The 72,089-nt window shown below is 32.9% G+C and overlaps 7 protein-coding genes across 13 annotated transcripts; 4 read left to right on the plus strand and 3 right to left on the minus strand.

The window, feature by feature from the left end:
- Positions 1-196: 196 nt before the first annotated feature.
- Positions 197-1,148, minus strand: LOC142529315 (uncharacterized). Its single transcript, XM_075634819.1, has one exon. It carries the CDS (start codon positions 1,099-1,101, stop codon positions 559-561), a length of 543 nt encoding a protein of 180 aa, XP_075490934.1. The 5' UTR covers positions 1,102-1,148; the 3' UTR covers positions 197-558.
- Positions 1,149-5,376: 4,228 nt separating this feature from the next.
- Positions 5,377-13,173, minus strand: LOC142528218 (uncharacterized). Of its 4 annotated transcripts, XR_012815671.1 has the most exons (22): positions 13,060-13,173; positions 12,857-12,948; positions 12,099-12,334; positions 11,926-11,986; positions 10,964-11,124; positions 10,764-10,834; positions 10,491-10,664; positions 10,245-10,316; positions 9,635-9,736; positions 9,451-9,540; positions 8,988-9,063; positions 8,762-8,855; positions 8,609-8,678; positions 8,338-8,517; positions 7,244-7,366; positions 7,051-7,134; positions 6,773-6,957; positions 6,551-6,689; positions 6,409-6,468; positions 5,847-5,951; positions 5,550-5,765; positions 5,377-5,503 (listed from the first exon to the last, which is right to left on the minus strand). XR_012815671.1 is itself a non-coding variant. In XM_075633250.1 (21 exons), exons 3-21 carry the CDS (start codon positions 12,319-12,321, stop codon positions 5,652-5,654), a joined length of 2,172 nt encoding a protein of 723 aa, XP_075489365.1. In that variant the 5' UTR covers positions 12,322-12,334; positions 12,857-12,948; positions 13,060-13,173; the 3' UTR covers positions 5,377-5,651. The 4 variants fall into 4 exon arrangements, 3 of the variants coding, with proteins under 3 accessions (XP_075489365.1, XP_075489364.1, XP_075489366.1); XM_075633250.1 differs by having other exon boundaries at positions 5,377-5,765; positions 10,964-11,112; XM_075633249.1 differs by having other exon boundaries at positions 5,377-5,765.
- A 457-nt stretch (positions 13,174-13,630) lies between these two features.
- LOC142528219 (uncharacterized) lies at positions 13,631-15,512 on the minus strand. The gene is made up of 6 exons (XM_075633252.1): positions 15,371-15,512; positions 15,048-15,222; positions 14,827-14,939; positions 14,545-14,661; positions 14,069-14,215; positions 13,631-13,773 (listed from the first exon to the last, which is right to left on the minus strand). The coding sequence occupies exons 1-6, from the start codon at positions 15,470-15,472 to the stop codon at positions 13,768-13,770; spliced, it is 660 nt and encodes a 219-aa protein (XP_075489367.1). The 5' UTR covers positions 15,473-15,512; the 3' UTR covers positions 13,631-13,767.
- Positions 15,513-32,621: 17,109 nt separating this feature from the next.
- LOC142528929 (TATA box-binding protein-associated factor RNA polymerase I subunit B) lies at positions 32,622-36,420 on the plus strand. The gene is made up of 5 exons (XM_075634220.1): positions 32,622-32,765; positions 33,084-33,641; positions 34,102-34,917; positions 35,033-35,166; positions 35,586-36,420. Exons 2-5 carry the CDS (start codon positions 33,089-33,091, stop codon positions 36,033-36,035), a joined length of 1,953 nt encoding a protein of 650 aa, XP_075490335.1. The 5' UTR covers positions 32,622-32,765; positions 33,084-33,088; the 3' UTR covers positions 36,036-36,420.
- Positions 36,421-37,007: 587 nt separating this feature from the next.
- On the plus strand, positions 37,008-43,615 carry LOC142528768 (conserved oligomeric Golgi complex subunit 2-like). Its single transcript, XM_075633926.1, is given in 14 exon segments — positions 37,008-37,468; positions 37,470-37,580; positions 38,066-38,272; positions 38,455-38,791; positions 39,159-39,280; positions 39,282-39,321; positions 39,413-39,512; positions 39,638-39,853; positions 39,953-40,061; positions 41,461-41,661; positions 41,856-41,960; positions 42,208-42,333; positions 42,894-43,028; positions 43,126-43,615. Coding segments are annotated over 14 exon segments (2,277 nt in total). The 5' UTR covers positions 37,008-37,114; the 3' UTR covers positions 43,240-43,615.
- A 7,380-nt stretch (positions 43,616-50,995) lies between these two features.
- LOC142529868 (adenylate kinase 4-like) lies at positions 50,996-55,876 on the plus strand. The gene is made up of 6 exons (XM_075635551.1): positions 50,996-51,222; positions 53,917-54,062; positions 54,145-54,265; positions 54,320-54,507; positions 54,661-54,750; positions 55,589-55,876. Exons 1-6 carry the CDS (start codon positions 51,123-51,125, stop codon positions 55,685-55,687), a joined length of 744 nt encoding a protein of 247 aa, XP_075491666.1. The 5' UTR covers positions 50,996-51,122; the 3' UTR covers positions 55,688-55,876.
- Positions 55,877-59,330: 3,454 nt separating this feature from the next.
- LOC142528871 (4-coumarate--CoA ligase-like 9) lies at positions 59,331-64,487 on the plus strand. Of its 4 annotated transcripts, none has more exons than XM_075634128.1 (7): positions 59,331-60,422; positions 61,812-62,001; positions 62,085-62,230; positions 62,316-62,383; positions 62,854-62,956; positions 63,131-63,271; positions 64,113-64,487. In XM_075634128.1, the coding sequence occupies exons 1-6, from the start codon at positions 59,367-59,369 to the stop codon at positions 63,254-63,256; spliced, it is 1,689 nt and encodes a 562-aa protein (XP_075490243.1). In that variant the 5' UTR covers positions 59,331-59,366; the 3' UTR covers positions 63,257-63,271; positions 64,113-64,487. The 4 variants fall into 4 exon arrangements, with proteins under 4 accessions (XP_075490243.1, XP_075490244.1, XP_075490242.1 ...); XM_075634129.1 differs by having other exon boundaries at positions 64,145-64,487; XM_075634127.1 differs by having other exon boundaries at positions 64,158-64,487.
- The last annotated feature ends 7,602 nt before the right edge of the window (positions 64,488-72,089 follow it).

The raw sequence follows: 72,089 nt of genomic DNA on the forward strand, positions 1-72,089 counted from the left end.
TATTTTGATATATTCAATAATCTTATTTTCTGAAATAAAATGCTTTACATGAGAATTGCAAATTATAATATCGCAATATACTTTCCCTCGCCTTATATTAACCAATGTCATAATTCATATATATATATATATATATATATATATATCAGTTTTGATATACTGCACACGTATCTATGAGACTCTAGCTGTTCGTAGTATTCAAACATGGTATACTGAAAATATGAGAAATCATAAGACGAGAAATGTAGATTTTCACTATGCATGTGAATATGTTGAGTGCTGCATTATTAGCTCTAAGAATTTTCATTCACGCTTGAATACTTCCAACATATTCTGATTACATCGAAAAAAACAACTCAGATTCTGTCGATAAAGGGAACTAAAAGATTCAAGAATTAAAATTAAAATACCTTAAAGTGATGCAATATTTTCTGCTACCCCAATCCTCCTTTTTTATTCATGATCAATTCATTTCTCTAATTAAGACTTGAATATTCTTGAATCCACACAAACTTCTGTTGCTAACCCTTTACTTCAAATGTTTTCCGTTTGAAGATTTCAAGGCCTAAACTTAATCCTACAAGATTGGCAGGTGATCTCCATACACGTCGAATCAATCTTTCGAGTAGCCCTATCCTTCATTTTCTCCACCCTTTCCACCTCCTCTCGAGTCCTCTCCCATATATTGCGTGCACGTGCGAATTCGGCCTGAGCTAGCTCCATCTCCCTCCTCGTAAGCTCCCGTAGACGTTCAGCGTACGATTTCTCCATCGACGCCAGCCGAATTTGCTCGGCAGCTTGCCATTTCAGAGCTTCAACGCAGCTAGAATCTATCTTCATATGATCATTGTAGCTTTCTCTAACTTTTGATCTTATTAGAACACCGTTATTGTCCGAGGGTGGCTTGAGTACCGGTGAGACACTTATTGATAGCTTGAGGTCTAGCGACGGAGGCTCGAAATGATCGATCAACGATCGGTATGAATCCGTCGGCCCCCAAGAGGGAGGAGGATATGATGAGGAGGCTGCTGCATGATGTGGAATGCTGGAGAATAGTTGCATTTCTTGATGGTCTTCTTCCATTGAAGAATAATGTGACATAATTAATATGTATGTATTGTATATATTTTAGAATTATTAATATTATGGGGTGTCCTAAGGGTTTTTGAAAGAGTTGGAAAGAAAATCGGGCACATTTATAAGCATTTCCCACAAAGGGTTACTTTAAAAAATGCCCCTATATTCGATCTCCATGCAAAAATAATAATAAATAGTGCACCGATTCACGCATTGCGTGCTTGTATAATATTTTTTATAACTTATTTGATTTATATTTAAATGAGGATCAAAATATAATTATAAGAAATAGTGAAGGACTACACTGTAATTTTGATATATAAATTAAAAAATTAATTGAAAAATAAAAGAATAAAAAAATGACTTCAGTGAAAATTGAACCTATAACCTAAACCCCAAGAACCAATGACTATATCCACTGAACTACATATAACTTGCATTTAAAATTTTAGCATTTTGTTAATATGTATAATTATTAAAACAGACCATGACACCAAAATTAGTTACTCTAAGTGTCTCAAACTTAATAAAATAGTATAGATAACTTAAGCAATGATCCTGTGTATCGATGGATCTTGGACTATATTTTGTGTGTTGACCTAGTTTTTCACTTCATATGCACCAAAATTATACACAAAAGAAACATCTCTCAATACTTTCATAATCTTTATTTTTAAATTTTAATTAAAAAAATTTAAGTCCAATGTTAATTGTTGATATAAAGCCCTAGTCCTAGATGAAGACCATGTTCTTTTAAGTCCTTTTTTTCTCTCCCAAAAGCGCCTAATTTTTTTAGTAAACTACTAATTGACTCGAAGATTTCTCCCTTATTTAATATTAATTGGACTTTATATTAAATTAAATAAAGAAATTTGGGAGGAAAGATTTGCTTATAGAAGCGATAATTACAAATCCACGTGCAATGGGTTTTTTTTTATTATTTATTTATGTTTTGTGGTATATAATTAGAGGGCCTTTTTTTAAGGGCACTTTGCTTTTCTTTGCATGGTAGGCCTAAGCTTGCCTGCCCTCTTGCCAATAGTGTAAAAAGTCATCTACTTTTTTTTCACTACATAAAGCCCACGCTCCCAAGCACGTGGGGTGGGTGGGAATGGTTTCGGAATTGATCCAGCTAGATTTGTGAGCCAATATATTATTTATATTTTTCTTAAAAAAAAATTTAATTTAGGTTTAACTTTTTTTAATAAAATTAGAATCTTGAAAATATTTAAAACATATGTCTAATCCCATCTCTTCCCTTGGTAGATTCCGAATAGAAGGGAGGGCTTTGGTGTGTGTCACGCCTCGAGACCGAGGCGTCGGTGATATCCGGTATTGTTAATCAAATAACAACAAACCTCGTAGCAAATAGCCAGCTATCAGTCTATTTCATAAAATTTCATTGTCTTTACATGAAATAAAAAATACTGAAGTTGCGGAAGCGAAAAGTACAAACATTTACGAAGAAAGACAAACGAACATTAATGGGCTTGAAGATCCAGAACTTGAATTCCTTCCTTCTAAATAAGCACCAATGTGACTTTAGGCCTTCCCCCTCCATACCAAAGATTGCATGGTTTATGGCATTAATCATCAATGTGACTTTTGGCCTTCTCCCTACATACCAAATGTTGCATGTAATTTATTCTCCTCTGTAACATAATTCATCTTCAATGCAATAACTAAAATCAACTTGATATTTTGTCTCTTTGTATCGTAAAATTTTGGGTCTTCACAGTGTGAGCATATGAAACTGATTTTTTTGGATTCACTTCTCATGTACTTAACGTATTATTTCGCTTTTATGTTATAATTTATGCATTTGATAAGAGAGAATGTGTTAAACATACAGAGATGTTAATACAAAACAGTAAACACCCGTACGAAGCCAAATGAATTCATGATTATGGGGGCTTTTGTGAAAGTGTTTACTGTTTAGATGAACTCATCTCATCATATGTATGGGATTCGAGATTTCTGTGCATTAACATGTGCCGCCAGTTTGGCTAACATTGAGGACTTTACCTTTTTAATTTCTTTTTGCAAAACAAATAAATAAAATATCGAGTTTAAGATGAATCACTAATATTAAATTAGACAGAAAAGATGAGGTTTAAATTTTATTTAAGCTTGGAATTCTTGATATATTTAGTATATATATGTTTGAAATTGGAAAATCATGTCATAAATTATTAGAAGAGTGTGTCCTCTTGTGAAACATTTTCAGGTCAACCCTACCGATATTCACAATAAAAAATAATACTCTTAGAATAAAAATAATATTTTTTCATGGATGACCAAAATAAAAGATCTGTCTCAGAAAATACGACCCGTAAAACCGTCTCACATGAGTTTTTGTCGTCTTATTAGAAAATAAAGTACTCTTTGAGAGAAGTGGGCTAGCAACCATTTTCCAAGTTGATTTGATATTGTCTTTATCTCATTATCGGCTCTTAAATATGTGTATTATTATTTTATTTTTTTGCCTTTTCCTTAAACCAAAAAAAAAAATTAGAAAAAGTGATAAATTTTAATTTGCGCATCACTTTGACAATGAAATGAAATTTATGTTTTGACCAAGTTGTGATTTGTCATAAAGCCATATATTTTCAATTGATAACAAATAGAACATGATATAATCAACCATTTTTTTTACTGATTTTTATACAAATTAAAAGCACAAATCAGATGCAAATCGATTTCTGAATCTCTAAATTTCCTTACATCATATTATTTTCGAAGTTGTATGATAATTAAATGATTTACAAGTTTTCACATTTAATTTTGTAACTAAGCTCTTGAAATTTGTCGATAAATACGTTGCCAAATAAAGAAAACAGCTGAAAAAGAAAATAAATATATCAAAGGGGAGAGAGAAAATAACAGTCGAGAAAGAAGTCAAAATTATATTTTACGATATAACAAAAGACATTGAGGTTATTTTGAATATGATTTTATATAATTAGCTGATATAATCTCATCTTTTTATAAAGTCTTATACGATCTTACTAACTTACTTTGAAATTATATATAATTTTACAACTTTTTAGACATTTTGCTAATTAAAAAAAAAAAAGAGGAAATTATAACCAATTGATCCTATGTATGTTTTGCTTTTAAAAATAATCCTCCTCTATGCATTAATGCATGTATTGAAAAAATCAGAAATCGCTATGCAAATATTATTACTTCTTCAAAAGAAGTTTAATTAAAATGATTATAGGCCATTGATCATTGGTCCAAGCGTGTCAAATAGTGGCATATCCTCGCATTCGAAACCTCATCCCCGATTGTAAATTATTTTTTTTTAAAAAAAAAAGATTGAGTACAGTCTCGTCGTCTTCTAGTAGAACACATGAATTTTTGTACCAAATGAGCCCCAGCCATGTTCGATTTTCACTAAATATTACCTTTGGGGGAGAGCTTAAAATAGAGTAGAGTTAATCCAAGATTGGAGGAACATGAACTCGTGTGCTGATTTAAATACATGGATACATACATTGGTCATTTTATAATGAGCAGGTCTCTTGTGAGACGATCTCACGAATCTTTATCTGTGAGACGGATCAATCCTACCGATATTCACAATAAAAGGAATACTTTTATCAGAAAAAGTAATATTTTTTCATGGATGATCCATATAAGAGATCCATCTCACACAATACGACATGTGAGATCGTCTCACAAAATACGACCCATGAGACCGTTTCACACAAGTTTTTGCCTTTTATAATAATTTCGTTGTCCGATGGTAGTAAAGTTGATGGAAGGGGTAATTTCAAATGCACGTCGAGTTAGAATTGTACCAATTCTCTTCTCTATATCTCATTTTTAAATTTGTTCGAGTTCTATTCAGATTGAATGATTTGATTTCGACAAGAAATTTGAAATAGAGGATTTTAAAGGGCTACACAAACCAAGGATTTGAAACTCCAAAGAAAAACAACAAAAATGAAAGCTAAAGAGTTTCAAATTCCGCCATCCAAATGCATTGAGGACATTTGGCCTGAGGATTTGAAATCCAAATTCCCCAATTCCTCCACACAAACCATTCACATAATATATTGTTATTGGACAAAATTTAGATCCATCCATTGTAAACAAGCTTATACTAACATTAAAGATTGCAATGCCGAAAAAAGGAAAAAAAATTGGAATAAAACTAAAATCTACAATTGATAAAAGAAAAAGTACTTGCTACCAAATCAAGCAACCATCATTTGTGTGTAATGCATGAAAACACCCCAACAAATTGCACCAGAGACAATGGAAGAGAAGTAAAATTAACAAGTGACACGATGAGTTGAAAGCAAGGTTTACTTTATTGTTTGTCATCAATAGTAACAATTATGAATGGTTATAAATATATGCACAGGGCAGGTTTCTGTCCATCTTCCTAGCATTGTCGTATCGACTAATTCTTGTGCTGGTAAAGGAAAACTGAAACTGAATCATGTCGCTTTCTTAAATACCTGTATGTCATTGTACAATGCTGGGGGTTTCAGGGGCCGTCCAAAATTGAGTGGCTGGCTCAAGAAAAGGGTCAAAAGAACAAATTGAACAAAAGCAAGCCTTCACATGAAATAGCTAAGCGATTTTTTCCGCCTTGAGCCTCCTTCACCGTAAATTTCATTCCACTGGAGAAGCTCCGTCATGTTTGTCGATTCGGATGAAACACTTGCAGAGACCTGCGCAGAAGAAAGACGTGTAGTTTAGGACATGGATAGATTGATGAAAAAAGTAACAGGATTCTAATGGTTTTGGCGCACCCTTTCATGAGCGAATTTGAAGTCGCCCATATTTAGCGGGCGGATATCGGAACTACCACTTAAAGCGGGTGGAGATCTCCCTTCAGCAAGAGCAGCAGCTTGTTCCTATCAATTAACTCCAACAATTAAAAGACTATAAATTTCGCAAAAACAAGGGCCAGCATCTCTTCAGAAACGATATTTGCAAAAAATAAATAAGTTAATCCTTTTCTCCAATCTAAGAAGGTACTGTCATACCAAAAACAAAATAAGGCTAACAGAAGAAATATGCATCCGGAACCAGAACATAATAGCTGCAACAAGATAGTCAATGGACTCTAGATCTTAAACATCCTCATAAATAATCCAATCATGAGAAACAACAAAAAGGTTCAGGAAAGAACCGTTGCAGTAACTTGACTGGAAAGAGATGACAATTCACATTGCTTACTCAGTCAGCCAAAACCCACGATAGGATACACATGCCACATGAGTTTAATTCTCACATCTCATAAGCGATCTGTTTCTGACCCCCTCTGGATTGTTCAATAAAAGTTGAAAAACATCAAACAGGTGAAAATACCTTTTTTTCTTTTTCTAAAATCTCTCTGATTGGGCAATGTGCAGCTGTCACACACAGATTCTGAAATAAAAAAACAGATGTTAAATTAAAGAGAGCTCTGCTTCTACAAATCATTTATAACTAAAGCTTGGAAGCACCAAACCTTTAGGTCGCTTCCAGAATAGCCATTGGTCATGCTTGATACTGAACCCAGATCCAGGTCAGGAGATAAGTCCTCTTTAGCCAGAATCACTCTTAAGATCTTTTCTCTGTTAGCAGTATCTGGTAAGTTGACCATCAATCTACAAAAAATACAGCATAAGCACAAGAGTCAAATGTTTCATGTTCAAATTTGAACATTCAGAATTTCCAGTCTCATTTTTACCTACGTGGGAGCCGCCTTATCACAGCCTCGTCAAGGTCAAAAGGCCTGTTTGTTGCTGCAAGTACCAAAACACGTTCAGTATCTTTTGTTCGCAGCCCATCCCAGTTCAACATAAATTCATTTTTCATTTTACGCATGGCCTCATGTTCTCCAGGGTTTTCCCTACGTCCCAGCATGCTATCAACCTACAATATCAATAAAAGTATAACATCGACACGATCAGTGCAGAATGTAGAAGGTTTAAAGGATTAGTAACAGTGTAGAGTAATATAGCATACTTCATCAACAAATATAACACTAGGTGCCATTTTGCTAGCTAGCGAGAAGACAGCCTTGACATATTTCTCACCCTCACCAAACCACTGCAAGTAGAAATAAGAAAGCGATTGGAGTTATATGGATGAAGGCACTTCTTGTTATGACATCACCTGAAATAGTATAATAGTCAAACTGAACTTGCTCTTGAACAACCTTTGAAGTTATACTGGACATTGAAATGTTAATGAAGTTTGCACCCGCTTCAGTGGCAACAGACTTTGCAAGCATTGTCTTTCCTGTTCCAGGGGGCCCAAATAGAAGTATACCTTTGCAGGGCTGCATGATAAAAAAAATAAATGAAAGGGTTCTACTGAAACCCAGAGTGCACGAATAAATCTCTCTAAAAAAATATTGGTTATCCAAGCAATCCAAAAGCAGCAGAAAAGACTAAACGTTTGTTCATGTTTTCAGAAATAAATTCATGCATGCTTCCAGAAATAACATAGCTATTTTTGTCTATGTTTTCCAGAAATAATTCAATAATTTAATGTCTGGGAAACATAAACAATACCTATATTACTTTCAAATATTTTTACCCGAATATATCTCAATTCCATTTTCACATTCCCTCATATAATCATTACTTTAATTTATCTTATTATCACTCCAATCAACAACACAGTATTAATATGTATTCTAACTCAAAATACTATTTATAAAATTTTTATATCCACTTATTATTAAAGAAGAAAAATAACCCAATGTGCTGATAAATATCTAATTTACAAAACATAATAAAATATACAAGTTACAGCACATTCCCCAATTTGACTTTTGGAAATATATTTTCAGGGTATATTTTCCATAAAATAAAGGAGATGTGACCATACTCTAAAATCTCACATGCAAACCAAAATTGCATTTGAATGGTAAATTCGAGAACGGAGTATAGTGAATAAAAGACTTCTATTTAAAACACATGCCCATCGCAATCGCGAAAGGTCTTTACATAAATCCCCTTTTACATTGGTATCAGGCATAGGCACGTGATCACAATCTTCATTGGATCACTAAATATTGCCATAGACTACAAGATGGGTGGACGAAAAGACACTTCGATTTCGATAGGGACCACATATGATTGCATAAGGCATGTAAGAAAAGATATCTCGGATGCAAAACATTGCTGTCACAACAATTATAAACATCCCACCAAAACTAGATTCCACAGCAGTCAAATTACTTTTACTGAAACTCTCCTTTCAGTATAGAGGCAGCAATTACAGTAAATGGAATAAAAACATAACCTTGGTGAGTTGACCCTTGCTGAAAAGCTCTGGCCTCTGTAAAGGAAGCATCACCAGCTCCTTCAACGTATCTTTCACATTTTCCAGTGCTCCTATATCATCAAATGTCACCCCAATATCACTAGGAGGGATCACATCAGCCAAAAGCCTCTTCTCAAATTCGTTGTCTGTCTCAACATCCTGGTAGGTCCCAAACACAATTTTGTAAATGGATAAAGACAAAAATCAACAACAGACAATAACGTATTGAATGATGCCAAGTAAATATCACCTTGAGGGACTTCTTTAAAGTTTTGGATTCATTCATTATTGATTGTAAAATTCCAATGCCATGGAGAATGCTGCAAATAATACCATAATACTTCTAACTATTTACTATTAATTGATATTTATCAATATATAATAAGTGGCTGCTTTCTAATACCTCTCCACGGATAAAACAAGCCTGGGTTGTGCTTCAGCTTTAGGGTCCATCATCAAATGATTACTTATAGCCCATCCGACAACCTTCTCCGCACCTTCAAATTATTTCAAAAACTACTTTCTAGATTTGTATCCCAAAGTTTTGTATCATGCCAGAAGTGCATGCATCAAAATGAAAATATGTAGGATCTAATTTCTGGTGCATGGACACCAAAAGAAACACTTACTCTCATTTGTAAGCGATAAGTCTTTGATACTCAATGTATCCAATTCATCACACCCCAATTCATAACGGTTCAAGACCTGCATATAAGATGAACTCATCAAACAAAGCAACCAGCTGTCTCAGGGTACAGCAGTACAGAAAATTCAACGGGAAACATATATACAACAAATGAGATACAAATGGCAAGGCCCTTTGTTAGTGCCAATAACTGCTGATGTTTACAGAGAAGAAATCTATGCATAAATGAAGGTATTGAATGTTAGTCTGCCTTTGTGTCATTCAGATTAGGTCTTTTGTTCAATGGGGACAAATAACAACAAAAAAATTTTGAATGGTTGATGGGAAAAAGTTTAACTAAGAATATTCATACCAAATAGGGATAACAAGGACGTTGGCTAAAAGAACTAAAACTGCTATATATATGTGTGTGTGTGTGTGTGTGTACAATGAAAAAAAATTCTCACCGTTTGTATATTAGACAAATTGGCTTTTAGTTTCAATGTTTCAGCATCCCGATCCAATTGGCACTTCCAACTGACCAGAAGCGCTTCATCCTGCAGTTTTGATATGCATCATTACACCTTTTTTGGCACAGTATACACACACACACACACACACATATATATGGATGCCATTTCAACAACAAACCTGAGGCACGTGAATAGTCACTTTGTTGGGAAATAGTTTGGACAGAAGCTTAGTTGCCTTGGTAACATCCTTTGGTCTATCACGTAACCTCCCAAAACCATCCTGGGTTAATCAATACTAAATTATTTTAAGGCCAACATCAAAAGTGAAAAATATCAAGAACAAGATTATAAATCTAAACAAAAGAAACTGGAATACACCAGCTATATGACAAGAACCAAAAAGATATACAGGCATACTTCTGGAAGTCAAAACAAAAACACTCCAAAAGGAAAATCAAACATTTCTGTTCACTGTGATTGAGGTTTGGATCAAAGAAACACTAAGAACTCCTGTCCGTTCCATTATTATAAAAGTGAATGGGAAGGGAAAGAATACTTCTAAAGAAATACGATTCACAAAGTTCTCGAGATGAATCTCCTGATAAGCATAAAAGGCACACATAAAAGTAAAGCAACTCGAGAATGCTTTAAAGGTACGTCACTTTAGAGGGAGTAACAAAAGGCCATACATCTTGCACATTCAAATGCATACTTTGTCATTGTATTCGCCCAAAAAAGAAGACAAACAATACCAGGACAATAAAGACAAATAATTAAAAGACTCTTACAGGGAAATTCAAGTCAAGTAAAGTAGTCTGATTGCCACCTAATTTTGTGAACAGCAAACCACCAGGATGAGACTGCAGAAGGGAAAACTGGCTTACCAAATGAAACTCAAAATAGTTGTGATAAAATTTTGACTTCAAACTTAAAACACAAATAATATGCTCTGTCAAATCATGAGCCGTGATCAGCAGAATTAAGAAGGAATTAAAATCTATAAATGTATTTTGGATATCATGCACAAACTCTACCTTTTCCTTGCGACTGTCAGTCTGAATGTGTGAACCAATTATAACTACGTTATCAGGAAGCCTCTCAAGTTTGTTCTTGAATAGAGTACATGATCCTGAATTTCCAGCCATGAATTTCTCTGCATCTTTCATAAACAAAATGAAAGGGGAAGCTCTGCTCTCATCGAACACGGTCTATTGATAGAGACAAGTGAAACAAATTAATCTATAAGAAAATACGACGACAAGTAATGATTGTAAACCCGGTGATTTCCAACACAAAAGCAATCCCACCTCAAACATTGTGTTAATAAGCAACTTATCCGTATCCTCAACAACAGAGCTGTCCAAGCGTAGTTCATTGGCTGGGTGGAGATAAAGAGACAAAACGTATAAGTACAAATGAAATCTAAGAATTTCATATGGCTCATACAAATACGGCAACATGATCTAATGTGTGGGAAAGTAGAAATCGTGATAAAGTTGGACATCACCATGGCAGAAGAATCCGTGACCATTATCACAAAGGCCTCCAAAATCTACTCCATCTAGTATGAATTTGTCAAATCTAACACCAATTTTTGACAGTGGATTATCTTCAAATGGCAACAGCACCTTCCCTCGCATTCCAGGAGTTGGGCCCCTAGAGATCAAGCTAAAAAGGTGTTAACGTCATAAAACGTGCAATAAATAAAAATGCTCCTGTTTTTAAATAAAATGCGCAAAACTGCAAAAATCCAAACAAGAAAAAGATTGCATCCATTACTAATAAAAGCCCTTAGAGTAGAGAACAAATACTTAATTTGGTTTCCATTTAATATATTCAAGGTTCACAATTTAGAGAACTCCGTAACTTACATCAAATACTAATGAATAAAGAAAATTGTTCACTTTATGTACATTCAACATTACAGCAACTAGAAGCATAAATTGACAGTGGTAACAAGATCAGGTGTAGACAATCAGTGAGGTTCTCCATATGATGATTTTGCGAGCCAGCACTATTTTGTTGCATTACATGTTAAGTGCAGAGGCAGAATGGGCCTTAAGATGCAGTACATCAACGATATGATTCACACATCAAACTAAAATTCTGAGACAGAAAAACTCCCACCATTATTAAGCTATTATTCAAGTTATCATGTGCTGTCATTGAGTGTATAGCAAGATGAGGGAACAACAAGGTGCTTATTAAAGAACTTTGTAGTGAAATCTAGCATCAGCACACGTTCTCAATAAGACCCTTGACATTTTCTTGATAGGAATTGAATTTCATATGCGCTTCATGGCAAAAGCACAAGCTTTACCAAAGGGCAGTGCCTTAGCTAGCTTCCAGATGCAAGGGATGAGTCTATTTTGAGTCCTAATCTTAAGTGTGTGTCTCATGAACTATTAAATAACCATATTTCTATAGGACAATACAAACGTTAAAGCCAGGCTGGAATTTTAACATTACCCAGTAGAACCTGTATATATTTCACCAGAAGATGGACCTCCAATGAATTTAACTCTGTCACCTGAAACAACTTTCAACAACCAGGCTAAAATCGGAGGTGAAAAACTATAAAGAATTGTTTCAGAATGCTGCTAGAACACAAGCATTAACCTACCAAAACACAGCACACTTACCAAATTTGATCGAAGGCTTAGATGCGCTCAAAGAAATAAGAACCATGTTAGGTTCCATTTTTAACAATGGATCTGAACCAAGGGGAGGACTCAACGAAGTCGGGGTAGCTAGTCTCGCCAGATGCAAGTTCCATGTCTCTAGCAAGCTCTGCAGATCCAGTAACTTGTTTGCAACTGTGGCACACTTTTTTTGCACTGAGTCCCTCTTTGAGAAGCTCGACATCCTTATAAGAACCCTAAAACGAAAGAACAACCAATACATGACACTCCATCCATTTGTTTCTGATCAAAGTAAAATAAAATCCATAACCTAATAACGTATACACGACACTTCATCTATCCATCCGCGTCAAATAAAAATTGTTCAAAAATAAATTTAAAGTCGAAGAAACACGTAATCACCAAAGAAATACTGCTCCGTGTATTTGAAATTGCATATTTTCTGACTCGTTCTTTTTTTAAAAAAAAAGAAAAGAAAAGAAAAGAAAAGAAAAAAGTTCTGTTGAATCTGTGGTTCTACTAATTCATGTTTGGTACATAAACAGCGGACAAAGATCGTGTCCCCAAAGATCGTGTCAAGCATGAAAAGCAATTTTTGTCAGCTTTTACGTAGCATGTTTTGTAAGACAATAGTTGGGAGTTTCCTAAAGACTGATGTACAAAAAGGTTCCTCGACGAGTAACTGGTGCACAAAGAAGTTCCTTGATCAAAGAGTATAAAAAACAACCAAAGTCAGATCTGGGGCAATATAATCGTACTCCCAAAAAGGAATGGCTGTCAAATATAAGCAATTTAGCGCCAAAGTACTGAGCAAGAGCCTTTGCTAACATCTCTTGATAGATGTCGGACCCTGAAAAATACAAATACAAACATAATTCAGGCCTCATTGAAATCATGGTACAGGAATTTAAAAACGATTGTGAATGTGCCCCATAAATACTAAAACGAACTAGTCAGCGACCTGCAGGACCAGACAGCAAGATTCTTGGATTCAACGTAGGAAGCTTTGAGGTAAATTTTACTAGATTCTTGTGCTTCAGTTGTATATATGAAGTTGCAACTAACAAACTTTTTGTACTTTCACTGCAAGTTAAACACAATAATTAGTAAATGGGGGCATGCATTTTTTATTTGTTAATAAAGTAGAAACAAGAAACCAGAAAACCAACAGAAGAAGAACGGTTGTACATCCACGTCATAGATCTTCAGTAAGAACCTGAACTTAAAGTCTGCTTAGATTATATCCTGTCAAAGCATTACCTCAAATAGTATGGAAAATTCTCAAATGAAACTTCTAATTGCTGCCCATATAAAATGGATGCAAGTATGCCTTCTCTAAATACTGAAGTTCGTGTATGTGTGCCTGATAGTGATGCCGGATTTGATTCCTTAGTCCAACCTCTCTCGTCCTGTTTGCACAATGGCTGCTTAATTGTAAATTATAGGAAATGTAACATTATGAATGTTGAAGCAAGTGTGCTACGTGTGGTCACTGTTTCTTGCCTCTGATCCAGATTCTGCATATCCATCAAGAGGGTAGATCTTGCCAGCAGGACCAATATCCACAGCTGCTTCAGTCCCTAAATTTGTTGCAGAGTTGACTTCTCGTCTGTAACGCTCATCTTTATTAAAAGTAGGGGAGCCGAGTAGTTCACTCCCTCGATACTTTTTACCACTGGCCTGTGATGTAGGCTTAAACCGTGACAAATCTTGACGCAAATTAGAAAGGGAAGCCAAAATAGAGGCACCAGCAATAGCTGATGCCTCTCCAGCACGCCTTTCAGTGTGGATTAACTTTCCCACATTAGTCTGAACATGAGGTGGGGGGCTCTTAATTATTTGTTCATAAGATAGCTGCTGGAAAATCTATATGGACGAGGATTAAAGCAACTCAGATGAACATAGGATATTTTGGTAAAACGAAAAAGAAAGTAGGTCGACTAGCAACAGTACAAAAATCACAAGGATACATATGCGTGACTTCCAATATATCCGAAAACCACTTCATCCCCTGAATTGAGATAATAACTTGAATTTTTCTTAATTGCTCTACCATTCACTTTCACACGTCCTTTGTTTCCGCAGCTTTCCAGCACGGCAACAGGTTTATCCACATGCTGATGATTGCTCCAAAATAAATAATGGAAAAACTTTCAGATTAAAAAGTTTGAATTTAGTCTTCAGAATAAACAACTGCACCGCAATTTAAATACAAGTAGGGTAATCTCCATATGACATTTCATAATCCTCTCTTTCGCAGAATCAACAACACTAGTAAAAAGGAACAATATATCATAAACGAAGCAAAATTCCACATTATCTTCACTTCCACTTTTTATGAGGATTTTACATTTATCAAGGCATGAGGCAAAATGTTCAAAATCCCGTTGCACAGAAAAAACTGCAGGGAGCGTATAATGCAAGTATGTTTGGATACAAGAGATACCTGGGTGAGCCTTAGTGAACAGGAGATTGCACTATTTGTTTGATCACGGATCAAAAGATCTGCTTTTTTGCTTGATCCCACTGAGAAATTTGTTGCGCGCACAGAAATGGTTGGTTTCTGCAAACAGACAGACTGTAGTCACTCCATTGAATTACAAATCACTAAACATTTACAATTGAATCTGGTCGTCAGATGAGAGATATAAGACAACAGCTCTGTCTGGTACACACACCACTGCACCAGAACCACTAAAGAATACAAATACAAATTAAAAAAAATCACCAGAGGGGATTCAGATAAAAGCCTGCACCAAGGCGTGTTCGTCTCGAAACCTTGAAGTTGCTTCCATGAAGTAAACGAGTTCCTGGGCTTGTCATCTACAGCGGCCGTAGCACCTGAATTTTCAAAAAAAAAATCGAAATGACCAATATTCAGCATTTCCGCACATGCAACGATTCCAATAACAACTTTCCATCAATCTCAACGTAAAACCTCATACTAACCTTCAGCGATCACCGGAATAGCATCAGAGATCGAAGCGGCTGCAGCGGTGGCTGCAGGGAGTTCAGGCGGATCATTGGAACTTATTTTCTTCGGATTCTCCACCAGCTGAATCCCCGATGACTTCGAATTGCTGCCATTTATATGATTCTTCATATTATTACTACTGCTCTCACCCTACACCGAGAATGAAAAATTGAAAACCGATGAAAAAATCAACGTTCCGCATCAAATAATCCAGCAAAATAGAGAAAACGGCTTAGAATTCCCCAGGGTAAAAATATATTAAAAAAACAATCGAGAGAGAGAGAGAAGATGATTGTGCCTTTTGACGCTTGGGAGAGGAAGGCTTGCTGCTGTCATCGGACGGCGAAGATGATCTCTTCTTATTCTCCGGCAGAGATCCATTTCGCCTCGTCGACACCATTTCCGCTTCTTCCTTCTGCAATGCTGTGTGTGACACATAAATATATATAACATATATATATATTATAAATATACATTGTACGATAGATATTATATTATTTAGTTAGGTTTAAAAGATTTCTAATCGATATAAATATGAAAAGATAATATCCGAAAAGATTTGCATGTTATAATCTTTTTTTATAAACAAGTTGATTTTGTTCAATAAAAATTCTATCTTTTCTTTCATGTATTATCTTTGCTCATCTTCCTTTCTTTTATGGTTTATAATACGTTATCAGCACGATACGGTAAACAACTGAGAATAAACATATTTATCGTTCTATTTAGCACAACGTGTTGTCAATGCTCAATTTTATGATATATTTGTTAGTGCTCTGAAAGTAACACATTTATAATTATTGATATATTGATGCCCATTAAATATCATGATTTTGATGTCTCTAAAGTAGCATAACATGATTTTATATTGAGAGAAATTCATGATTAAATATATCGAGAATCTAAATATATTCGTGATAATGATATAATATATTGATAATACAAAAAAAATTCATGATAAAAATATGATGTATGATTTCATATATTGAAAAACCGAAGATATTCACTGCTGATATCTGATATTAGATCTAAGATGCATAAGTATTACTGAAAGATATATATCTATGTCAAGGTATATCAATATTTAAAAAGAAATATTGGTCAAAAGGTCAAAAATTTGCTGATATTCATGAATAATATTTATATAAAATTCAAGATTTGACAATATTCTTGAAGAATATTCATTTAATGCCTTTTTGATTAAATGTTTTTTGAGAAATTTATGATTGAGAAATTTATTACAATTTCTTAAAAAATGTCGATATAGGATCTAAAATTGTCTATATTCCTAAAGAATATGATTAAGCTCTAAGATATATCAAAAGAAAAGATATGATATATTATTTGTCATTGTTTTATTATGTATAGTAACTTCATGTTCGATGATGAACTACATAGATTGTGTGATAATATATATGTGTGTGTGTGTGTGTGACAGTGAGACCACAATTTTTGAAAGATAATATATGACAGTGATACCACAACGCCATCAATCGAAAAAAAAAAATAAATTGTAAATTCAGTAAATTGATATCACCGTCTATATTAAATACCGTCGATTATGGCAGTCTTGAACGATCATGGCAGTAAATTGAGCTTTGAACATTCACGTATTTCTCATCAACTGCCACCGATTTTCAATTCTATATTCCATTGCATGTTATTCTTATGTTAACCAATATGCGTATATTATGTTTTTTTTAAGCTATCATGCATCAGCATATATAGTTCTTATGATAAATTCTTAAATCATGACATAACTACGTGAATATGAGTAATTATCCATATTTTGTTTTTTTTTACCCTAATGTTATTTAATGAAACGTTATTTTATATGAATACTAATGTTTATTTATTGTGAATATTATAATATTTTAAGATTTGAAAATAAAGACAAATCAAATTAAAGAAATAATTGATTTCATTTTTTTTATTGTGGATATAATTTTGACTAGTCTCGAAATTATTTTACTAAAATTGTATTTATTTTAAAATGCTAATAAATGATAAAATATTGTATTACATAATGTTGTTTTATATGTTCTGCAAACGTAGGAACAAAAAATCTAATGTGGAGGAGTGACATTAATGAAAGATCGAATGTCGTTATTTAAGGTGAAAGATCTACTTTATACATGTAAAAATTTGAAAAAGTATGTAGAATTTGAAAATGTAAGTTCAATTTCTCAATTTCAATATCTTAGTTATAGTATTTTGTTTATCCAAAGAGAAATAAAGAAAAACGATTATTTAAAGTTGTCTAATTAATGTGATCTATTCTATAAGATGAATGTGATAGTGCCAATGAACACAATTAATATCAATTTTTTTTTTATCTCAAATGAAATATGAATTATAAAATTGGCACAAAATATTGAGATATACATCAAGTCCGTTATAAAGTTTGTGGAGGTCGATGATGTCTACCCAAATTATATTTTCATTGTATGTTGATATGAATGTATTGATGATCTAGAAGATCGTTTGACTGGCGATGAAAAAAAGATGATGGTATGTCTGATGCAATAAAATAGTGATAAACATTGACGTATATGTATTTGTGAATCTAATGCCAATATTGATTTTGTATAAATAATATATTACAAATCAATAACTTTAGAAGAGCTAATATTCTCCAAAAGTAACATCGATACAAATATTTTCAGAGTTTAGCATAATAGATTGGGTTGAACATTCAAATTATATAAGTAGTTAACAAACTATTGATAGCACACAAAGATGTTAATGATGAAGCCAAAAGTTCTTGGATCGATAAATATGAAGATTTGATAATCAAATATCCGGAAAATTTTATGAATTCTTATCTATGGCTTATCAAATTTGATATCATTATTATAAGCTCAAGGTGGCAGAAATTCTCATATTATCTTGAATGAATAAATAATGTGAGCCCATGAATCGCAAACTTGATGTTGCGAAAATACATTTTGAAAAAAAAATTCAGAAAATATAATCAAGACAAGCTTGATTAAAAAACGTGAATATCAATTTTATGATTATAAATATGTTAGTTTAGTTGATTTATTCCGCCTCAAATAAAGTAGTGAAACAATTGATTTTGATATTGAATACATCATATTTTTGGGATATCTGAAATATATGTTGTATATATTATGTCAACTGATAATGTGTTAAATGCTATAAATGAATTAGAATAAATCTCTTGAAAAGATTGTAGATATGTTGAAAATAATTTGAATATTATGGTCAAATATTTTGAACAATGAGATTTTTATGACGCAATTTTTCATTTGTTATTATTGTAATATTTCCACGCTGAAGATGAGGAAATAGATGTTAAAAGAATATTTTTGATATTCGATCCCAATGTAACATAAACTGAACATGAAGTTCCAAGTTTAAATCTCAAAATATGTTATTTGATCTTTTGTATAAGATCGATTATACTATTTAGCTTCATTAATATTTTAGTTGAATAATGTATACAACTCGTCTGAAGTAACAAATAACCTCATTTAGAAAATGAATGAATATCTCAACATCAAAGTAATAATAGAGACTAGTCGTTATGAAATAAATTGATGTCCTGCTGGACATATATTATATTACTTGCAAATAAATATAAAAACCGCTAAAAGTGTGATCAACCAAATATTTTAATGAATCCAATTTGGATGCTCATGAATAACAAGTACATTAAAAGATGATATTTCACATATTACTTGGGATCAAAATGATATAATTATTAATGTGTTTTTCTATAATGCAAAATGATGACTATCTTGAAATACAATTTGTAGTGATTCTCAATAAAAATGATTGACAAATGACATCTGAGATATGAGCACACTTTAGCTCAGAGTTTCTAACCCAAATTCGGCCATGATAAAATATTTTTAGTTGTCATGGATGAGTTAATTTGAAAGTAATGTGCATAGAAAATCTTTTTAGGATTTGAGGTGTCAAATGGATTTAGATTCAATGTACAAACTCTGAGCTAAAGTGTGCTCATATCTCGGATGTCATTTGTCAATCATTTTTATTGAGAATCACTACAAATGTGTATAGAAAATATTTTTAGGATTTGAGGTGTCAAATGGATTTAGATTCAATGTACAAAACTATTATTTCAATAGAACATGTCATTATAAAAATTAAAATGATTATCGTACATGTGATATTTTCAGCTTAGTACTCTTAAAAAGTTTACTAAAATGGATAAGTTATTGAAATATAAATTTGCGATAGAATACTTGAAAAAGACGAAATTTTGTCCACGATTATAGATTGAACATTTTCTAGAAGAATATATGTACATAAGTTATAATACAAAGAAAATGTACGAAAAATACTTTTATAATTTGCATCAATTTTTGGTTGTTTGGCCATTTGATGCTCAAAGTATCATTTTCACCAACTTGAAAGATGAAGAAAAGATATTTGGTCTTGAAGTACCATATATAAGAATTTATACGTTATCATATCTCACAATCACACCAGTGATGTATATATTTTCTCCAAAGAGGATAGTGACAACCAGAAATACACATGATTGGTTTTCTTTGCAATATCATACAAACCACTGATTTATAGAAGAGATTATCAACAACTAAAGATAATATGACCGATCTTTTTGCAAAATTATCACCTGCATCAACTTTTGGCAAATCAATGTGCAAATTCGGAATACAAAGAGTTGATGATTTCAAGTGATGCTTGCAATATAGAGAGCAGTCAAAGTTGTACTCTTTTTTTTCGTCTATTATTTTTCCCACATGGCTTTTCATGACAAGGTTTTTAATGAGGCAACTAATAATTAGCGAGAGATGTCATACTCTTTTTTCCTTCACTAGGATTTTGTCCCACTAGGTTACCGAGGCGCATCTATTGTGGGGAAGATATCCAGAGAAAGTTTTTATTGATGTACTCTTTTTCTTTCGTTTGGACTTTCTCAATGGATTTTACTGAAAAAGTTTTAACGATGTAGCATTGAGTCCGATGAAGTTTCTAAGCATCCATCTTGCCAAATGAATATTTGACTAGTCGATTGTTGAGTAGGTATCTTGTGAGACTGTCTCACGGATCTTTATCTGTGTGACGGATCAACCCTACCGATATTCACAATGAAAAGTAATACTCTTAGCATAAAAAATAATATTTTTTCATGAATGACCCAAATAAGAGATCCGTCTCACAAATACGACCCGTGAGACTGTCTCATACAATTTTTTGCCTCGATTGTTTATGCAAATAATCATCTTTGGAGAGTGTTATAAATATATTCTTATTGTAGATGATTATCTTATTTAGTTAGATTTGAAATATTTGTAATCAAGATAAATATTACAAGATAATATATGTAAATATTTGTATGTTGTAATCTTCCCCTATAAATAGGGTGATTGTATTCAATAAAAATTACACCTGTGTATTGACTCATTCTCACTTTTATTTTATGAATTCTCTATACTCATCAGTCTTTCTTTTATTAGTTATTATAACAATATATATATATATATATATATATATAAAATTAATATTTTATTTTTTTATAGTTTAAATTAATCCATCAAAAATTAATTTGAACTCTTTGTTTAATTAAAATTTTGCTAAATTATCTTTGAACCTCTTTTTCGGTACGTTGTGTTATTATAAATATTAAGCATGCCCAAAGCCATAGGGCTACGCAATATTTACGGCCTATCGAGCACACATAACACCTGGTTCCTAACATAGATCCCTTCAACAGCACTTAGCACAACTTTCTATCGTTGCCTACCTCAAGATGTATTGCAAAGAAGTTTGATTTTGAAAATAATACATGAGATGTAGAGTAAGCCTTGATTCTTTTATTCAAACATACAACATATTATTACGCATTAACTTTCTGTAGGGGAAGAAACTTGTTTAGCTACGATATTACAATACATAAATTGAAAATATTATAAATTATATTTTGAAAGAAAAATGAAGATGTTGAATGATGCATTCATCTTTCTTCTGTCGTGATATATATATAAGTCTTGATGGATTTGAAATTCAGACTTCATACTTGTAAATTTCTTTGTCAGTTGTGGCCAGCAACATCTTTTAATTGGCATACCACTAGTTATTGGTCTGTCACGTTGTGGTAGTTGAGTGGTCTATCTTCCGCTAATAGAGTGGTTGGATCATGCCTTATTTACCTTTGTCGGGAATTTTTTTGCTTTGTATGATCCATGAGAAAATCATGACATGTGTGGTCTATCAGCACTTAGACTTGTCTCTGCATTATGTTTTCGATCAGATATGGGCCGAAAACCCTTTCAGAATTCTGGATCTTTCTTGTTTCGGCATTTTGGGTAGATTCCTTCTGACCATCTTCCCACATGAGCCAAGTTTATAATTTTTGGCAAATTTCTTTATTCCCCATCAGCTTGCTGTTCTACATGAGATTTCTTTTATTTTCAAATATATCCTCTGCAAAACTTGTAATTTTTCATGTCATGATATTTAGCAGAAAATATCCATGTACATAATTTTGACAAAACTAAATGAAATTGAACTTTGTCCATCTCTGTGAGACAGAACCATGATTTCACATACTCTTCGAGTGGAGATATCGTTTTAAGTAAATGATGAAACAAGAGGTGCTTCATTATCTGGAGGGTCCTTGATGAACTTCTGGATGTTCATGTCTGATCTTCCAAGCTTGATGAAATGAAATGCTTTGTGTGAGCCTGTCTCGATTGGTTCTAGTGCTGCACTAAAAAGGTAGAAATCCATAATGTCTTCTCTGGGAAAATAATTGCTCAGGTTTCATGAACAGCTTATTGGATCCATTTTGGTAGTGCAGAAATTTCTGAGAAGCTAGGTGATGTAGCATAAACTGAGGCAAGAGCCATAAATTCATTTTATGCCTCGACCTCCTTAGTATAAGAATTTGGTTTCATCTATGTCCTATGATACTTTCCTACTATACTAACTTGGATTGTAGCTGGGTTGATACATATTTTTATTTTCAATTATCTTAGTTTTGTTGATATACCTGAAATAGAGAAACTATAAGCTCGTTAATACTAATCTTAAATTTTTCCTTGTTAGTTTGAAATCTAAGGTTGATTTTTCCCTCTTCAATCCACGAGGTGAAGGGTTGACTTGAAGACTCGAGATAAGGACCAGGAGTTTCAATTTTTGCTTTGGCCGACTCATCAAAAGATGATATCGACTTAGCACTTGTACTAGGTGTACTTGAATCCTCTACTCCAGGTGTAAAGGCATGTACTTGAAAATTTTCCATTTGGGAAACCGGTGGCTTCTCAATAGCCTGGAGTGTTAGACTTAACTTAATTGTGGCGATAAAAATCAAAACCAGCAGGTTGTTAGTTAAAGTTAGTAGGCAATATAAAAGCAGTAGTCTTCAGAACTTAGAAAACCAGAAGCAGAACTCAGTATAAAATTAGAGTAACTTAACGTCTTCTGTGCTAACGAAACAAGTCTTAAATGTTACCGTTACTTTATCGAGTACTAGTATTAATTGCACCATTAATGCTGTATGAAGTTATTTATTACATCTTACCAGTTTTGGTATGAAACAATACTGATTGCTCTGAAGCTTTTCTGCAGGACCCTTTTCAGGTAATAAAGCTGATTTCATCAGAAGTCAAAGAAGCCGTTTTGATTATAGACGTTGGATTCAAGTTATCTATATATATGAATCAAACCCATTTGAAGAACAACGCTGATTAACTTTATTATCTATCCAACGTTACATTGAGCAACCACGAACAAATCGTTATCTTCCAAGCTCAACTTGCAGAAAAGTAGTACACGCTTAATATCTTATATCTGATCTTTGGAGATCATTTTGTACTGATGTTTCTTAATCTCTTCTAGTAAAACCCCTTACGATATTCTTTTGAAGAAGAGTCTGTAAACTGAAAAAGAGTTTTTTCCAGAACCTTGTCATATTGAATCATAGTGTTGAGTTACTAAGAGTTTCAGTAGGCAAAAGATAAGCCCTGCTGAAGTGGGTGTGTACAAGTGTTGTACTGTAAAATCCAAAGTCTTTTAGTGATACCTTCTGGAAACAGAAGAAGGAGAGACGTAGAAGACTTTATCTTCGAACTTCCAGAAAGAACTACTGTTCTACTCCCTACTGTTATTACTGTTTTCACCCTACTCCATCGGATTGTTTCCGCACTTATTATTGTGATCTGCTGGACGTAACCTTGAACAAGAAAAGCTACAATCTCTAACAGGATTTTAGCACCATTTGCAAAATCTATCAGTAAAGGAAAGAGTTTATTCACCCCTCTCTAAACTCTTCATCGATCCCCAACATGGAGGATTGACTTTTGAAGCTTGTAAGCAATATGTTATTCAATTAGAGACAATGCTCTTATCAACTAGTTGACAGGCAACTTCTGCATTTAAGGCAAGCTTATTGAACTCGGTTTAAAGTATTTTAAGGTGTTCTCTCAAATGTCTCTAGATTTTCATGATGACATTGACATTAGCGTTGTCCATATCTTGTTACGAAATCTACAATAATATTTTCATGAGATTTTATTATAACAATGTCAAAAATAAATTTTTTACATAAAGCATGTTATTTAATAATCTAGCTTTCTCGGGTTTAAGCTCACTTTTATTTTCAAGAAAGATTTTACTTATGCATTATCAACCTTTAAGGTAAAATTTTTGCAAGTAAAAATAATTTTCATTTCAAAAACACTTTTTACTTTGTAAAATTTCTTTTCGTTGATATGTCATCTTACTGTTTCTGCATCTGATAATAGTCCAATGCATACATGCATGATTCCTTTTCATCTTGTGTGAGCTTTGTAAGAACCGCTGCCCAACAATGATCAATTACATGTGTATATAATATAAATTATCTTCATCTTGAAGAATAACTATTTTCATAAGATTTTTGCAAATCTCCTAAAAACTTTGAACATTCCAGCAACGTTAACTCCTAAAACACTTTGAATTTGTTTCTTGTATTTAAGTTTTCTGAAAAACTATGCACATTTTTCATGATGTGTTATTGCAAAAATTATTCCCGACTAATCGATTTATGTTCCGAGAAAATTCAATTTTTATTGTTATGATGATTGTCTTTTTTTCAATAAAACTAGTTATTCTTTTCTATACGCCTTAGAGAAAATCTCTAAATATTTAATATCTTCATCCATATTTTTAGATTTATTAAAGTATCATCAATTTAAAATAATCTTTAAATATAATATCCATATTTTTTTGAAAAATCTGGGGTGAAAAAGCCAATCTTATTGACAATAATTCCCAATTATATTGACATTATGGTGTGGATAAGACTGTGAATTTTTTGTTTTTTTCATTTCTTCGAATTTGATAGAATCCGAACTTACAATCGAATTTAGAAAATATTTTGACGTTGTGTGTACAACTGATTAAATGTTCTCTACTGAATATAAAATACCACATAAAACTATATAATATTATTAATTTCTTGATAATTAACTAATATGGGGTTTTTCCTTTTTATTTCACAATGATTCATAACCAGAAAACACGGATTGATATATGATGATATTTCTGCTTTGATTAAAACAAAGTTTTATATGTTCCTTGATAATAATTTGCACATCTTTTTGATTTAATATGTTCATTGAGATATGTTTACATTTGATGAACTCATATTCCTTATCTTTCTTAATTTTAAGGTTGGCTTGGAGTTAATTCATGTCGCACAATATCAATAGATCTTTATTGTAATTTTCTTTGATAATTTTCTTGACATCTTCTATGGATACTTTTAATTCAAACTCTACATTTTTATGATGTAGATATATTTTGTAGTATTCTTTTTCTTCTGGTTGGAGGTCTTAATCTGCTCTTAATTGTACAATTATTTCTCCATACTATCTAGAATCCTTCATTTTTGGGTTCAGAAGTTTTTCGTCAACATCATGCTTGTTGCAAAACTGTTTTGGCAATTTTATGTAAAATGCATTTCTTAGTCTCCGGTCTATGACTTTGTGATCACATGATGTTGTGAGCACTAATATTTAGTCTTATTTTATTGTGTATAGGATTTAAGCAGTTGCAGTAAATTATTTCCTAGCAAAATGTATGTTCATGTATCATGAAAATAAATCAGTGGTGTTTTCACCTTGTACCAAGGTGTTTGTCCAGCACATACGATTAATATTTCTGACATCTTAATCCATTTATATAAGATTCTCTTGAAGAAATCTCGTTCAGTAATATGAGGTAATTTTCTTCCATTTTTTTTTGGAAAAACTCATCTTTTTTTCTTGTACAGATTTCAGCATCTGAATAAATATAAGCAGTAAAATATTATGTCTTATATTGTTCGTATAACTTTTGTATGGGATGTCTATCGAGAATACCCTCGTTGTTAGATTTTTCACATTCTATCATATGACATAAATTTCATTCCATTCTCTAGACGTTTCTGAGGTCTGTGTTCCTCGAAAAACTCTAACATATGAACCAATTGGTTTGGTTTTTCTCTAGAGATTCCTTTGACATGAACTTTGAATTAAGCGATATTTCCTATTATAGGTGGTACCAGATAATATATAATATTACAAGAAAATTATTTTTTTTGTCTTGTAATATCAAATATCATTTCTACTTATCTTCACCATTCGAGACATCTAAGTTTTCTTATCGTCGTAAAATTTTTCAGTACCGTTGGGCTTCCTGGACACGTGTTTTTTCCTATCTATGACTTGTTATTCTATCTTCTTGAATCAACTCTAAAAATTTTATTTTTTTGTAGAATATGATTGTCTTTGAACTGTATATATATTTCCAATATATTAATGGAAACTCGATTTTTCCTGGATAAATTATCTGAGCAATTTTTCTTGGATAAATTATCTGAGCAATTTTTCCAAATATTTCTAGTATTTCAATAAACTCGTTTATAATAATAAAAAAAATTCCGAATGATGTGTAATAGACAGTGTAGGACCGAGTGCTTACCGCTTTACCAAAAGCTATAGCTGGTGGTAATGGTGCAACTCAAATTTTTTAAACCGCACAGCAGCTCAAGCACCATGATTCGATCGCTCTACCAAGCAGGGACAATTATTGCACCTAACATTCTCCCTCCCAATAATTGCACTCCTTGCAATCAATAGGAATCGAACTCGTGACCTTGACTCTGATACCAATTGTAGGACCGAGTGCTTACCGCTTTACCAAAAGCTATAGCTGGTGGTAAAGGTGCAACTCAAATCTTTTAAACTACACAGCAGCTCAAGCACCACGATTCAATCGCTCTACCAAGCAGAGACAATTATTGCATCCAACATATAGAGTATATGAAATTTTAGAGTTAATAGAATATGGTCTTTTATAATCTTTCATCAATATCTTTTTTTTGAAATTTTGATATAACGTCAAAACTCGACTAAAATCTCAATCTGTCATATTGTAAGCAATTTTTGGATAAATTACTACTACAATTTTTCCTACATATAGATTCTCTAATATTGTTTCCAATATCGAATTTTGAAGATTACCTATTTATTTATCACATATAACAACGTCAATAGGTAAATCTTTCTCTTCTTTAAAAGTAGATTTTATCATAATCTGAATTGCTCCGATGTGAATATATGACATTGTTTGTGCTACTTCTATCTGGAGTTTTTGCAGTCCCTACTTAATTTCTTCAGAAATAATTAATTGCATCTTCATCTGGTTTCTCGTAAGTTTCATTGGAGTGTTATTTCCCTTCTGGAGACCTTATATATTAGATGTTGCTTTATGTTTCTTAGTCCAAGATTTTCTAAGAATTTTTCTATCTACCCCGCGGAGAATCTTTGATGTCTTTGTAAGCTAGGATTTTCATTCATGATAAGTGAATAAGATATATGATAGTACATCAGATCAATTCAAGTTAATGAGTCAACATCACAAATAATGACATACAAGAAGGGAGACAAAAATTTGTTTGTGGAAGTTTGAAGAATAAGCTTATGTGTCTCTCTTTCTTCTGTTTTCAGAAAGATTAATAAAAAGATTTGATCGGTACAACTCTTTGTACAAATTCACTTCAGCTCGATTCACCAATCGTAATAAACTGAAACACTTAGTAACTCTTTCCTTAACTTGATATGTTAAGAAACATACTTCTGATAGTTACAATGATTCTCAAAATACAATGAAACTCGTGTAAACAAAAGATAAGTGAGAATACAAAGTGCACAATATGATCTTTAATTGATTTGATATAACTTTGTGCATGTGCAAAAACATATAAATCTTTTTGAGAAATGTTGTATAAATTGAGAATGTATGATGAAGCTCATAGATGTTGCATTAGTCTTCTTCATTCTTGATGCATTCTCTTTAATAGGTGTTTGTTCCCAACATTAATAAAAAAAAAAGACGGTACTCACAGATATATTGGGTAGACGACAATTAACCAGAGAGTGTCACATGTCCTTATCGTGTTTCCGAAAATATTAACGTCCAATTCAAATTTATTGGACAATAGATAAAAAGGATAATAAACATATCTTTTATTTTGTCTTTGCTGATAATTCTTTGAAATATACTCGGAGATAACTGTCGGTGTCTTCGGATAATGTAGTCAGATCAGTCTGCAAGCTGATCTGTTTTGTTACAGAGTAATTGTGGACAACTTTGTTTACTTCAAGCTAGTGTAGATGCTCTTCAGATCAAAATAGTTGGACACTTCGAATTATCTGTTTGTTTCAACTTGTATAAGCGTAGTTGATCAACACATTTGATATTATTTCAGCGATAGTTTTCTTAATTCATTTCAGTAATTCGCATTTATTAATTTAGCTTAAGTTAAATCGACGTAGCTTGTGAACGAAAAAAACAAAATTTCAAGTTTTAATTTGACAACATATTATATGTTATACTATATATAAAAGTTTGGAGATATCTTAAATTTAAATGAATTTATAACGACTCAAGAAACAATCCTTAAAAATGGTGCAATGCATTTGTTTTTCTGGCAAGTTGGATATATATAAGGCAAAAGTTTGTGTGAGACGGTCTCACGGGTCGTATTTTGTGAGACGAATATCTTATTTAGGTCATCCATGAAAAAATACTATTTTTTATGCTAAGAGCATTAATTTTTATTGTGAATATCAAGTATGGTTGACCCGTCTCACAGATAAAGATTCGTGAGACCGTCTCACAAGATACATACCCTATATCTAATGTCCAAAAAAGGAAAATATCCCAATTGAAAAGGTTTGGTAATTGGTGAGTATTTGAGCAGTTTCATTGAAAATTTTCAGATTTCTCTTATTCTAAATTCGATTTTAGCATGTTAACTTATCTACTATATTAAAAAAATATTAGGCCCGATAGTGTAAAAATTCAAGAAATAACAGAAAGAAAATTCTTGTTTAAATTCAGTCTCAACCAAGTAAACAAGTGAAAGAATGTCTACAAAAATATTACAATAATCTCCTCTCAAAAGTTTAAGAATGTCTGTAAAAATATTGCAATAGTTATATATTAATATACATTTATTTTTATTGATTACTTTATTATATATTCAGGTCTTTAAATTTTTTGTATATCTCAAATTATAAAAAAATTGTTTTTAAATATAGATAAAATCTATAATTATTTGTTTTGTGATAAATAAAAATAGGATTATATTATTATATGCGAAGTAAATAAAATTAAACTATATTTTATGAAATAAAATATTAAATTAATTCTTTAAGCGACTAAAAACATTAAGGATATGTTATTTGAGTATGTCTCTTGTGAGACGGTCTCACGAATCTTTATCTGCGAGACGGGTCAATCATATCAATATCCACAATAAAAAATACATTCTTAGCATAAAAAGTAATATTTTTTCATGGATGACCCAAATAAGATATTCGTCTTACAAAATACGACCCGTGAGACCGTCAGACACAAATTTTTGCCATGTTATTTATCCACCTATCCAATTTTCTTGTAACTTTTTTTCAAAACACAATAAAATTATTATACTATAATATAATATTTTCTATTAAATTTGGAGAATGTTTATATTAATATATTTATAATATTAATATATTAAAGTTATAAAACTATTTTTATTATCAAGATTCGTATATAAAAAATATTAACCCAATACTATAAAACGCCCCTGATCTTATCAATAATTAATTATTTTTATCTATATTTTTAAATAATTATATCATCTCTCACATAAAAAAAATTATAAAATATTTTAAAAATTTTATATTTTAATATAATATCTAGAATTTCACACAAATATTATCTAAAACCAAAAATTTAATGTGTCAATGCATTATCATGAGACGTCGATTAATATTAATATATTAATTAAAGTTATAAAAAATTAATATTTATATTTTATATATATGTTTATTGGCCCTCAATTTTTATGAACGACTGCAAATATTAAAAATGTTAATTAAAAATTTTTTGGAGTGAATTTTTAATTAAATTTTCACAAGGAAAAAAGGGCCACTTTAAAATCTAACCCTAAGCAAATTTTAATTTTAAATATTAACCTTTTAAAATTCAAAATTTGATAAATAACATCCACTTAAAAATAATAATTAATTAATTAAAAAACAAAAGAAGCATACAATACAAAACAAAAAGGGGAGAAAGGAAATGGGTTCTTGTTCTCTCCATTATTCTCATCATTCTCACAACGATTCTTCTTTTCTTCATCCTTCACGCATTGGTCTTCTTTTCAATTTTTTTCTTCCTCTACATTAAGCAAGAGAATATTGTAGTCATTTGTTTTCCTAAAAAAAGTTTCAATTTTTCTCAACATTGTCAAAGATTTTAAATCAGGTGTAAGTTCTAATGTCATCTCAATTTTTTTATCGATTTACCGGTTTTTATTACAATATATATATTGTAAATATAATTTTTCATATATTTCATTCTTAATTGTTCGGTCGCCCAAACATTATGGGTTCAGTCGCTTAATTCTGTTTTCAGTCGCCCACTTTGATATGTTATGTCATCCGATTATATGTTAAATCATTTAATTTTTATGACATCTTTATTGCTTATTTTGTACTTTTGCTAAAAAATATTGTTTTTTGAAAGTGGATGGTTGGATGTATTTTTTTAAAATGTAATTGAACATTAATGATTTAGTATGAATGAATCGAAGATATTTTGTACTATTCAATGTATAAAGGTGATCAAGTTAATGTTTTGTGGACTATTTACTATATTATAGTATATTATAATCGTGTGAGTATAAAATATAAAAGTGGCGTAAAATAATTCAAAAAGCTACTGAGTGATATATGATTCTTATAATAGAAAATACGAGCAACTTCATGTTTGGGGTCTATTTACTCTATTTTAGTATAGTATAATGGAGTGATAGTGTAAAATATAAAAATAATGTCATAATACAAAGAGCAGCTGAGTGATATATGAGTGATCTAATAGAACCACTTGATGTACTAGAAAATACTGTTTTTTTGAAGTGGAAGGTTGGATGTTTTTTTTTAAAAAAATGTAATTGAACATTAATGATTTAGTATGAATGAATCGAAGATATTTTGTATTATTCAATGTATAAAAGGTGATCGAATTGATGTTCTGTGGACTATTTACTATATTATAGTATGTTATAATCACGTGAGTATAAAATATAAAAGTGATATAAAATAATTCAAAGAGCGACTGAGAGCGACTGAGTGATATATGATTCTTATAATAGAAAATACGAGCAACTTCATGTTTGGGGTCTATTTAGTATATTTTAGTATAGTATAATGGAGTGATATTGTAAAAAATAAAAATAATATCATAATACAAAGAGTGATTGAGTGATATATGAGTGATCTAATAAAACCACATGATGTACTAGAAAATATTGTTTTTACCTTATTTCACACTATTTTTCATTTTATAATCTCTTATCCATAAAAATATATCATAATATATTAAGTATCATATAAAACATGAACTTTGCTCACTATTTTTTACTATATAACTCAGTCGCCATTCGGTCGCTCCCAGTCGCCCTCAGTCATTTTTGACTTATTTCACAATATGTTTAATTTCGTAATTTCTTATACATGAGAACATACCATAATATAGTAAATAAGATATAAAACACGAATTTGCTTACTTTGTTTTTACTCTATCACTCAATCGTCATTCGGTCGCCCTCAATCGCTTTTTAGCTTATTTCGCACTATTTTTCATTTTATAATCTCTTATCTATAAAAATATATCATAATATATTAAGTAAGATATAAAACATGAACTTGCTCACTATTTTTTACTATATAACTCAGTTGTCATTCGGTGCCCCTCAGTCGTTTTTGCCTTATTTCACACTATGTTTAATTTTGTAATTTCTTATCCATGAAAACGTACCATAATATAGTAAATGTGATATAAAACACGAATTTACTCACTTTGTTTTTACCATATTATTCAATCATTATTCGGTCGCACTCAATCGCTTTTTAGCTTATTTCACACTATTTTTCATCTTATAATCTCTCGTCCATAAAAATATATCATAATATATTAAGTAGCATATAAAACATGAACTTTCTCACTATTTTTTACTATATAACTCAATCGCCATTAGGTCGTTCTAGTCGCCATTCGATCGCCCTCGGTCATTTTTGTCTTATTTCACACTATGTTTAATTTCATTATTTCTTATACTTGAAAACATACCATAATATAGTAAATAGGATATAAAACACGAATTTACTCACTTTGTTTTTACGACATCAATCAATCGTCATTCGGTCGCCCTCAATTGCTTTTTAGCTTATTTCACATTATTTTTCATTTTATAAACTCTTATCCATAAAAATATATTATAGTATATTAAGTAGGATATAAAACTTGAACTTGCTCAATATTTTTTACTATATAACTCAGTCGCCATTCGGGTCATTCGGTCGCCCTCAGTTATTTTTGCTTTATTTCACACTATGTTTGATTTCGTAATTTCTTATCCATGAAAACGTACCATAATATAGTAAATGTGATATAAAACACGAATTTGTTCACTTTGTTTTTACCATATCACTCAATCGTCATTCGGTCGCCCTCAATCGCTTTTTAGCTTATTTCACACTATTTTTCATCTTATAATCTCTTATACATAAAAATATATCATAATATATTAAGTAGCATATAAAACATGAACTTTCTTACTATTTTTTACTATATAACTCAATCGCCATTCGGTCGTTCTCAGTCGCCATTCTTGCGCCTCAGTCATTTTTGCCATATTTCACACTATGTTTAATTTCGTAATTTCTTATCAATGAAAACGTACCATAATATAGTAAATATGATATAAAATACGAATTTGCTCACTTTGTTTTTATCATATCACTCAAAAGAAGAAGAACAAATGAGCAGCCCAAAAGAAGAAGAAGAAAAAGTTAGTTTAGGTTCAAAGAAAAAAAAAGGATTTGAAAATATTTAAAATAAGGGTAAAATGGATATTTTAAAAGTGTGTGTTAGTTTTTTAAATACGTTGTCGTTGAGTGTTATCTAGCTAAATTTCCCAGGAAAAATGTTATTTTAATTTAATAACTCTCTGGGCCCAATATTTTTCTTAGATTTTCACAAGACAACAATCTTCGGCTTCCCCTCGACAAAACTATTCTCAAACCCCGCCGCCGCCGCCGCCGCCGCCGCCGCCCACGTTTACCGGATATCAGATCTCTGCGACGCACATCCACGTACTTGCGTTGATTATCATGTTTCTGTGCAAGTGGTTTTTTTTTGCTTATGTAACAGAGTTTGACCGAATAATGAATGGTTGTTGGTGTGTTTCGTTTTCAAAGATCGCGTCTCTCAGCACAATCAATTTCTTTACCGGATTTCACGTTGTTTTTTTTTTTTGTTTATTAATCAGTTTGAAGTTCCCTATGTTTTATATTCATGGAAAATATTATCTGTTACCTTTTTACACAATGTGGTGTGACAAAGTAATTAGTTCTTCAACCTTTTTTCAAAAAGATGTCAGCCATACATCTAATTTCTGTATATTCTCATAGATACGATGACAGGAAGATTACGGCAGACATGCCAAGTGTGTGGCAGCAGCGTTGGCTTTATGATATCTGATGATGGATTTTTCTATTGTGGCTACTGTAACTCACAAGCAGAAGATATATTTGATACAGGAGTCGATGAAGAACAGATTATCAACCATTACTCGGCCTCGCACAGCCGAGTTCGACCAGCCCATGTCCTTGCTGCTGAGCCTATCTCTCAGGTAAAATGCACACCGTCTCAGTTTTGGGATCATCATCCGTATGTGATGGAGGATGATATGGATAATGAATTTGACCCAACCGAGCCTGTCAACATTGGATCGTGTCAAAATAATTTTAGCTACGACGACTACCATTCCACTATTAGGTCTAGATACTTGACAGGTCTTCAGGTTATGATCCAATTGCAATGCGAGGCTTTGGTTGAGAAGTTTAACGCTAGCCCATTAATTGTTGGTCTTGCTGGGCCAATATGGTTAAGGTTTTTGGCTTCCACTAGGATTATGGCTGATGAATGGGCAGACCAGGTCATTCATGATTCCGAGGGTCAGACACAAGGTATAGCCCATCCTTTATTGTTCAGAAGGTTAAAATGACTGCATATCATTATGATCATGGTCTAGTTAAATTGTCTTTTGGAAAAAAAAAATTGATCTCCTTAGCCTAGTCCCCATCCCCTAAGTGGAGAATATTTTAGACCATGGAAGCTGGGATCACAAGCGTGTGGAAGATTACTAATGGGAGTAAAAGTGGTTTGTTTTGAGAGAAGTACTCGGATGTCTTGTATGGTTCGGTTATATATTGAAAGGATTTGTTACGTCGTCATTGTGTCCTACTGGAAACATGAGTCAATTACATTTCATGTTAGTTGTTAACTTAAATGGAATTTTAAAGATATGCGGTGGTGATTAGGGTACGGGCATGTCACAATGAAAACTTTCGATCACTTTCACTGTTTTCTTTGACATGAATTCAAAATCATTTTATTTTCATCATTCTCTTAATATTGGAAATGCAGGGGAAGCAGAAGAATTTCAGCCTAGTGCTAAATATCGTGGAGACCCTGTTAATATCCTTGGGAAGCGTGTGGTAATGATATGGTATAGATCTCTCCGAAGCATTATACCCATCTCTTGTTCATTAGCCATCTCTTTCCTTGTTTGTCATGTGGCTAGAGAGGCAATTCTGCCATCTGACATATTGAAGTGGACTCTAGAAGGAAAGCTTCCTTATTTTTCCGCTTTTTGTGAAATTGAAAAGCAGATTGGATCTCATTCTAAGGCATGCCCCATCAGTGTCAGTCGTATGTTCAGGCCCATCCAAGTTGTCTCATCACAGAAGTTGGAGTCAATGGCAGCTGATATTGCATTGAAAATTGGTCTGGAGTTACCTTCTGTGAACTTTCATGCTATTGCTTCCCGCTATTGCTCTCAGTTATCTCTGCCATCAGGAGAAATACTTTCTCTGGCTTGTCGCATATACGAATGGTCTATGCCTACGGAGTTGTATCTGTCAGTTAACGAGTTAAGGATTCCAACTCGTGTATGTGTCATGTCTGTACTCATTGTGGCAATCAGGATTCTTTTTGACATAAATGGCTACGGAATGTGGGAATCAAGATTGTCCAATCCCAGTACAGCATCTCAAGATGAAATAAATAAAGAAATCGAGTCTCAGTCCGATTATAATATGATGGATAATGCTGCTGAGAAATCATCTCCAAACAATTCAAAATCTCATTTCACCAAATTTCGTATTCCAGATTCTGGATCGAATGGGATAGAGCTTCTACAAATTCTTGAATCGAAATATAGCGAATTAGATGATGCATATGGTAATGGTATTTATCAATATCTTGCGTATTATATTGAATAAAAATTCCATTGTTTGATTTTCAGTTTATGTGTACGAGAAATGTAGCTTGTTGAACTATTTCTTTCCGTCGACAGCATATTGCCATGACTTGTCGTCGTACCTCCAGTATTGCAAAGATGTAGTTTTTTCTGGATTGCGACCATCATTTGAGGATCTGGAAGAAGAAAAGTTGTTGGAAGAGTTTTGGGATCTTTATCAAAATGACAAGGTATGAGAGTTTTACTTTTTTTAAATTTAGAAAATCATTTTAACTTTTTAATCTTTGGCATTATCCATATGGCTCTGGAATATAAATTTTATATCATAGACCAATCCTTATCATTAAGAATGTTGAAGTAATAAGCACAATTGGCTAAATTCGTATCACCATCTTTGCATCCACAAATTCACAAACATATTTCTATTTGAATATTGGTGAAATTTCGAAGTTCTGATAAGATCTTTTCACCTCCACTGTGCCAGTTATCACCCCCTTGGATTTTTTCCTTAGATTGATTTAAAAAATATTTGGATGATACACTGCTTTCGTTAAATCCAAAATTGACTTGTTTAACTCCTAGTGTTTCTTAGGTGGCATTTTATTTTCCTAGAAAGGCATTTCTTCAATTTCAGAATCCTTGTTTGCAGGGGCCCGAAGGATTAGGTACTCAGGACGATCCTTTGCAACATGATAAAAGTTCAGGACATGCTAATCGACCTTTGACAGATTCCCATAGGGATGCACGAATAAGACAACTGAAGTTGGACATGGAAGAACACAAATTTTGTTATGTTCCTCCGCGGGTTAAGGTGAAGAGGAAAGACTATGTCCATTATGTTAGGAAAAGGAAAGAAGTGTATATTTATGCTGTTCATGCTGATTATTACATCTTACTTCGGTCATGTGCTAAGGTTGCCCAAGTTGAAACCAGGATCATGCATCAGGCAACCTTGAATTTTGAGCGGAGATTGAAATGGCTTGAAAAAATGATTGTTTATTCGGTAAATCTGAAGCAGAATCTTGATGATTATTGTGACTTCTGTCGTGACGATCAGGAACAAAACCATGATGATGATACTATGGAGCAGAACATTTGATAAACTATTCCACTTTCTCCAGGCTATAAATACCATCCTGGGTTGGTCTTGGTTCTGAACAAGTACCTCATATTTTCATATCTGAGCTCCAACCGCATCCTCTGCGTATGGACGAGTCCACAACTCACTGCTTGCCTAGATCGGTTCATGTGGTTATCAGGTGGGACCAACCCATTTAAAAGTCTAGTGTAGGTTTGTACAAAGTCATATAGGGTATATTTTTGATGAATAGGAAACATGCCTCACAAATTAGCTAGAGCAGAACATGTTATGCTGGACTTGAAGTTTTGAGGACAAAACTTCAATTTGTGCCATGTATAAGTTAACAGCTCGTCAGAAATTATAACTTATAAAACAGAATGCATTAACAGCCTTTTATATTTCATTGCATGGTTACCAGATTTCAGCAGGCTTGGTCTTATTGCATAAATATATGGGTGTATGTATATATTATCATGGTCAAATGATTAATGTATTGTAAATCAGGTGATTATTACTCCTGAAGGAAACTGAATAAATTGTAAAAAAATTGTGTTTTACTAAACTAAAGTTGTAAAAAAACCTGTCACTATTAGTGAGCTAAAAGCTTTTAGATTTGTTGTTTTAAATTTCTTTAGTCAAACATAAATGAGTTAAAAACTCTCTTATTATTGAATGGCTAGCTGAAACAATCCACGGATAAATTTTTATATTATCTATGTTTTTTAAGCGAGTATACATGTATTTAGGTTGAATACTAAATAATCAAAGTCATTAAAAGTTATCAAAATTCTGAATTGAATACACCTCATTTAAATAATTATCCACGTCCCTTATAATTTTAAGCCTACAAATCTTTAAAGAAGAATCCATAAATAGCGATTTCGCTCTGTTTTTTTTTAAAAAAAATTAATTTTCAATCTCCATGATCCTGAAATCGAAGATAGTTTCCTTTTAATAAAAAAGTCGCATTTCAAATCCAAATGGATCAATACTCGTAAGTCGCGTGTTCAATTAGCAGCAGCGAGTTGTCCATCTTCTCTGTACCTGGGGTGAAGACTTGTAGAATCCAACAAAACAAGTATAAACCACCGTCTCCAATGGCGACAGATCTGCTGCACTCCCCATTGCCAAAATCCGCCACGGATTTGTTCGGTGATCCAATTGAGGATTCGCATCCGTTATGGCTGAATCCATCCAAATTCTCCGACCAAGAATTCGATCCGGAATCCTACATCTCGGATCTTCGCACATTTGTTCCATTCGATACACTTCGATCGGAGCTGAGATCGTATTTGGGTGCCCTAAATCACGAGCTCGTCGAGCTCATCAATCGAGACTACTCGGATTTTGTGAGTCTCAGCACTAAGCTCGTCGACGTGGACGCTGCAGTGGTGAGGATGCGGGCTCCACTGCTCGAGATCAAGGAGAAGATTTTGTCTTTCCGGGGATCAGGTTGAGGGCTCGTTGATGGCGCTGCAGAGCCGGCTCAAGCAGCGTGCACGAGCCAACGAGGCGAGGGAAGTGTTGGAGTTGTTGCTGGACACGTTTCATGTTGTTTCGAAGGTCAGAGTTTCTGAAGTACATTTTAGGTTGAAATTCACACGCTACTGCAGTTTTGTTCCCGTGCGTTTGCAAAGGGATGAACTGTTTTAGCCTGCTGCTTCTTGATGCTTGGGCTGAAGCCGTAGTTCACACCTTAAATAAGTCAATTGCTAGAAATGACCTTTGTTTTTGGTTTATAATTACATTATCGTCGATAATTCCTTTGAAACACTCTTGTTGATGCTGGCAAAACAGTAGGTTGTAGTGTCGCTCGGTCCATAGCATCTATCTGAGATTGGCTTTTGGTAGATGATACCGACGTGATATATTCCTGTTTGGTTGCGTCAATAGATTGATTACAGCAGAGGAAGTATTCAGACCTTATATGTGTCCTTTGCAAAATTTCACCAACTGTTTGTGCGCCTTAGAAGCAGTTGAACGGTTGAATAGTTTGTCCCTGGTGTTTGCTATTTATGTTTGATCAATTTCAAGTTATACTGGTTCAGGTTGAAAAATTGATAAAGGAGCTCCCCAGTGTTCCAGCTGATTGGTCCAGTGGAAATTTATATTCTGGCGAGAGGGGTCAATTAAGCAATGGTATATCCTTTCAACAAGTAGAAAATGGAATGAACCTCAGGGAGACACAAAGCATACTTCTGGAGAGAATTGCTAGTGAAATGAATCGTTTGAAGTTTTATATTGCTCATGCACAGGTCTATCTTGCTCCTTCCTCCCATGGTTTCTCCCACATCTTTTTCTTCTTCTGAAAAGCAAAGGACAATGATAGGCGTTAAATATCTTGTTCCACCATTTTGATCCCTGACTTCCATTTATAGTACCTAATCTGGGCTTGTCAAATACTTATCCTGGTTCCTTTCATGTGATGGCAGTACAGAATATGCCGTTCATTGAGAATATGGAGAAGAGGATCCACAATGCTAGCTTGTTACTGGATACAAGCTTGGGACACTGTTTTGTAGATGGACTCGAGAACAGGGATGCAAATGCAGTATACAATTGTTTACGTGCATATGCTGCTATTGATAATACAAATAGCCCTGAAGAAATTTTTCGCTCTACAGTTGTTGCTCCATTCATACAAATAGTTATCCCTCATGGATCAAATCGAGCAGTTGGCGTGTCATCTACAGATGAGCTTGAGAAAGACTATGAAAGGATCAAGCAGTACATTAGAGATGATTGCATGTTTTTATTGGATATATCATTTACAGGTATGCTTGCTATCCGTAAAAAAAAACCATACACAATGCTATTGTACAGGAATTCTTTGGCTGTAAAGATTCATTTAAGTTTCAATTCTATATGTTCTTGGTTAAGTTGATCACTCTTGATTCAGGGTGTGCTAGTATCACGGCGTCATAATGAATATCTTTGAGTTGCTAGATTTTATCCTGCCCTAAATGCTCGTTGTCCAAATTTTTTTCTTCTGTGTATCTAGGATTTTTAGCCCTGTTTGTGTATGCATCGCACTCTACCATTTTTTCTTATGGCTTATCTATTTCTGTCTTACAATCCGTGAGGTATTGAATTTCTCTTCCCCCCTTCAGGCTGATCATTTATTTGCTTAAACATGTGCAGAAAATTCAGGTCTACACGTATTTAGCTTTCTGGCAAATTCCATCCTCAAAGTTGTTTTATCAGCCATCCAAACAGGAAAACCAGGGGCTTTCTCTCCAGGAAGGCCTACACAGTTTCTCCGAAAATTATAAGTCAAGCCTAGATTTTTTGGCTTATCTAGAAGGTATTTGAGATGCACTTGATAAATTATGTACTTTAATATGCTACATTATGTTATTTTAATTAATTCATCGTACTTTTTGTTGCTGTGCAAGGTTACTGTCCCACTAGGTCTGTAGTTGTTAAACTTCGGGCAGAGGCAGTCTATGTAGAGTTCATGAAGCAATGGAACACTGGGGTTTATTTCTCATTGAGGTACGAAACACAATTCATATTTCCTTTTTCTGATTTTTCTGGGGACTTTCATTTCTAAGGAAGGTGATGAATTAGATCAAAAGAAAAGTGCAGCTCCATATGGATTATCTGATTCATTTTCTCAGGTTTCAGGAAATAGCTGGTGCTTTGGATTCTGAACTTATGAATACTTCACTTGTGCCCTCTCAGAACTCTACCTCAAACCAGCAAAATTCTCAAAAATTATTATTGAAGCAGAGTATTTCTCTTATGGATTGCTTGAGGTCGTGCTGGGCGGATGATGTTCTTGTTCTTTCTTGCTCAGACAAATTTCTACGTTTATTTTTGCAACTTCTTTCAAGGTCTCTGCAATTTTGTCTAGTGAGGCTTGAAGTTTCATGGTTACAATGATTTCTGAATTTAACTCAAAATTTGGAAAATTCAATTTGTTATGGATGTAGATACTCAAGCTGGTTGTTAGCTGGATTAAATGCTCGCAGAGCCAGGAATACTAGCGCTAACACTGGATCTGAATGGGCTATTTCTGCAGCCCCGAATGATTTCCTCTATGTATGTATCACATTGTTCTGTTACAATTCAATTCTTCTGTGCAAAAAATTAGTCTGTTCCTTGACCCTATTTCTCACTAGGACAACATAGGGCTTTAAAACAAATTTTAATGAGCTTTTAGACCTAAAAAGTCGAATTATTACATACTGGGATAGTTATGAAGACCATAGTTATTTGTATTTTGTTGTAATTTTCTTATTGTTATCTAAGCCTCTGTGTGCCACCTTGGGAAGACCCATGACTTTTTTCTCATATATAGTCCCAATCAGTGGCTATCAACTCTGCAAATTCCACGCATTTTACATGTGTAAAAATGTGATCCTTTGTCCTCTATTCCAAGTGGAGACGCTTGTTGGATGCCGAGCCTTGTAAATACATCCCTGAAACCACAAGGGATAGTATGAGGAGAAAAAATATAGAGAACTTGCTAAGCACTGAATTCTGTAAGTCCAAATCCCATTTTCTTTTAATATGTCAAAAGTAGGGATGCCAATTTTCCCTGGGAAAACCCGAAATGGGCGGGATTGGGGATTTTCAATTCCCCGAAACAAATTGTGGACGAGTGTGAGAATGCTATCCCCATCCAAGAACCCACTCGAGGCTCCTGATAATAATATCATTACTACTAATAATAATGACTTTTTCTAATAATTAACAAAAAAAAAACTCAAATTCATAACATTCAAATATCATTCATGATTCAACTAGTCACCTGATGATAATTATGTGGTTTCATTTTTTTATTATTATTAAAATCATGAATTACAAAAGTTTGTATTATTTAAGTAATATTAATTCGATTATTGTATCAATATTCTTTAAGTGAATTTGAAGACTTTTTGGGCTAATTAAACCGATATTTGAAGCGGTGATGATGATAGTGATTTAACTCACGTTAGGTCGGGGATGATGGCGACAAATGTGGTCCACCTTGTTATCATTTCTAGATTATTTGAAGCAAGGGTGAAGACTAGGATGGATATTTAATATACGCGAAGTCGGGATGAGTATTTTCAGGCCAATTAGATAGAACTGGGTATGAGACCAATGAGAACCTAATCCCCGCGAGGATTAAATGGGGAATCCCTGATTAGAACCATTCCCGCCCCGCCTCGCCCCGCCCCATTGCCATCCCTATTTACAAGGCATGGATTTAGTTCTAACCTCCTCTCCAGGGTTGTAAACATCTAATTAGTTAGCCTGATGGAATGCTGACATATTTATTTCTTTCTTGATGTTATTTTATTATTTAACCATAAATAATTTTCCCCTTAGTTCCCTTTTCTTGTTGGCAGTTCTTGGTTGTCGCCTATATGAATGCTTATGCAAAATTTGCAACCATCTTATGGTGTGCCAAAGATTATTATTTCAATTTTGTTGATTAATTTTTGTTTCATAGATAACTCATGATTTAAAATCCTTGGTGGAGGAAGTTTGTGGTGACTATCTAAGGCATGTTCTTGAACTTCTGAAGTTGTGTCCTGCTGAAGTACTTGACCTTGTGAAGCAGAGTATTTTACACGGTGGAAACTCCCTCAGAGTTCTTCAGCCTCAAGTAATAAACTTGATAGTAGAAACTCTAGTTGAGAAGTCTGTGGAGGTGAGCCGGCTGCATAAATTTTATTTTTTAATTGATTTGTTATGTTACCTGTGTTTATAGGCTATATGGCTATAAATTTAAGTAGGAATTTTTGTAATACTTTCTCATTGTATTTACAGTTATTTTATAGACCCACCAGGAATACCTTACTCAATTAGGAATTACTCTGATAGATTTTATAACAAATTGTGCAGGACTTGCGACAATTGAAGGGAATAACTGCCACATATAGGATGACTAACAAGCCTCTACCTGTTAGACATTCACCTTATGTATCTGGTGTATTGCGCCCTCTAAAGGTACAACTATTCTTTAAGCTCCAGAATATTATAATATAAAATATTGATTTCAGCTGTCTTATAATTGCTAATTTGAAAAAAAAAGACTTGGAACTTCTGTTTAATATTATGGATGAATGAGGAATTAATCCCAAGCATAACTGATGTTCTCTGTACCTTTATCTCTTGCACTCCTGCTGGCCTGTTGCTTCCATTTTAGCTGCTTCATATAGAAAACTTTCTATCATAACTTTCCTACTTTTTGCAGGCTTTTCTGGACGGAGAGCGAGCGGCTACATATCTAACCAGTGAGCTTCGTGAGGAACTCTTACATGGAGCTGCAAATGAGATCACTCGTCGATATTATGAATTAGCTGCTGAGCTCATCAATATGGTATGCTGATTATTTGGTGTTCTGGATCTCTTCCTCATTTTTCGATGATTAAAATTTTCTCCTCGTCATATATTGAAATAAATTCCATCTAGATGCTCGTGCCAGTATCACAATTGTGGATCTGAGTGACGGATGTGTTTTGACATCCCAATGAACAAGCTTTCACTCCTTTTAAAAGTCAGCACGTGATATAAACCAAGTCAATCTATCTTTGGCAGACAAAACAAAATATAAATTTGATGTCTATTTGAAGGTAGTTGAGTAGTATGTGGGAAAGAGATGAGAAGAACTATACTTGAAGATACTTCTGTTTTACACGTGCACACCTCAAGCATTTTCTCTATGTCGCTGTAAACAACTAGGTTTATTACTATTATCCTGAATAACCCTGCCGAGGTTCAACACAGCGTCATTGGACTCGTTCTTATTGAGTTCCTGGCTTCCTCATATAGGGCTTTCATTGAGTAGAAACTTGTCTACCTATTTCAATTTTTATTGAAGGATAGGTTATAGGATATGCTTTTGTCTAAATAACATTGCCTGATTAAACTTGTTGACAGGCCCGAAAAACAGAGTCCTCGCTTCAAAAAATACGTTTAGGTGCACAAAGACGAGCTGGGGCAAGTTCAGATGTCTCAGATCATAATGTGTCTGATACAGACAAGATATGTATGCAGTTATTTCTTGATATTCAGGTGGTATCTCCTGCCTCAAAAAAACTTCACAACATCCCTGTTCATTGAATTGGTTGTGTTTCTACTCACTCGTTGCACGCTTTTCTATGACGCTCAGGAGTATGGACGGAACCTCAATTCACTTGGTATTGATGCTAGTACTATTCCAGCATATTGTTCCTTGTGGCAGTGTACAGCTCCTTCAGACAAGCAAAACACAATTAGCTTCTAGTTCCTAATTTGGCTACTTCCATTTGCAATGTGACAAATGATTCGAATTCAGTCATATGTTCCAAAATGCTGTGGCGATCTTCTAGCCGAAACAGAAGCGTTGGAGGAACCAGAGATAGATCTCCGGAATCATTTTTCGCCATCGAATTTTTTCTTATATATAGGAGAGTTGTATTTTTTTGGTATGTATTTGTTTTACTCGTATTCTTTCTAATCTCTGTGTCGTTTTACATGGCTTTACTTATATCTTATGATATGATATGATATTAGCAACAAAAGAATCTCCAGCATAGGACATCCCCAAGATCACCCCAACTCTTTGTTATATGTATTTCTGAACCCGTAGATTGAGAAATAAATTTGGAAAAATAGACATATTTCTCTTTTGATGTCTAATTCTTTTGCTATTTGTTTCATGTTCAAAGAATTCAATTTTTTAATTGAAAATTTTAATTAAACCTTGGTAAAAAAGCCATCAGTATTTGGTCAAAGAGTAGGTCTCTTGTAAGATGGTTTTACGCATCTTTATCTACGGGTCAATTTTACCGATATTCACAATAAAAAGTAATATTTTTATCATAAAAAATAATATTTTTTTATGGATAACCCAAATAAGAGATCTCTCTCACAAAATAAGACATGTGATCGTCTCACATAAGTATTATCTTGATCAAAATTTCGCAGACATTAAAATTGGGGGAAAAAAACTATAGAAATGCAATCATTTACGAGCCATCGATTTCAATTTATGATCATTATAAATATTTATAGGACACCATTGAACTCACAAATTTCCGGTAACAATTAATATTATTGAAAATATTTATAATTGCTGAAAAATTTTGCAAATTATTTAGCTAAACAAGTAATAAATTTATTAAATTATAGTAAAAATATAAACATTTGTATTATTCGTATTTTTTCGCAGAAAAACCCTTTAATTTTTTTAAAAAAACTTGCTTTAAGCAGTGCACTTTCAATCTTTCATACAACAAATTGAAACTAATTTTGTTTTCTACATAAATTCTGAACTTATTAAATAAATCTAGCACAAACATTCTCAACAATGAAAAAAACGAGATAGATATCGAGTTCGAGACTCATCCAACCACTTCCACAATCATAATATAAATTCACTTTAAATATAAATATATTTTTTCTAAACATCTTCGAGGAATGCATGAAAAAGACTACACAAAAATTTTGTGAGACGATCTTATAAGTAAATTTTATGATACAGATTTTCTATTAGGGTCAGTTATGAAAAAATATTACTTTTATACCGAAAATATTACTTATTATCGTAAATATAAGCATGATTAACCGGTCTAATAAATAAAAATACATGACATCGTCTCACAAAAAACCCACTAAAAAAACCCATTCTTTCTCCAAATTTGAAATTTACTATAACAATGCGTTAGTTTTAAAATTATTATATTTATTATCATAAATAAAATCATGTTGTGAAAAGAAAAAATTTATGGTAAAAAGTAAAAATCTCAAACTCTCAAAATTTACCAAACTACACACTTTATAATATTTTTTCTCTACTCAATTGTGAATTTCTTCACAAATGGTGAGGCTATTTATAGAATTTTTTTACAAATAATCCAAAAATAAAATACATCATTACCTACATCATCACACACTAATTTTCAATATTTACAACTCTTATTTTCAACATTCAAATATTCAACATTCAAATATTCAATGCACACATTTTAAATATTATTTTTCAACACTCCCCCTTGTGATGATGATCATGATACGAAGATGTCTTCATTACGTGTTTTTGTACTGCCTCGTTAAAAACCTTACTAGGAAAAACCCATCGGGATAAAAACTATAGTAAGGGAAAAAGAGTGCAGTCACGTAAACTCCCCCTCATGTTGACACGAACAATTCTTCACAAATTTCGTAGATTGCGCATCCCAATATTATATATGTGCTTTCTGAATATTGACGTAGGAAGTGCCTTTGTGAAGAGATCTGATGAGTTTTCACTTGATTGAATGTGACGAACATCAATATATTTATTCTTCTCTAGCTCTTTGGTGAATGCGAAGAACTTAGGAGGAATGTGTTTAGTTCTGTCGCTTTTTATTATCCCTCTTTCATTTGAGCAACACATGCAGCATTATCTTCATATAGTATCACATGCTTCTCGTCGAATGATAATCCGCATGAGATTTGGATATGTTGGGTCATTGATTTTAAGCACACACATTCACGCCTTGCTTCATGTAGTGCAATAATCTCGGCATGGTTTGATGAAGTTGTTACGAGTGTTTATTTCTGTGAACGCCAAGAAATTGCAGTGCCTCCACGAGTAAATACATATCCAGTTTGATAACGTGCCTTGTGTGGATCAGATAAATATCCAGCATCAGCATAACCAATTATACTTGGATTAGCATCTTTTGAATATAAAAGTCCCAAGTCTGTCGTTACTCGTAGATAACGGAATATATGTTTAATTCCGTTCCAGTGTCTCTTTGTTGGACATGTGCTAAATCTTGCTAACAAATTTAAGGCAAAAGATATATCAGGCCTTGTACAATTTGTATGATACATAAGGGCACCGATAACACTTAGATATGGTACTTCTGGACCAAGAATATCTTCATCATCTTCACATGGACGGAATGGATCCTTTTCTATGTTTAATGATCTAACAACCATTGGAGTACTTAAAGGATTTGATTTATCCATATTAAAACGTTTAAGGATCTTTTCTGTATAATTTGTCTGGTGAACAAACATTCCACATTCTTTTTGTTCAATTTGTAAACCCAGACAATACTTGGTTTTTCCAAGATCTTTCATTTCAAATTCTTCCTTCAAGTATGACACAACTTCTTGAATTTCCTTTTTCGTTCCAATGATGTTTAAATCATCAACATATACAACAATAATTACGCATCCGGATGTTGTTTTCTTAATGAAAACACAAGGGCATATTGAATTATTTACATATCCTTTTTTCATCAAGTGATCACTTAGTCGATTATACCACATTCGACCGAATTGCTTTAACCCATATAATGATCTTTGTAATTTCACATAATAACATTCTCTGGGTTTTGAACTTTGTGCTTCAGGCATCTTAAATCCTTCAGGGATTTTCATATATATATTACTATCAAGTGATCCATATAAATAAGCTGTAACAACATCCATAAGACGCATTTCTAAATTTTCAGATACCGCCAAGCTAATCAAATACCGAAACGTAATTGCATCCATCACGGGAGAATACGTTTCTTCATAATCAATTCCAGGCCTTTGAGAAAAACCTTGTGCAACAAGTCGAGCTTTATATCTTACTATTTCATTTTTCTCATTTCGCTTTCTAATAAAAACCCATTTGTATCCAACAGGTTTTACACCTTCAGGTATAAGGACTATAGGTCCAAAAACATTACGTTTATTTAGCGAATCCAATTCAACCTGGATGGCTTCTTTCCATTTTATCCAATCCTGCCGATTTTTACATTCACCAAAAGATTTTGGTTCATGATCTTCATTATCATTTATGATGTCGATTGCCACATTATAAAAAAATATATCATCAATTTCTTCTATATCTTTTCGGTTCCATATTTTTTCAGTATTAATATAATTGATAGAGATTTCATGATTCTCGTCAGTTTGTGGTTCTGACAGAACATTTTCATCATCATGTGTTTCTTCAGGAACACCATTCTCTATTTTGTGATCATCATGTGTTTCTTCAGGAACATCATTCTTTATTTTGTGATCATCGTGTTTCTCTATGAATTTTCTTTTTCGAGGATTTTTATCCTTGGAACCGACTTGTCTTCCACGCTTCAAGCGTTTAATGACATAATGAGTATTTTCAATTTGTTTCTTCGGAATTTCAATTCGAGCAGGGGCATTTGCAGCATGTATATATGATTTAGTTACCCCTTTTGTGTCTGCAAATGCATCTGGTATTTGATTTGCTATTTTTTGCAAGTGTACAATTTGCTGTACATCTTTTTCACATTGTTTTGTTCTTGGATCCAGATGTAACAATGATGATACATACCATGTAATTTTCTTTTCGGTATGTTTTTGTTCTCTCCCTAACATTGGGAAGATTTCCTCATTAAAATGACAATCAGCAAAACGTGTTGTGAACACGTCGCCTGTCTGAGGTTCAAGATATCGAATGATTGATGGACTATCAAAACCGATATAAATTCCAACCTTTCTTTGAGGTCCCATTTTCTTTCGTTGCGGTGGTGCAATAGGCACATACACCATACATCCAAAAATTCTCAGATGAGAAAGGTCTGGTTCTTTACCAAATGCAAGCTGCAATGGGGAGTATTTATGATATGCACTTGGTCTGATGCGAATTAATGAAGCAGCATGTAAAATTGCAAGTCCTCATATAGAAATAGGGAGCTTTGTTTTCATAATCATTGGTCTAGCAATCATTTGCAGACGTTTAATCAATGATTCAGCCAATCCATTCTATGTATGTACATGAGCAATATGATGCTCAACAATGATTCCCATAGACATACAATAATCATTGAAAGTTTGGGAAGTAAATTCACCAGCATTATCAAGTCTAATTTTCTTGATTGTATAATCGGGAAATTGATTCCTCAATTTTATTATTTGAGCAAGTAATCTTGCAAATGCAACATTTCGAGTTGACAATAAACATACATGTGACCATCTGCTGGAGGCATCAATCAATACCATAAAGTATCTGAATGGTCCACATGGTGGATGGATTGGTCCACAAATATCACCCTGAATACGTTCAAGAAACATTGGTGATTCAGTTTGGATTTTGGCTGGTGATGGTCTTATATTAAGTTTTCCAAGAGAACATGCTTTAATTGAAACTTATTATTCTGAAAGATCTTCTGGTCTTTCAGTGGATGACCATGTGTATTTTCTATAATTCTTCGCATCATTGTTGAACCAGGATGTTCTAATCGATCATGCCAATTGGTTAATATTGAAGAATTATCTACTACCATGTTTGATTCAATGGGACTTATATGTGTATAATGCAATCCAGTATGGAGCATTGATAGTTTTTCAATCATATATTTCTTTCCTGATTTATATGTGATAAGACACATATATTTCTCATTCCCTTCATTCATTGTTTGAGTATCATACCCATGGGAATATATATCATTAAAACTCAACAAATTTCTTTTCGATTGTGGTGAATATAAAGCATCATTGATCAAAAATTTTGTACCATTAGGTAACAAAAATTGTGCTTTACCACATCCTTCAATCAAGTCTACAGGACCTGATATTGTATTCACCGTTGTTTTTGTTGGTTTTAGTTCCAAGAAATATCTTTTATCTCGGAGGATAGTGTGCGTTGTACCACTATCGGGTATGCAAACTTCAGCTTTGCTCATAGCATTTTCCATATTTGAACTTAAAAAAAAATATGCAATGAAATAAGATTACTGACAATACATATGTAAATATAACAACTATCATAATTGTATAATAAAACATTATTATATGAATACATGAAAAAATAAATTATTGTACATTCATCATATTCTACCATTATATTGTTCATTCTCAGAGAAATCATTGAGAAAATCAGTAGCATCGATATTGTTCATTTCTATCCCACCAACATATTGATCATTTCCAGAGAAATCATTCATAAAATCAGCAGCATCAAAATGAGTTGAATCACTCAAACGGTCACTGCGTTCAGTGAAGTTGGTCTCTTTTTCTTTCCCCTTTATCGATTCTTTATAGAGCTTGCAAAGGTGCTCAGGGGCTCGACAAATACGAGACCAATGTCCTGAAGTGCCGCATCTGAAACAAGAACTTTCAAATTTTTTCGAGTGATTTTCATTAACACTCATGTTCTCATGATGCCTTTTCTGTGGATGGTTCGTGACGCCCTTTTGAGATGAGTTATAAAAATAACTATCTCTATTGTTTTCAAAATCACGGCCTCGACCACGACCACGACCAATTCCACGTCCACGTCCATGTCCACGACCTCGACCTCGACCTCGACCTCGACCAAAACCTTGTCTTTGAATTTGATTTTGGTTTCCAGGTTTAAATTCATTTTTACTTACAGCATTTACTTCTGGAAATGCTGTTGATCCAGTGGGCCGGGACTGATGATTTCTCATTAGCAGCTCGTTGTTCTTTTCCGCCACAAGAAGACAGACGATGAGTTCAGAATATCTCGCAAATCCACGCACTCTATATTGATGCTGTAAAGTTATATTTGATGCGTGAAACGTGGAAAATATTTTTTCAAGCATTTCCGATTCTGTAACCTCATGTCCACAAAATTTTAGCTGCGAGATTATTCGATACATCGCTGAATTATAATCACTGACTTTCTTAAAATCTTGGAATCTTAACATATTTCATTCATCACGGGCGGTCGGAAGTATAACTTCCCTTATATGTTCAAATCTTTCTTTCAATCCTTTCCACAGAGCCATTGGATCTTTTTCGTTGAGATATTCACATTTTAAACCTTCATCGAGATGTCGACGCAAAAATATTATAGCTTTTGCTTTTTCTTGTGATGAAGATATACCATTTTCTTTAATGGTCTCGCTTAGACCCAATGACTCAAGATGCATTTCTACATCGAGAGTCCATGGCATATAATTTTTTCCCGTGATGTCGAGCGCAACAAATTCGAGCTTTGTCAAATTTGACATGGTGGTACTAAAAAAATTATGATGCATTTTATTAGTTAATGAATATTGCAATACAAAGTAATGGATAAACAACAAGTACAAGCATTTGTAAAAATAAAGAAAACACACGAGGATGATATTCTCCGATAAATAAAAGACTCGTGAGTATGATAACCAAAATAATTAAAAATAACCTTGAGAAAGTCATCTTCTTTTTTCTTCAAAAAATTTGATGAAGAATAATTTTTAGAGAATAGAAGAAAGTTGGAGTGATTGAAAGAGTTTGTGAGATCATATTTATAGGGCAAAAACTAGTCGTTTTGTTACCGTTTATGATCGTTGGTGTACAAAAAAATAAATGTATGTATTTGTATAATTTTATGGTAATAATATGGTGTATATAATATTAATCATGTTTAAATAATTATGTATATCATATCACATTATTATAATGATGTGTCATAAGTTATTTTGTTTAAAAATCTTATAGGCTTTTATACTTGTCGTATCCCTTACCGGGAGTGTGGGATGTCGTCTTAACATCCTCCCAGGATTTATAACAAGTTTTTGAAAAATTTATTTTTATTATTTCTAATAATAACATTATATTATATATTAAATATATACACAATAAATAAATAACAGTAAAATAAATATTATTACTTTTGTTACCTTTTTCTTCTGTTTGGAGCTTGGAAAAGTATGGAGGACTTTTAGAGTTTCGTGCTGATAATGTGTTGTGAAAAGTAAAAATTTATGGTAAAAAGTAAAAATCTCAAATTCTCAAAATTTACCAAACTACACACTTTATAATATTTTTCTCTCTACTCAATTGTGAATTTTTCACAAATGGTGAGGCTATTTATAGAATTTCTTTACAAATAATCCAAAAATACATCATTACCTACATCATCACACACTAATTTTCAATATTTAAAACTCTTATTTTCAACATTCAAATATTCAACATTCAAATATTCAATACACACATTATAAATATTATTTTTCAACATTTAAATATATTATTTTCAACAAATCATTTATTATTGAAATCACATAATCAATTTGATGATCAGTAGGGGCAAAATCGTCTCATTTTATCAAACATCAAAACCTCCGTCAGAACGCAAGCAAAGATTTCATTCAGAGGTTGCTCTTTGCGTATTTTCTCACCCACCACCAGTGCGCAGCAAGGGAGGAGAGCAGAATGGACAATCTCGAAGATGTGCCGTCGGTGGATCTCATGACGGAGCTTCTCCGCCGTATGAAGTGCTCCTCCAAGCCCGATAAACGCCTCATCCTCGTTGGTGCGTTCATTTTTTTATGAAGTTTTTTTTCTTTTTCATTTAATGGGTTTTAGTTATTCGAGCTGTTTTCGTGGTTACAGTTATTGAATCGGGTTTATATGATCGATGGGACGCGCCGGAGTTGTAATTTTTTATCGACAATTTAACTTAGATTTACTTTCGGAAGATAGATAATGCTTTGAAAATTGTTTATCTTGTGAAACTATGTTGATCAATTGCAGTATATGCATGTGTGTTTGTGTGCATGATACGTTTTTTTGGTAAATGTATTGAATTTAGTGGTCGTGACGATTTTTTCAAGACCAAATGATGTATATTGACTAGTTAACAAAGCCTTTAATTTATTAGGTTTGGTTGCTTGGAATAATGGGCGAATTTGGATTTTAAGTTGAAATCTGAATAGATCTATGTGAATCACAGTATTTTTTGTTTAGTTTTTTGTTCTGGTTTTTTAGAGTGGCAGGTGACTTCTTGATGAAGTATCCAAAGCTCAGATCTGTGGGACTTAATTTTCTCACCAGGATTTGCACATAATTTGAAGTTGCAGTTTATGTGTGTATTTGCTAGTCTTTGTGCATAAGAATTCTGCTGCATCATTTAAGGTTTTAGAATCTCCTGTTGTGGATGACGCATACACCAATAAACCGACCTATCCTCGAACTACGTGAATTTTTAGAACTTGTCAACCTAGTGGTGCATGTCCTTGTGATTAGATTGGCCTTGGCCAATGCTTGACTCAAGCTCAAGCTTTAATGATGAGTAATCCGGAAATATGTTGAAAGGTCCTGCATCAAAATTCAAAACAATTTCCTTAGAATGTCTGTAATTTAACCCAACATCACGATATCAACCCATGATTATGAATGATAAATCTTGGTTTTATTTGGGAAATTGACCCAACGATTATATAAGAATTGCAAACCGAATTTCACTGAGGTTTTTTTTAGGTTATTGAACATCGCTCCTTCAAAATTCCGAAAATGATAAGTTTGGGTTGATTGCAGTCAATGTTCTAAAATTTGGACCAGGCGACCTCCTAGCCTCTACTAGCTGGCCGGCCGCACCATAAAATTGGCAATCAGACAGCCTAGGCAGCAAGGACGCCTAGTTTGGGTTGATTGCAGTTAGTGTTCTAAAATTCGACCAATGTGGCCGCCTAGGCGCTAGGCGCCGGCCGACCGCACCGAAAAAGTGCTAGTCGGCCAACCTAGGCGGCATGGATGCCTAGATGCCTTAGGCGGCTCTAGGTGCCGGACGACCGCACCGAAAAATAACATTTTTTGGGGGGAGTTTTGTTTGAAAAGTTTATGATTAAAAGTCCAATTAAAAAAAAAATTAAAGGTAAATTTATTATAGGCTTTCAACCAAAGTCCAACAAAAAATGCAATTTGTTGGCTTGCCCAGACACGCCACACTTCATCTTCGTTTGCGATCTAGAATGAGAAAACTCCACGAGATGATTTTGCATCCGAAGAAGAAAAAAAAGGATTACAATGATGTTATCGAGTTTGTATCCGATGATAAACAAGTTGTTCAAACTTATGGAGAACTGAAGTATATTTGTGATATTCTATTAGTTGTGTAATTTTGAACACATTTTAAATTTGATGTTATTTTGTTGGAGTTATAATATGTGATTTGTTATGTTGATACCATGGAATCCGCCTAGCGACGTCTAGTCTCCGTCTAGGCGGCCTAGGTGCCGGTCTGACACCTGACTATAGCTTAGCGAATTGTAGAACCTTGATTGCACTAAAAACAAACCTTGATAATTTTTTTTGTTCAATAAGGACACAATAGAGAACTCTCAAATTGGAGAAGCTCAATAGTGTTTGTAGATGTTATGAATGATATCCAATAAAATAATTGTTTGCATATGGTATATGTATTAAAACCCTTAGCTAAGAATACAAAACAGGTTTAAGATAAAATTATTTAGTGAAACCCGGAAATTTGTCTAGAAAATAGTAGAAAAATTAATAAAAAGTAAACAGGCTTGAGACCCGTTCTAACATAAATGTGCCAACTTAATTAAAATAAGTGGGCCTAGCCATGACTTATTCAATGAATTTAAGACATTAATTTGGTTGATCTACTTTTAGTATAATCTTTTTACATTTTTGGATTTCTGGCAATTGCCTAAAATTTGTTGTCATGGAACCTGAATGTGTCCAATCGTTGAGGATGAAAGACCTTTAATCTTCAATATTTTGTTCACAGGTCATTGCGTCACATCGTTTAAGGTCTTAGGCTTGAATAGTCACGGAGTACTTGAGCTAAAAAATAAATTTATCATTATTTCATTCAAATTTTTTTTAAATAACTGTATTGCTTTAAATATTTATAATTGCATGTCGACAAATAAATTTGTAAAAGTTAAGAAGGTTTGGTCATGAATCTACAGTCAAGCGCGAGTGATGTGTGAGGAAGCTTGCTAGCTAGGTTGATGTTGGAAAAATTTTGTTGAGCTCGAGCAATTGTTTACTTAATAGAGCTTAACAATTTATTTTTTCGTAGTTGAGTTTGAGTATGATGTTTCTCGAGCTTGACTCGGCTGGGTTCGCACGCAACCCTGGTTCAACCTCATCTTTCAAGAAATATTCTCTTGTTTAGATGGTTTCCAAGAACTGTAAGGCTTGATGAAGTTGTTTATGAGTATTCTAATGCCTTTTACCTTTTATATGAACTTTGCAGGTCCACCAGGATCGGGGAAAGGTACTCAGTCACCAATGATTAAGGATGAATATTGCTTATGCCATCTGGCCACTGGTGATATGCTGAGAGCTGCTGTGGCTGCCAAGACTCCGCTTGGGGTTAAAGCTAAAGAGGCCATGGACAAGGTACATTCCTTGCTTTATATGCTAAGACCTTTGATGCATAAGTACTTATACCAAAGGCATCTGTTTGTTTGTGAGTTCTTAGGGGGAACTTGTTTCCGATGATTTGGTTGTGGGGATTATCGATGATGCATTGAAGAAGCCATCCTGTCATAAAGGCTTTATTCTTGATGGATTTCCAAGGACAACTGTCCAAGGCACAAAAGGTTTACTATTTTTTTCTTGGAATGGTGTTTCTTGGTCCAACAGTTGTAAATGAGTTAGTGTTCCTTATATTCAGCTGGATGAGATGCTCGAGAAACATGGAACTAAGGTTGACAAAGTTCTTAACTTTGCAATTGATGATGCTATCTTGGAGGAGAGGATTACTGGCCGTTGGATCCATCCTTCTAGCGGTCGTTCATACCACACGAAATTTGCACCTCCTAAAGTTGCTGGTGTTGATGATGTAAAAGTTTATTCTATGTCTATCATTGCTAACTTTCTTTGGTTTCCATCTATAGCTATGGCTATCTTCTCTTGGAGCCGAACTGTCTTGGTTACTATGTGTATTGAATTTCTCTTCAAGGCCTAGAGGTAATTTCTTAAAATATTTTCGAAGGTAACGGGAGAGCCTTTAATTCAACGTAAGGATGATACTGCAGCTGTGCTCAAGTCAAGACTTGAGGCTTTCCATAAGCAGACTGAACCGGTATGATTTAATTTGATTTTTTCTTTTTCCTGTTCCACTCTTCCAATGTCAATCCTTGAAGCTTTTATCTCATGTTGCAGACATGCAGATGTGAAGTGTTTCAATGCTGTATGCTTTTATACCTTATTTTGGCTTCATGCTTTAATAGTTGCGTGGTGTATGCTAAAAAAATCTTTTGAAAAAGAAAAGTGGTTTGATAGAGAAGCTAAAGCATCTGGTTAATTTCATGCGAGATTGATAAAAAAAAATAGTAACAATACAAGTAGCAAATGTATTAAAGGTTGTGTCCAGTGTAATGGGGAATATTGCCTATAGATTGCAGTTTTATCTGTTGAATCATTTTAAGATTATGAATTGAAGTTGAAATTCAATGTGTAAGTCATTCATCTGTCACAGAGCTTGAAGGTACATATTGAATAATATGTACAAAAAATTAGTATGTCATACCTTAATGGTTTTCTTTTCTGTGAGAGACACATCTTGGTTTGTTTCTTGGTTCTATGATATTCACACACTTAACCATGCTTTGCGTCTCTACGAGCGCTAGTTAATAAATTCAAAATCAAGAAACTCCTATATATAAGAATATGTAAAACTTGGCTCTTGGTCAGTTGTAATCGTAATTTACTTGTGCACCTTCTAGTTCTTGGTGGAGGCTTATTTGATTTAATCACCTCAATACTTTAGTTATTGTCCACGATTTCGCCTTTTTTAGCAACCTAGATAGGATTTTTTCTCCACTAAAGTCTGGTAGAATCGATTGTTTTCAAATTTGAGGATCCTTAGCTAGCTACCTTTGCCTCACATTCTGAACTGCTTTGGATTTTCAAATGCATAGGTTATCGACTACTATAACAAGAAAGGGATTGTTGCAAATCTCCCCGCAGAAAAATCTCCTCAAGAGGTCACTGCAGAGGTAAAGAAGGTACTCTCCTGATAACAAGGTTGCCATTTTTGTCCACTAAACAATAAGACCTCCGGCTTTTACACTCACTGTACTCTGATTTATTATTCATTTGTTTTTGGTGAGTTGCGACACTGATTGGTGTAGCTTCGAGACTTCTTACAGAATAATTTTCTGGAAACTATTGAGGACGGCTTAATGTATTTCATTGCTACTGCATCATCCATCTGTAGAGACTCTTACTTGGTTACTTCTATGCTACAATTCGATACTTAACCCCATTGTTAATCCAAAGGCTCGCATGTAGCCAAACCAATAGTTGTAGGTGGTTCCACCAGTTGGCCCACATAAAAAAAGATATTTAACACTCTTGCATGGAATAAATTCTATCGCTTTATGTGTGGTCTATATGTCTAGCTACACCTTGGGATTAAACTCCTCAATGATGAATAAAATGTGTTTGGATCAATAGATTTGAAAATCCATTTAATTATCTGAAAGAATTTGCCTTAATGAATTTCAAATCTTCTCTACTAACATTGTATAATGTTGATATGCTTAGAATTTGAAGTGGGTTTGGTGTAAATCTTTTGTTATTTTGATTTATTATTTAATTTTATATAAAAAATTGCATTTTAAAAAAAGGTTTTATATATATATATATATATTATTTTATTAAAGTTGAGCATATGATAGTAACTACTTAAATAGGATATCAACTTTTTCCTACACACTTTTGTTTTTGTTTTTAAAATTTTAACACATTTTTATTTTTATTTTTTTTATTTCAAAAATTAAATAATAATTTACCAAATTTCACAGTCTATCGATAATGACAAAAAGATTGCATAGACATACGCTGCATATGCATAATAATTATTATATATAATGTATGTATGATTTAAGTGATGATGATTGGGTGAAGGGGGGAGCTGTCATTGGTCAGCGTCAAATGTCGTATCAACTGACCGTATTGAATTAGGTAAAAAAAATTTATTTAATTGCGAATAATGTAAATGGGCTTAAATGTTTACTATTACAGCTCGATTGTTGGCCAATAGTTTAAAATCATTTATGGTGTTATTTACATACATTTTATTTTAATGAATTTGATATTTATCTTCTTTGTTATACAAATGTTTGTGTCTTTTAATTAAAAACATACGATAGAAATTATATATTCTTCAATATTCCAAATCCAATGAGTAAAAATAAGTCGTCATCTATTTTATTTTATTAAAAGTGAGGACATGATAGTAACCACCTAAGAAGGATACCGACTTTATCCTTATATGATATTAATATTACATTTTTTTTGTTTTTTAAATTTCAACATTCTTTTTTTTCTATTTCAACAATTCAAATATCAATTTAATCTCTCCATCGTTTATTTAAAAAATATACCGAATAAAATATTACAATAATAGCACACCATTTGTTACTATTTCATTTTTTAAAAAAAAAGTTCCGTAAAAAAACGAAATTCATCTCTATCTACGCCTATTATAAATTTAATCTCTATTTTTAAATCGACAAAAACTTATGTGAAACGGTCTCACGAATCGTATTTTGTGAGACATATATCTTATTTGGGTCATCCATGAAAAAAATATTAATTTTTATGCTAAGATTATTATTTTTTATTGTGAATAGTGGTATGTTTGACGCGTCTCACATATAAAGATTCGTGAAACCGTTTAAATTTGATTGGTTTGGAATATTTAATAAACGCTTAAAGGTTTGTCTAATCAATTATTCGAATTGTTTTTATTGATCTATTAACAATCTGATAATTTTTTTACAAATGCTTAATAACACAACTTTGTTCACGTCTCTTTGAACGATTTCGAAGATTTATTCTATGTTACATCGAAAGTAATTTTTCTTATATTTTAATATCATTAGATTATACTATATGATCTTCGTATGTTAATATAAGTCGGCATCAAATATTAATTATCAAATTCATAAAATGTCACCACATCATAGAGGAGAAAAAACGTCATATGTATGATAGAAAAATCCGATATCAACCTTTTTTTTTACAATATTACCTCAAGTAGCTTACTATTTATTTAAAGTTTAATCCACTATGTTAACTACTAATTGATTTGGTAAAACTTTAAAAAAAAATTACAATTGAAAAAATAATTAATATGAATATATATATATATATATATATATCATGATTAGATAAATATTTCAATTATATAAACACGTAACACGTTCAAATGAATACTAATGTATATTAAATAATCAACATTTATTTGTTTGAACCTGAAATACATGTGAAGATTAATAAATTTAAGGCAAAAACTTATGTGAGACTGTCTCACGGGTCGTATTTTGTGAGACGAATCTCTTATTTGAATCATCCATGAAAAAATATTATTTTTTATGATAAGAGTATTATTTTTATTGTGAATATCGGTAGAGTTGACCCGTCTCACAGATAAAAATTTGTGAGACCGTCTCACAGTTGACCAACTCTTAATTTAATTGGATGTAACCTCCCATTAATTAATACCTAAACCTATAATTTCAGTAACCCATATATTTATAATAAAATAGTTACTCATCTGTTTCAAATATAAAATCTGCATTTCCGTTTTAATAATATTCAACTTTTCATATTTAATATTATTTTATAAATCTGTCATCATCATCATTAAATATATTGACTAATTCCAGTATATTTTCATCTTATTAAAACATTTATTAAATAAAAATAAAATAAAAACTTTAATCGTAAAATTTACTTTTCAAACACATTTTTTAATTTATGCAAAAACATATATAAACTGAAAACATTCATGAATTAAAATATACGGACGATAGAATATTTATTTAATTTCGATGTCATATTTTACCGACAATCTGATATATATTTACAAATTCATTTGTTAATATGTAATATATCTAATTTATTTTATTAAAATTGAGGACATGATAACTACCTAGGAATGACACTGACTTTTCATTCCAATTTTATCCTAATATGATACTAATATTATACTTTTATTTTTTGTTTTTATTTTTTTAAAATTTCAACAAATAATTTTATTTTTATTTTTTTAATTTCAACAATTCAAATATCAATTTAGTTACTCCATAATTTATCAAATTTCACTTTAATCCTTCGATAATGATAAAAAAGACTGTACACATACGCATCGCGTGTGCAGAGTAACTAGTATATTATTAAGTTTGATATCAGTTACGTTAGATACATCAAAATATTTAATTCCATAATTACTATTTTTATCATACTAAAAACTTTCTCAAGTCACTCTATATTTTATAAAGAAAAAAATCTAAACAAAATTTATATTTTACCTTTCTTATCCTACTAAAAATTTTCTCAAGTCATTCTATATTTTACATAGAAAAAAATATAAACAAAATTTTTATTTTAAATCGAACAATTCTTCTCAATTGAAAATAATTTTGTGTTAATTATTTAATATTATTTTTTCGATGCAAAAATTTTTATATTATAGAACAAATTATTCAATGTATTTTATATAATTATAAAATTTTTATTATAAAATAGATTTTATTGAAAAAAAATAAAAAAATACAAAATGTATAATGTATGTGTGGACCTAGCCATCATAATTTTGCATTAAATTTGTGCCACCCAAAATCATTTATTTAATGGCCTATTTCATTAGGAAATATTGCTCTTTTCCGCTCTCCCAAGCTCATTTCCATGGCGGAAACTCAGCCACTCTCCCCCGACACGAACAATGGCTACTGTCCCCAAACCAAGATTTACCACAGCTTACGCGCCGCCGTCACTCTGCCACTGCTCTCACGACCCCTTTCCATCGTCGATTACACCCTCTCCCTCCTCCATTCTCCCACCACCCCCACCTCCAGTGCCCTCTCCACCACCCACTTCCTCATAGACGCCGCAACCGGCCACCGCCTCACTTACGCAGCGTTCCTCCGCCAAGTCCGGTCCCTTTCGTCTTCCCTCAATTCCCTTTATCCTTCTCTCTCCAAGAACGACGTGGCTTTCATCCTCTCGCCGCCCTCCTTCCACGTTCCAGTCCTCTACTTCTCCCTCCTCTCTCTGGGCATCACCGTTTCGCCATCCAGTCCGTTATCTTCTCCATCGGAGCTAAATCACCAAATCGAACTCAGTAAACCCGCCATCTTCTTCGCTACCTCAGCCACCGCCCAGAAGCTTCCGCCGAATCTTCCGTTAGTCCTCCTTGATTCCCCGAAATTTATCTCCATGCTCGAGGCGAAAGTTTCGGGCAGTACAACCGACGTCGTTGTGAATCAATGTGACCACGCCGCGATTCTCTACTCATCCGGCACGACGGGTAAAGTGAAAGGCGTCGTTCTAACTCACCGTAACTTGATAGCGGTGATCGCCGGATTTTATCACCTTAATTTATCCGACAAGGAGAAAGCAAAAGAGGAAGAAAATGGTGTTTATGTGCACCCGGTTTCGATATTCACATTGCCGTTGTTCCACGTGTTCGGGTTTTTCATTATTATAAGGGCGGCGTCGATGGGGGAGAGCGTAGTGCTGATGGAGAAATTCGATTTTCTGAAGATGTTAGAAGCCGTGGAAAAGTACAGGGTGACTTATATCCCGGTGGCTCCGCCGCTGGTGGTGGCTATGGTGAAGTCGGATTTGGTGGCAAAGTACGACTTGAGCTCCTTGCAGACAGTGGGCTCCGGCGGAGCTCCGCTGGGGAAGGAGGTTTCCGAGAAGTTCAAGGCTAAATTCCCTCACGTGGAAATTTACCAGGTAGAATAGTATTGATATGGTACAAGCCCACGTGCAATGCGAAAGTGAATTTCATTTTTTATGTCTTAATGATAATAATTAGATTGGTAGTGTCTTTAATCTTTATTATAATTATACTTTGTTGCTAAAGTACCTTTGCTTTTCTATCCGTGGGATTTATCCAAACATGTCTTGATTTTTTTATTCAAAGTTGATAGTTTAGGTCCAAAATGCGTTCTCCTATTAAGTAATATAATCAAGATTGGTTTTTTCATTATTTTAAATGTCCAAGCAGCTATAATTGAATGCATTCTGATTTCTTTAGTAAAATACGTATGAAAGATGAGATATCAATTAAAGAAAACAAGTTCGATGAACAAGAGTTGCAGATGGTTGCAAGTTCTTGACTTGAACTTGGACTTATATGAATGCTATTATGGTTCTTGGGAGTTGGGATTTTGACTGATCCAAGATGCTTCAATCTGATAAGCGAAAACAATATCATCATGCTCGTATTTGTTGCTCATGTGTGGAAACTTTTAGTCTCAAATATTGGCCGAAGTCTCTGCTTGATGAATTGATTTAACCAAATTTGAAATTCCTAAAAATGCCTCATCTAGGTGATTCTTGTCATATGTATTAAATGCTTATAGACTTGATTTTATCCCTGAGGTCGAGGCTTGTCCTTTGCGCTTCGACTAGAGCCAAGGCTCAACCTTTTGCCAAAAAGCTGACTTTACCATGAAACCTCCAACCCTGACGCGCATAATTGGCTTAAAACATTTTGTATTAGGACAGTAAATCCAAAGTGAAATGCAGGATAATAGTAATTTATATTTGTTAATAGACTGATTATTATCGGCCAATAGTTTGTAAGGTATATATTTGGTTTTTTCTGTTATAATGTTTTCAAGTATTAATTCTACCATATTGCCCCTTTGGCTATGCCTCACTTTACGCTTAGGGCGCATGACCCCTTTGGCTATGGCTCACTTTACGCTTAGGCTTTGTGATACTCATGTGCCTTTGCACGGATTGTGCTGCTGACAGTTATGATTCTTATTTGAGATTGGAAATGGGATATTGGTTGTAGGCTTTATTTGTTGTTGAATAGATCTTATCGATCAATCTCGAGGGATCTTATCTTCGAAAATTTTAAAAAGCATCAACTTGTATGTTTTGATTGCTGTTTATGGTCGAAATATGTGTACTAAATTCAATTTGTTGAACATGAATTTATTGAAAGTATAATCATCGAACTGGAACTGGATTCTTTGATCATCAACTGAGGTAAATCATGGAATGAAACTCTGATTCTAGAGACGATAACTCCGTATTTCTGATTCTCGAAAGGAATGATATTGAAACTCATTTTGTCCTTAAAGATATGTGTCATCTATTTATTTTCAGGGCTATGGCATGACTGAGACTGCGGGGGCGGCAACACGAACCATAGGGCCCGAGGAGGCGACTCGTTATGGATCTGCTGGCCGTTTGGGTGAGAACTTGGAAGCCAAGATAGTGGATCCTGATTCTGGAGAGGCCTTACCTCCGGGAAAACAGGGAGAATTATGGTTACGAGGGCCTGCAATTATGAAAGGTGATAAATTGATAAGATTTGATACTTGGTCTTTCATATCACCTCTGTAATATCTTAGTTTGACAAAAGAATCTTCTTGACAGGTTACCTGGGTAATGAAGCAGCTACAGCTGAAACCTTGGATTCGGAAGGCTGGCTGAAGACGGGAGATCTCTGCTATTTTGACTTGGATGGGTTTCTCTTTATTGTTGATCGGTTAAAAGAACTGATCAAATACAAGGGGTATCAGGTGCTTGTCGTATTCTAAGAAATCTTTGAGGATTAAGTTTGTCCATATAATGTTATCTGACAAATAATGAGAAGATATATTACAGGTTCCTCCAGCTGAGTTGGAACATTTGCTTCAATCGATTCCTGATATTGCTGATGCAGCAGTGATTCCGTATGAATTTTGTTTTTTGGAATCTGAATTCTTTAGTTTGTCTTGCTCTTCTTAATTTATTGCAGTTATTGAGCAGTTGATCTAAATCTACCTCTAGTTTGCTACTAGTTATCTCTATTGAGAAAAGCGAAAATATTTCAATATCATAGAAGTCTGAAGTAAAAGCGATTTTGAACTTAAAAAATAAACTTCTTTCTCCTTGCACTTCCCATTAAACAAGACGTGTATTTCTTCATCCTTCAACTCTCCAACAGGAGCATCAAAAAATGAACATGAAAATCCCTTTTTTGTGTCAAATTTAATATTGTTTCATTTGCTACTTCACATATGATGCTTAACTCTGTTGGTATACATCTGGAATATATAACTGGTCTTCTTTGATTACTTTACATTACAAAGTTGTTGATTGATTACCTCTACGAGCTATCATTCGTGTTTTGACCCTTTCATCTATGTTTGAGATCCTGCAGCTATCCGGATGAAGAAGCTGGTCAGATTCCGATGGCATATGTTGTGAGAACACCTGGCAGCACCATCTCTGCCACTCAAATAATGGATTTCATTGCAAAACAGGTATGGAAAACCATGTCTTTTGATGAGAAGCGTTTCTCGTGTAAATTAAATATGTGTTCAAAACGGTTCGGTAGAGAAGATCAATGCTGTAAAACTCTGGGATTGTTTGGCAAACTCTACTGTTATTTTACTTTCACTGTACGAAACAATGGGCTGTTCCTTGCTGTCTTCCAGGTTGCTCCTCATAAAAAGATCCGACGTGTTGCATTTGTCAACTCGATACCAAAATCTCCGGCAGGGAAGATCTTACGAAGGGAGTTGGTCAAGCATTCACTTTCGACCTCTTCATCTAAGCTATGACTGCCCGATTCTATGGTAAAAACTTTCTATCTCTGAAAATGGCAAGTCTTCTTGAACTTACACCCACTAGAAAAGTCTTGTGAGTAAATATGAGCTTCACTAGAGTGTTTTGTTAGAACTTTATTTGTACAAGTGAAATGAGCTCAAGAACAAAAAAAAATTAACGAAAAAGGAAAATTGAAAATTTATTCTTTTCTATCATCCAGTCTTCTATGTTTTCAAATTTCAATATTATTCCGTTATCATTTTTATTTTTCAATTTTAGGATTTTTTTATATGTCGTGTTGATACATCCAGCAAAACTTGACTTGAAACAGTTAAACTTGATATGGGCGCGCATAGTTAATTTGGTCTATGTATTTATGCACAACACATTTTTCACTGTGATTTTCTTTTTGATTGACATTTTCTTCTTCACCAAATTGCCTATTTTATTACCAAGTCATTTCATATTTGGTGCTTCTTTACTAATTGGTTATCTAAGCAATATTGCTCGTGCATTCATAGATGAATTTGAAATTACAAGGAAACGTTGAGTATAACTTAAGATAATTAAATTAAACATTATAATTAAATTAATATATAATGATTTCTTGTGTCTTTGGTGATTCTATGATAAATATATATATATATATAGAAAAAATTGTCAGATAAAATTTGCATTTAAGTTGAGAAATTATCACAATTACTTATTACTTTCAATTCTCTCTTTGATATTATTTGTCAACATAAATTCATTAAGTTTTGTTATAATTTTATTCATACTAAATATTCTCTTATTATTATTTACTTTAGATTTCGCCAAGTTACTCATGTAAATAATTCGAATTTCAATTACGTCATCTTCAAACCGTAGTGGTCATGAAGATGAATACATTTTCGATTTAGGTGAACATTTTAGCTACATCCTCGACTTTGATGAAGTCAAACTTCGCCATGAAGAAGAAGAAATCAAAGAACAACCTAACAAAGATGTATGGACACCATCGTACGCCCTAGCATGGAACATCGTACGCCCTAGCATGGAACACGATGGCAACGAGCACAAAGACAGCTCGAGCAAAGTGAATCAAAGTTTGAGATCACTTCGATATTGAAATAGAAGGAACAAATAACTTTTTTGTCTTATGTAAAATTTGCAAAACCAAATAATCCTACAAAATGGGTGGTCGTTCCGGTGGTATCTGCACTTTGAAAAAATTATTTAGTCAAAGTACGTAAACTTGACATTGATACTTTACAACCAATTAGTAGGGAACTAACCCAACAACAAATTAATCTTTTAAGTTGTAAAACTTTCACAATTAGAAAAAAAATTTCTCAAAAAGTCACCATTAAATTTGTTACGAAATTTTAACATTTTATAATAGTTGACCAAAGAAGAATGTTTGTTGAATTTATTAGTATTATTCAACTTGATTTTCACAGTATTTATATGCACACACTTAAGAAATATTCCTTTAATATGTATAAAGAACATAAAGAAATATTAAAATCGTATTTTTCAAATATTTTTTGTATAGTTAGTTTGACAACTGATATTTGGACTAATTTGAAATATAAATCTTATCTTATTGTTACATGTAATTGGATTGATGAAATTTGGACTATGCAAAAAAAAAATTTTAGCGTTAGATTATTTAGAATCGTCACACAACACATACACTATAGGTAGATATGTTTTAAATGCTATTAAGATTTATGACATACAAAATAAAATAATGTCAATTATATTAGATAATGTGAATGTCAATACTCTTGTGATTAAATATTTTAAAGATTCATTAAAAGCGATTTTATATGATAATTTGCTTCATGTTAGATGTGCATGTCATATTATCAACTTATGTGTTAAATGCGTTTATGATGAGCATATGTGTATTGTAATAGAAAAATTCAAAGTATATGGAAAATTTTTACGGGAAAGAAGACATAGACGTGATTGAAAAACAAAAGTCGAATCAAAATGAATTAAATTTAAAAAATTTCTCTTTCTATTGAAAATAGACGTAATTCTTTATGTAACTTGCTTCATACTTTGTTATGTTTTCTATATTTAGTTATTTCATATTACAATAATATTGTGGTAGAGTGTTTAATATTGACTGATGATGATTGAAATATTTTGAGTAGCTGCATTTCTTTGTTAGAAATTTTAAGAAACAATCATAAATTTTTTTTTATGCATTACCTATCGTACTTCAATCATGTTTCTAACTTTATTTTTCAATATGTCGGCTAAAGCGATTGACGAATTTCAAAGCTCAAATTCCAACAAATATCCAGAGTATTCAAATATATTTTAATAAATCAAGATTAATTTCAGATGTTCAATTGTAAAAATAAATGTTTAAGTTATTTTATTTTTATGATTAGTTAGTATTGTTTCTACTCAAACTACTAAAAATGTCAATAATAAAATAAATTTTGTATTAAAAAATAATAAAATTCAGATCCGGAATCCGAAAACGATTTGAACCATACCGAAATCGGTTGTTCGGATTGGTTCCAAGGAACCGCTCGACCAGGAACCGAACCGGAAAATCATTAAACATGTTTACCACGAACCTCTTGATCTAATGAAATCATATGTTCCGAATATAAGACATATCTTTAGGTCGAGACTTTGCAAAACCCATCCCTGATTTAAAAAAAAAACCCCCAACAGTTATGTTTCTTCTATTCAAATTTAATAAAATAATATTATTTTAAAAGTAAAATACTATGCACGCGTAATACAAAGGCAAGAAATAATTGATTTCTCACCAAAAATCCATTACGATGAGTCGAAAATAATAATAATATGATATTTGAAATTCGTTGTCAATCAGATTTCTCCAAATTCGTCGAAATCTCAACTTCCGGATCCGAATAAAACATAAAGAAATTATTCAATGATTAAAGCATCCACCCAAATTGTTTCAAATTTAGGCTTTCCGGTACGATGATGTAGTGAAGCAATGCACTCAACTAATTTTGAGATAGTTGGTAACATGATGCCAAATATTTGGTCTTAGATTAGACCAAACAAAACAATTAAAATCCCATAAAAAAACATGGCTCATTGGGTTTAATGGAGCTCAAGGTAAGCATAATAATCAAGTATAAACCCTTAGTTTGATATAAAATTAATGGTCCGAATATATAATTCAAGGGGAAAAAAAGAATTATAAACTTATAATCTAAAATTAAATCAACTAATATTGAGCATTTTGAAAAAAAAAAAAAACAACTTAAAAATATAACTATATGAAAACTATGTAAAGAACTTTCAACCACGTTGAAATTGAGAAAATTGTTTTTCCGTCCTTTATTTTTGACGTTTTTTGATTTTGATCTTATATGTTATCAACGTTGAGTTTTAGACATGTATCTTACTTTTTTTTTTTGTGTCAATTTCAACCCTTAGTTTTACATTTTTATTCATTTTTTCATGAAAGAGCTTATGTGTCATTTGACACATATCGTCGTCTTATTAGTACAACGTAGAAAAATGACTGATATTGCTGAAATTTGATCACCTCATACTTACTAAATTTGGTATGTCAACGTGATACAAAAGTTTTTTTTTTTCTGTTTTACCCTTCATAATATTTCTTAGCTAATGTGTAAGTTTATTAATTATTTTTTTTATATCTCTCTATCTTTTTCCAATTTTTCTTTGTTTGATCTCTAATTTATCTAATCACTAATTTATAAATATCATCTCATAATAAAATAATATATAATTTTTACACCAAAAATATCAAAAACAAAAATATTTAATACAGCACATGTCGCGTGGGGTTTTTTTTTTAAAAAATAATATAATTTTTAAAATTAATTTAAAAAAAAAAACGTTTGCAAAACTAACCCAATCCGCGCTTACGTGGAGCGAAGCACGGACGCTGCAAACGTGTGCTCCACGTAGGAGCAACAGAATATTTAGCGACGAAATTTATATCAAAACTATCGTAAAAGTTAACTTAGCGACGGTTTTATAAAACCGTCGCTAAAATTGCATCGACGACGGTTTATAAACTGTCGCCAAATTTAGCAACGGTTTATAAACCGTTGCTAACTTTCACGACGGTTTAAAATCCGTCGCTATACCTGGAGCCCACCCTAATTCAAGGTTCTGGTGACAGAAAACAATATTTTCGTACTCGATAAATAATAAATTGATCAAATATATCAAATGAAAATACCCGACACCTTGCCCTCTGCTCTGATGCGAAGGGCGAGTAGGCTGATGGGAAGACCGGGAGGCTGCTGGAATTCTATTACTTTGAGCTCCACTACCTGTCTGGGCTGATATATTGAATACAAAATCTCGCGATATAACAGTAAAATCTCGCGATATAATAGTAAAATCTCGTGATATAATAATTATAAATATCGTTCTAACAATATATTGGTAGTACATTTAATATTGTTCATAAAAAAGTAGACTATAATTTATAAGTCAGCAGGATTTTTAGAGTCCGTCTTGGTCGAAAACCCTGCTGGCCAAACAAACCAAAGTCAGCCATCCCTGACTCATTGAAAAAACCAGTTTGAATAGTAGAGGCTCCTGAAAAAACTTATTTCGTGATGAATTTTGGTCTGTTTTTTTTCAATGTCTTCACTACAACAAAAATGGTTTTTCGCAGCGCGCAAATTCTTTTTCCGCAGCGCACATTGCATGCTACAAAGATGCAAGCCGTTGAAAGTTCAAGATTATCCACGGCGTACATGTATATGCTGTTAATACTATTATTAGCGCGCAATGTATGACGTAAAATAGCAAAATATCGGCATAGCGGACGATTTTAAAACCGTCGCTGATTCAAATGTAGCGACGGTGTTTAAAAAACGTCTCTAATTCAATTTAGCGACGGTTTTGATATATATTCCGTCGCTCAATTCCGTCGCAAGCATCGTCCGCGCTTTGTAAGCGCGGACGCTGCTCCACGTGTGCAACGTCCGCGTTTATTGGGTTAGTTTTGCAAACGTTTTTTTTTTAATTATTTTTGAAATTAATTTTAAAAATTATATTATTTTTAAAAAAACCCCATGTCGCGTGCCACAGAACATAAAAGATTGGGGTGAATATTCAATTATTACTTGTTAAAAAAACTATTTAAATAGTAATAAAAAATATAGTTGGTGCAAATATTAATCTGGGGACAAAAATGAATGTTTAAAATTAATAATTATAAAAAAATACATAGAGTAATTCACATATACACACAAAATAATAATATTTATTATATTGACACATATTCCTTCTTCTATAACATATTAACATGATCCAATGCAATCAAGTTTGCAAAAAATATTTACAAATTCTTATTTCGAATTGTTTTATCTAATAATAATCTTCTTATTAAATACTTTAAGATAATATGTTGAAGACGATCCATGATGGTATAATTATGTACCTTATATGATATTTTAAATTTAAATAATATTAGCTTGATTTTAAAAATATATTATGTTAGTAAATTTTATTTTTTTGAAAAATATTCAAGATCGTTTTAACTCACTAACACACGGCCCCAAGTCAACTACAATTTAGCGTAAATAGAGAATTTTGTAATATAATCTGCATAAATCGATAAATTAATGATTTCCATAGCATATTATAATTTTTTCGATCTCAATATTTATTGAGAGGCTATCGATTGAAAAGATCAAACTTTCTCCAAAAATCTATATAGAACTCTACGATATTTTTCATGCTATCAAAAATTAGTTGTTTACTAAAATTATAAATTATTTAAAAGAGAGTAATTATTTTTAAGTCCTAACATATTTTTATGGATTGTTATTGAGGAGACGAGCTCACAATGTATACATCTAACCAAGCTTGAGAGCTCATGGAACCAAGACCCATATGTGGTGTTGTATGATACTTACTTTTGACATCAAACGCTTTGTGATGAGTGTTTCTGATGGTCAAGCCGACTACTAAAAATCAGGCATTACTTGGGAGGAAACTAAGACCCATATGTGGTGTTGTGTGATCTCTTGAATTTCCGTGCTAGGTGTGTACATTGGAGGAAGTATCAGATTAATGGCCTAAGAAATTCGTCCCAGGGAAAAAAAAAAGATTGATGTTCATCTGAAATCCTCAAGCTTACTGCCTTACAATCAACCTGACAAGTTCTTTTCTTGTTTTTCCTAAATTTAGTGTTCTTGAATTTATTTGTTTGTGTTTAATTGATTCATGTCTTGTGTGTCGTCTGGTACATTTGGGACAACTCACGGTTTAGTATGGGGAGAGAGTTGTTCATTTCCTTTATCCAATTATTGTCATAAAAAATTGCATCATGTTATTTGTTAGTTGTGTAAAAAATTTAGTTCGGGAAGATATTGTAGTGATCTTTGGCCGATGATATATATGAATTGATGATTTACGTATCCACAATTTTTTTTTTTTTTTTATCATTTGTTTAGGACATCCTCATTTTTTAAACATAAAGTTTTTTTGTTAATGTTGTGATTATATTGTGACTACTGAATTATGTGAATGGTGAGGAAAATCATATGAATTGTTTGAGACTTGAGAATCATTATGTGTTTGTGGAACTTGACCGATTTAACCGAATTAGGTCTTTCTAAGCAAATCTTATGTACCAACATCATAAACATAATCTAAGCAATTTTTTAGGCAAATTTCGAGCTGTTTTCTATAGGGGTGGGAAAAAATACCGAAATACCGTAACGAAAAAAATACCGAACTTACCGAAAAAATCGGTATACCGAACATTTCGGTACGGTAATGTTCGGTATCGGTATCGGTATGAAATATTTTTTTTTCGGTATTTCGGTATATACCGAAATACCGAAAATAATTTTTCATACCGAAAATAATTTTTTATTATTATTTTTTTTAAATTTAAGTTCGGTATACCTAAAAAATATCGGTATACCGAAAACATTTTCGGTATACCGACAAAATTTTCGGTGTCGGTACGGTACCGGTATGAACTTTTTCCATACCGAAAACATTTTTGATATACCGACATTTTCGGTATACCGACATTTTTTCGGTATACCGACAAAATTTTCGGTGTCGGTACGGTACCGGTATGAACTTTTTCCATACCGAAAATTCGATATACCGAATGTGCGGTATACCGAAATTTCGGTATCGGCATCGGTATGGAAAAATTCCATACCGATATTTTCGGTACGATATACGGTACCGTAGTTCGGTACGATATACCGTAACCGTACCCACCCCTAGTTTTCTAGGCCTACCAAGAAAAAAATATAATCCCTTCCAACTCAATTCAGCCTAATGAAAAAATCAAGTGGTCTAAACCACATTCGATAATTCATCTTTACAATCGAGTTTCATAATCGTACCCTCAAAAAGATGAAATCCAAAAAAAAAAAAAAAAAACTCAAAAAACCTAAATTGTGCATAAAGTAATCAAATTGCAAAAGTAAAAATAGTTTCTTGCAAATATAAAATTAAAAAAAGAGAACGTAAGGTGAGGGAGAGCCAAGTAAAAAAATCAAATTCAATTCTTAGGCTAAAAACAAGGAAATATATGGAGTACAAATTATCAGATGCAAAATTTGATTGTGCATAAAGTCATTTGATCATTGTACTCTATTCTTTGTGATTATTCGTACCACTCGTTTAAGCGGCGATACGTACCTGAAAAGTCATGTTGATTATGTTTGCTGGTTAGTAAGGAGTGAAGAAAGATTGTATAAAAGTTTGCTTGCACCAAAATGCCAATTAATTTGTCTTGCAATGATTTAAATTGATTCAATTTGAAATACAGGCTACTAGAAATAACATAGCTCACATATTCATCTTCAATTCAAAAATATTTTGTATAAATTTTTACGGGTTTGCGACAACTGATGTTGTATTTTGATCTTTGCGAATATTTCAGAAAATATGTCGAGGCCGAATTAAAATTTACTTTCATATTTTGTTATGTCTTGTAACTTGTTTTGCTTGAGGGGGACAAAAATGTAAGTATGAAAATGTTGATAAGGGTCGATTTTACGGGTCATTTCAAGTTGTTTTGAGTTTGTTTGTTACGTAATTTTTTTGTCGAGTTCGTATTTTATTCCTTCATCTTATAATTTGTGTACTTGAGCCACTCCTCATATGTGTTGATTGATTTGTAGGAAATTTGGTCGGAAAAGATAAAAAGCGCAAAAGCTAAAACATAAGACCTCGCGTTAGGACGATAATTTATTACCGTCCCAACGCAACTGAATGAAACTGGAAGTACGCACATAGAACATGTCGCGCTAAGGTTGTAATTCCCGACCCACCCTAGTGTGACCTATTCATCGTGTTTGTACTTGATGAAGATAAATAATTATAGAAAATAAATATTTTATAGATAAAAAAATTCAATATACAAGTAAAACTAATGGGAAAAAAAACATAATTTGAGACGACCTTGTAGTCTCATTCTCGAGCACAAGACATTAAAAGTGACTTTGAGATAATTGTCTGAATTGCTATTCGCCGACCCGTTTGCAGGCCCATTTTTGTTGTGTCCATTTGTCAACTACCAACTTATTTGTGGGCCCATTCGACATTTGCAACCAATCGTAAAATTGAAGTTGAATTTTAAATTTGAGACGAGATTTAAAATCTAAAATTTAATTGTAATAAATTTTTTAATCAAATTACGTAAAGTATTTGAAAAATAATAATCTTAAATATATTTGAATTAATTTTTTTTTTTTAAATTTGCTAACTATCTCAACCACATCCCATAGTCATTAAAAAATCACAAAAATTTTCAATTTTTGACCAATGTTAAATAATTATTTTTGAAACACCAATATTAAATATTTAAAACTTAAAATATCATTAATTAATTCAAAT

This window comes from Primulina tabacum, chromosome 16, assembly GCF_025594145.1.
Source record: "Primulina tabacum isolate GXHZ01 chromosome 16, ASM2559414v2, whole genome shotgun sequence".
Classification (NCBI taxonomy): Eukaryota; Viridiplantae; Streptophyta; class Magnoliopsida; order Lamiales; family Gesneriaceae; genus Primulina; species Primulina tabacum.

Coding starts and splice junctions, on each gene's coding strand:
- LOC142528871 (XM_075634128.1), top strand. CDS start 59,367: ATGGCGGAAACTCAGCCACTCTCCCCCGACACGAACAATGGCTACTGT. Junction 62,384..62,853: donor GCTGATGCAGCAGTGATTCC/GTATGAATTTTG, acceptor GAGATCCTGCAG/CTATCCGGATGAAGAAGCTG. Junction 62,957..63,130: donor TGGATTTCATTGCAAAACAG/GTATGGAAAACC, acceptor GCTGTCTTCCAG/GTTGCTCCTCATAAAAAGAT.
- LOC142529868 (XM_075635551.1), top strand. CDS start 51,123: ATGGACAATCTCGAAGATGTGCCGTCGGTGGATCTCATGACGGAGCTT. Junction 54,508..54,660: donor AAGTTGCTGGTGTTGATGAT/GTAAAAGTTTAT, acceptor ATATTTTCGAAG/GTAACGGGAGAGCCTTTAAT. Junction 54,751..55,588: donor TCCATAAGCAGACTGAACCG/GTATGATTTAAT, acceptor TCAAATGCATAG/GTTATCGACTACTATAACAA.
- LOC142528929 (XM_075634220.1), top strand. CDS start 33,089: ATGACAGGAAGATTACGGCAGACATGCCAAGTGTGTGGCAGCAGCGTT. Junction 33,642..34,101: donor TTCCGAGGGTCAGACACAAG/GTATAGCCCATC, acceptor TTGGAAATGCAG/GGGAAGCAGAAGAATTTCAG. Junction 34,918..35,032: donor CGAATTAGATGATGCATATG/GTAATGGTATTT, acceptor TTCCGTCGACAG/CATATTGCCATGACTTGTCG.
- LOC142528218 (XM_075633249.1), bottom strand. CDS start 12,321: ATGTCGAGCTTCTCAAAGAGGGACTCAGTGCAAAAAAAGTGTGCCACA. Junction 10,835..10,963: donor TCACGGATTCTTCTGCCATG/GTGATGTCCAAC, acceptor ATCTCCACCCAG/CCAATGAACTACGCTTGGAC. Junction 9,737..10,244: donor TACTTGACTTGAATTTCCCT/GTAAGAGTCTTT, acceptor TGATTAACCCAG/GATGGTTTTGGGAGGTTACG.
- LOC142529315 (XM_075634819.1), bottom strand. CDS start 1,101: ATGTCACATTATTCTTCAATGGAAGAAGACCATCAAGAAATGCAACTA.
- LOC142528219 (XM_075633252.1), bottom strand. CDS start 15,472: ATGGTGTCGACGAGGCGAAATGGATCTCTGCCGGAGAATAAGAAGAGA. Junction 15,223..15,370: donor CCTCTCCCAAGCGTCAAAAG/GCACAATCATCT, acceptor TTCTCGGTGTAG/GGTGAGAGCAGTAGTAATAA. Junction 14,940..15,047: donor TATTCCGGTGATCGCTGAAG/GTTAGTATGAGG, acceptor TTGAAAATTCAG/GTGCTACGGCCGCTGTAGAT.